Genomic DNA, 72,089 nt, shown 5'->3' with positions numbered 1-72,089 from the left:
CAAAGTATTGAGAAAATAGCCTTTATGTTGTCCAAATAAAGTTCTTCTGCATATTGCGCACCAAAAATCACGTTTTGTTACATTTGCAGTAGGCAATTTTCCGAAATTTCTTAATGGGACATGATCTTTACTTAATATCCTAATGTTTTTGGCATAAAAGAAAAATCAATCATTTTGACCCATAGAATGTATTGTTGGCTGGTTTTGTGATCATAGTAGTAGTAGTAGTAAATAACTACTTAATTATTATTTTTTTTTTTAATAATAAAACACTTTAAATTGGATAACTGTCTTGTTTGATATTGATAGCTTTTATGGCATTTGGGGATATATGACACAACAAATGTTGCATTTTTTAACCAGTTTTAAAGTTTTATTATATTTTTGTATCTTGAAATCCACCCTTCTAGTAAGTATAATCAGATTTTTTTTTAAATCAACGGTTTCCCAATCTCACTAAAAACTATTGAATAACACTGATTATTTGAACCAGATTTAGATTTCTGTCGAACAACCAATCTTCAAGATTTGATCTAATCCGATAGTCGAAATCTGATCAGATTCCATTTGAACAACTGGCTCTAGAAGATCAATGAACAGCTGAGAGACAAAGGCATGCTCGTACCTGCTTCTCCACATGTTCTGCAGGCCAGCCTTGAACATGCTTGATGAGATTTTCATCAAAGTGCAATGCTAGAGAAGGTGTGAAAGTGCTTTGGGTACGAGACGTGCTGCCTGAGGCGGGGACGCTGATGCCCGCACTAACATTAGAGCCCGACAAGCCCTCTTGACTGCTATAAAAAATTAAATGCATAAATAAATAGAATTTTACAATTAGAACCACTGAAATAGATGCATTTTGTATACTACTACTACTAATAATACTATGTTTAAAAATCAAAGTATAAAATCAAAGTCAAAGGAAACCAAAATTGCCATCAACATTCTCCAAAATGTATGTGTTTGGTTGCATTTCAGCACTGAACAGGTAGATGGTGCTGTATGACAACATTTGACAGCCTGCTTCAACATTACCAACAGCCAAAAGATGAGTTCCTACTGAGAGATTCGTACATTTGCCTGTGAAGACGGGGATCACTGAATTCCAGAGGTTTGTCAGAGCTGACAGACTGCTGGGAAGTTGATCCTTGTCTTTGAATTGATGCGCTGGCCTGAAATTGAAGAACAAAAACTTAAATATGACCAGAAATGTGTTGGGACATAAAACATACACAGTGGTTCCAAAAAGTATTTTGACACTTGCGCAACACTTAAATGTGTGAATATTATTGCAACTAAATATCAAACCGATATGACATTTATACTGTACATAGGCGTTTCTTGAACTTTAGAGCCCTTTTTCTAAATTTTATCTTAAATCTACACAAATCCATTTTAAAAACCCAGAAACTATTCAATTTAATTTACACTACGTGTAGAGTCTACTTCTTGAAAGTCAGAACCAGTCGGCATATTTTGGGTAGTTGTGTTTACAAATTAGCTTCAGACTATAATTCCATCAAATCAGAGGATATCAAACAAGTTTGATTTTAGATTATTTTCTTTGGTTATGCGTCTCCTACCTACATTGTGCAAGTAACTTTGTGAGTTTGTTGTGTTTGTTGTAACCTCTTACAAAGGTTGATGCCTAGTGTTTGTTCAGATTTTAGAAGTCATACAGTGATTCTAGCCTTGATGTGAACAACACACCTTTTTTTTTTTTTTTTTTTACCAAATTACTTTGGGACCAGCTGGTTGAAAGTAACTACAAAAAAAAAGGACTTAAGAAAACAGGTCAACAAGCTGTAGCATCCTCTGTTTACATATGTCACATGGATTGATCTTTTGTTATCTAATGCAATGACATGTCCAAACACTCTGAGGCCACCATAACAGAAGTTTAGGCAATGACAAACTACTAGCTGCTACTGACCTTTGGTTGTGAAGAAAAAGATGCAGAGCTGAGCAGGGGTTTAGAGACAGCATTGGTCTGAGGTGTACTGACTCTGGGAGACACGTATGACCTCGGCGAAGAGGCATCTGATGCTAATGACATGGGAGACTGACCGGACTGTTGAGCTGTTCAATAGAAACAGAGTTATAGAAATTATATATGGAATCTGTTAAATACATTTAATTACAACAAGAAACCCATATGTACTAAATCCTACTTTAATTACTACTAAATTAACACCATTTGAAAAAAAATAACAAATTCTAAATCTTGTAGCTTAATCTATTGAGAATTGTTCAAGATGTTTTGTGTCCATTGTCTTGGGCGTGTATAAACATACTTAAAAGTGCTGTCATATATGGTGGCATCGTTCCTTTACAAAATGAGGATTAGTTGCTCTGCAGCACAACATCAGTTAGGAGAGGTGTGAATTGACTGGGACTTCAGCCGTACCTTGTGTGGAAAGCTGAGCAGCTTGTGAAAGCAGAGTAGTGACGTTGAAAGCGGACGGTCCGGCAGTGAGAAGCTTATGAAGCATAGACTGTAAGGAAGCTTGTGTGACGGCGGCTGTGAGGACTTGGAGGAAGACAAAGACAGAAAAGGACACACACTGTGTCAAAGCAGTCGTACACACTGAAAGCAATCTGAAAAAGGCTCTGTCGGTGAACATCAAGCCTGGTCGGCTTACGATATTTTCACCATGCGGAGAGATGACGTCACATATTTTAAAAAAAGCAGTTGTCAAAGTGGAAAAACAGTCTGAGCATGTTTTAGCTACCTGGATGGAGGTCTAATTGTGTTTCTTACTACAGGTAGATGCATTTGTATAGATTTTTATTAGATGTGTTTTATTAGAACACAAAAACTCACCTCACAGATTGATGTCATTTTGGAATGCATTCTAACAATATATAGGTATTTTTATATATTATGAGAATAGGCTGATGGTTTTTCTGTTCGGTTGATGTGTCTAAAGTGGTGCATTTATGCATCCCTATTTGTAAGAATATCTTAAAAAAAAAAAAAATACCTGTTAAAGAATAAAGTTCTTATATTCATTTTCAAATGATTTATTAATATTTTGGTAAGCATGGAAAACAATATTTAATCAGTTGTTATGCATGTGTTTTTAATATCGTTAAATTAAACAGCATGGTATGTGAACCTGCTTTATATCGGCCACCCTGGTCTCTAAGATAACTGCAGTTTAAAGGGTAACAAAACAATACTGCATAAACACTAATCTATGAAACATCTCTGATCAAGCATCTCTGATCAAGAGCAGATTCTACTCTTCCTCCCTAGAACAACAACTGTCCTGAATATGGTAGAGTAATACGGATTTAAAACTGCAGTCTTTATTTGAGCAAATACGGATTCTCAAAATCTCAAGATTGATCATTTACCTTACACACATTAATGCACCTAATTGAAAAGAACGAACTGAATGGAACTGGTAGCTAGTTGCGATTTAGAAACGGATTTGGAAAAAATCTGTAACCCGGCCTTACCTCTATATTATTTATGCTTGAATCACATGTGATAAATAGGAAATTAAAACAGAAAAATTACAGTGTGTAAGCAGCATGAAAAGTTACAAGACTGGAGAAAAACTAACAAGATCTGATCTCTTAACTTTAAAGAAATGCACAAAGAAAAGTTTGTTTTAAGAAGAGCAAGATGACAAGAATGATTAGGGTGATTTTGTAGGAGAGTTCATCTGCATAGAAAACAATAATACCAAATAAAAAGCACATGTTGTATTCCCAATTTGTATTACAAACGTACATGTAAGTTACTAATAATCTATATATTCTAATTGTTTGACCACTATAAAAAAAAAAAAAAAAAAAAAAAAAAAAAGCTTTAATCCACTTTAAAGTCCAGATAATAATTGATGCAATTTACTACATGTGATGCTATCTGGGAACACTCGGACATTTTCAGGAAATGCAAAAAATAGGTTGTATGCAAATGTATTTGTCAAAATTAGGTAGGGATTTATTGCAGCAAGCGGAAAGGACTGTCTTTCATGTTAAGAACAAGCTGTGGAGGTGCTTTCTCTTAACACCACAAAAACAGTTAACCTATGAAAATAAATCACGTAACATATAATAAAGGTGTATCGATGCACATTTCCCACCAGTCCTGTGTAAACTACGCCACGCAAAGTTTGCAAGAAAAAAAAAAAATCTCACTTTAAACCCATTTTTCTAAAAAATTCCACTCCAGAAAATCATAGCTATCAGCCAACTTCAGATAACCATAACTTTTGTTACTTTCAAGCTATAGACAAAATTAAAGGAAAGTGTTTGAACTCACCTTTCATATGGTATCAAAACATAATAAAGGTAAATTCACCCTGTGTTGGGTTTTCCTAGATCCCATCACATATTTATTAAATTTGGACACTCTTAATTCTGAATTCTTAAAGTGCAACAGATCGATGCATTTAACTTGTATATGTACTGACTATATGGTGTACCCCCTATAGTCTCACAAAATCCTTTGGGAATCACTGCGCAGCCATTACCTTCATTAATTTTGCCCATGTCTACATTGCCGTGGTTCATCTGCAGGGTGGCCTGGAGCGCAGGCAGCAGCTGTCGGAGGAGTGCTGGGTCCTGAAGCAGAGTGGAGGTTGAAGCTTGTAGGGCTGGGGACACAGGCACTGTGGAGGACGAAGAGGAGCTGGACGTGCTGGAGGGGTTTATGGACAAAGGCTGAGAATAACCAGTGCTTGATAATGGCTTCTCCGCTAAAGTAGATTCTGGGAGAAACAAAGTGATTGTGAAAAAAACAAGACAAATGTGTTAAGAACCACTGAAACCATCAGCAAAGTGAACTTATACCAACTTAATACCACTTACAAATGCGTTTCTGCTACTTACTTGTACTACTGATGGCACTTGTGGCACTGGCCTGCATCGCCTCTTGTCTGTAGTCTCTGTCTTTGGGAAAGCTGTTAACCACAGTCTTTGCACCTTCTCTCTGCCTTTGTTCTCTGTTCAGACAATAGGTCTGGTGTCAGTGCATGGTTTGAAGAAGAGACGCAGCTACAGGGGATATAAAGCAACTCACCTCTCCAACCATTCTTTAGGTTTCTCCCACTGAGAGACCTCTGTTCTACAGTTATAGTAGTACTTCTTGCCAGACGAACTGATATGCTCCGACCAATCATCTGCTGGCTCGCGAGGCTGGAAGAGACAGGAAATATGTAGGCACATCAAGAAAGAAAGTAGAAAGAAAGACCAGGGAAATTTGTCATTTGAGAGAACATTTGGCATAGGGATAAGTCAGGATGATTTATGTGTTTTTATTTTTATTTTTTTTTTTTAGCAACAGTCCTTTAAATATCCCAGTATAGCAGGGCTATGCCATATGAAAAAAAAAAAAACGATAAATTTTGTGATTTCGATTTCACAGACATGCTTTACAGTCATATAATCATTCAGTATGAATTTGAAACAAATTTTCCAAAAGAAAAACATTTACAGCTTTATCAAAAAGGTGTAACATGTCTCTAGAAGATTTTAACCGTAAATCAGATTTTTTTGGTGAAAAAAATCTGGGATTTTTTTTTGGCCACATCGCCCAGCCCTAGAGTACAGTATCCATACAGTAAATTCACATTTAAACTCAATAAATATCCCTTTGTTTTCCTAACTCCACGAGTGCCATCTATTATTGCCTTGTTTATCTAAAAGTGCACTTTTCTTTGTTTTAAATCTAGCCAAAAATCCAAGTGTTGACTGTGAAACAGTAGTCATTAATTATATGCATTTATTGTGTTATTACTACATTTCCGTGTCAACCTATGTTTTTATTTTTCTGAAAAACATTTGCAGTCAATTTAATTCAGCGTGTGCAGCACATTAGAAATGGACTCCATGCTGAAACATCGCTGCATGACTGCTGCAGACGCATCACTTCAGTACACTGCTGGACCCCAACCACACACTGCGAGCCTTTAACATGGGCAAGGAAAAAATATGCACCGCATACACACCACAGATGGAGTGTGTGAACCTGGCGTTAAGTCTGTATGCCCGGTCTATTCTGTTCTGGTGCTCCATTTAGGCGTGCTGCATTTTGATTGGTTCGGATAGTGTATGGCGGGAGGTCGGGGCCACAGAAAATAGTGCTATAAAGTGATTTAGAAATCGAACACTCTGACACACACAAATCATTTTTTTTATGACTATTTCGATGAATCACACAGCCCTACAGTATAGTCAGTTCAACCTTACAGTTGGATCTCACTGTTTACCAAGTTTTGAGGAATATTAGTAAATTGTTTGAATACCCCTTGTTTTATTTACAGCACTCTGCTATGAATAAACATATTGATGCAATTCTGAAAATAAACTAAAATATATACCACAGTAACATATTTGAAATCAGAGATGAGGGTATCTCACGAAAAATCATTTGGATGCACACGATGGATGAGTTTGGATGAGTTTTACCAAAAAAAGCAGGGCTGCAACAGTTAATCGATAAAAACTGTAATAATCACTCAGCGGATAACTCAATTGTTATGGTTATAACTGTATATGTAAATGTTCAAAAGTATTTCCATCTTAGTTTTCATGTATGTAATTTTATTGCCAATGTGTTCGCAGCTTATAACCAAATAAAAAACAAAACATTCCCTGACTTCCTAGGTAATCGATGACTAAGTTAAGAACTCGGGATATACTTTCAGGAAGACATAAAACAATTGCCTATTACAATGTTCAGGATAATGCGAATGTGTAATGCGAAGAAACACACTGTCAGATATACTCTATCATCTCAAATATATATATATATATATATATATATATATATATATATTTTTTTTTTTTACCATAAACCAATCATGAGAGAAAGCGAGTCTGCAACACCCGGAAGAGTGGTTGCTAATCACAACGGTTGTTATCGGAGAATAACGCCACAAAATGTTGCAATTATCTAATTGCACAGGCTTCCTTAAATTCCATAACACATTCTAGTTCTTCAGACAACCCACTGACTAATCAACTTACCATCTCTGAAGCTCTGTTTGGATGAGGGTGAGAACTGGATGCATGATGGGAGTTTTCTTGTGGAGAAGGACTGACACCTGAAACATAAATAACAAACCACTAATCACGTGAAAGCCTGAAGACTTTTACAGAACATAATTCACTGAAACAAGACAGTACTCTAGGCTTCCATTTAACACTATGGACAGCTAGTTTATAGGGTTGAGCTGACAGTCCTGTGGCTGAACGGTGGAAACATGGCCTCATGACAGGACGAGATTCTGTTTCCACTGATCTCCAAATTGTGTGACCCTACATACTACTTTTTAGGCTTGTGTTTTTTTACATTTTTGTCCAGTTGAGAAAAAAAGGGGTTAATTCTTACTATAATATTTTCATGCCAAATAAAAGTTTCAGTCTACACCAAGACTGAAAATACACCAGAGATCTGAAAATAACAATTAAAAAAAGGTCTTAACGTGCAACACAACCTATCAGAGAAAAGACCAATGCTAAGAGGTCTCTGATGAGTTGAAATGAAAAGATAAATAATACGATGCACCTGCTGCAGCCTCATGGCTGTGGCAATAACAGGAAATAAGACAGCATGAAGGAAGCACAAGAGAGTATCCTGTGTTTTAATGCTGCTTTATTTACTAAAATCTAGCAATTAAATCTGTTTTATAAAAACATTTAAAAACTATTATCATGTCAGTCAATTTTATTATAGACGGATTTTAGCCTTCTTGTATAATCCTTTAGCCTTTTATATATAATCCTACAACTTCCAAATGGTGTTTTGGTTTATAACACGTCAAATTTCAAAAGTAATAACATTAATAACACAGAATTCTAAAATGCAAGACCGCAAACTAGAGATTCATCAAACCATGTATTATGTCAGTTATCGGCAGATTTAATTATATTATGTATTACATTTTAACATGGTTATGCAAAGGTAAAAAATCTCAAAATGGTAAAAAATCCCATTTCACATATACTGGTTTAGATAATACTACAACTAAAATAACCAAATAGACTCTTAGTATTTAAAATTAAAAGTTAACTGAGACAAAACACCTTAGTATATAACTAACATTATAATAATATTAATAGCAATAACAACAAGACAAAAAATACTGGATTATAGGAATCAGGTAGAAAGTTGCTATTTTAATATTGATGTAACCCTAGCAGTAAATGAAATAAACCTATATTAAAAAAACACAGACCTGTAAACCAAACCATACCAACTAAACACATAATATGCATAAAGCATCAATACAAACAGTTCTATTAAACTCAGAATCGCTTGTTACAGTTCCAGATTGTGACGAATCTAATTTTAGTGTCATCAGAAATGCAGGTTTCATTGCAATGCAATTAATAAAAGTTATGCTTTAATAGCAGTGCTGAGATGACTTTTCACATTGTGTATCATCACCTACAGTTATCTGAGTTACTGATAACGCCTAAACAAAAGCATAAACTAAATTTAGTTCAAAAATAAAAGTTTGACACACATAAGCACCAAGTTGTGAAATGTTTCTGCCAGTGGGTGCCGTTTACGGTCTCATAATGTTACTCACTGATATCTACCTCCAAACCCGTGGTCGAGGCACTCTTAATTATAATGTCCAGCATAACCGCAACTAAATATATATTTATATACTACCATGTATAATTATTTACCACTGTGAATAATGTTTCCCCTTATAAGGATTTTGGGGTTCTGAGGTATTAAGGACCATATCATACAACCATAAAACTTTAACCATGTGCATGTGGAACCTCTCCTCACTCAAGTTCTTACCGCTGTCCCTCTCACGGGTCCGGTGAACGTGGAGTGCTTTCGTTTGGCTGTGCCCTGTTCCGTCACTGTGCTTGTTGTCTGGACTGTCTGATCGCCGCAGCATTTTAGCCGGTGGTGTGGAGTCTGCCGGATCTCGCATCTTGTCATGACGATGGTCATTTGACGAGTGACTCTTTGACTGATATTTGACAGACTGCAAAATACAATGTAAGAGAGAAGGACTGCAAAGATCCACAAAGCATGAAGTTTTATTCTGGCAGAGAAAAGCAGGCTAAAATAAATGTAATGTTATGTAATCACTAAATGTAATTTTCTACGTTACTGTACTACAAATGCCATGAAAGAACACCTGGTGCTTAAAAAAATAAATAAATAAAATAAATCAATCAATAAATTAGTATGTTAATTACAACTAGATAGGGAGCTAGTTGATCTGCACTCTTATAGGTGTTTTAATCATTAAGTCACTTTGCTATAAAATGTAATACTAGATCTTATAAGGCCTAACAGTAAATGAAAACGATGTGCTATTACAGTTTTTATTTGTTGTGAATCCATTAATTGGGATAGCTAACTACAAAACAAGACGAGAGCTCTCTAGTCACACCATTATCTCTATATGAGCTACTATTTTAGTTTAATTGTAGAACAATTTGCTAAAAACAAATTACTGACCTCTATTATCTACAAATTGTGACACGTAATGTATATCACAGATTAAGTTAGCAAACAGGAACTAGGCCTGTGAGCACTAGTGTTATCGTTAATCCAATTTTGACACTATTTCGGCTTTTCTCCCAAATATGTTTCTACTTTCAATGATAAAATACTTCTCTGTGTACCTGGTAGGCTTGAGGATCTCTTCGCTCATTACACCTGTGAAAGATAAAAAAGTTAATATAGTCAGAAACGCGCTATCTGCTAGCCAGCTACAATGCTAACGTAGAGAAATGAAAACAACTCGCTATTAGAGGGGGGAAAACTACTTTGAAACAATTTCTTCGAACAAAATATGCACTTCGTTTAGGCTTTAAGCGATTAACGTTAACTGAAAGGTGAAAACTGGAGGTAAATGTGTGATTACCCATCATTGAGTCTGGATGGATTCGTTGCATGCATTACCATTAATGCTGCAATGATGTGGAAGTGAAGTGTTACTACTACTGAAGCAGTTCTGCTGCACTACAGCTCTCTTTGGTGGAACTGCCTGCAAACACACACTACAATATCGGTAAAAGTAACTCTGCTGCAGTGCTGCTTCGCTATTCGGGAAAGAGCTGACGGTCCATCTCTTCGTTTTGCTCGTGACTGCGCCCCGCGAGTGCACGAGCAGAGTCTAGTGCTCGCGATCAGCGCCCGACGTGCACGAGCAGACGACTGCAACCCTGCGCTCGTGCACCTTTTCCTTTGCTACTCACGAAGCGACAGTATTGTGACATTATTTTCATTCATTACACACAGACTGATATATTTCAAATGATTATTTCTTTTAATTTTGATGATTTTAACTGACAACTAAGGAAAATACCAAATTCAGTATCTCAGAAAATTAGAATTACTTAAGACCTATACAAAGAAAGGATTTTTAGAAATCTTGGCCAACTTAAAAGTATGAACATGAAAAGTATGAGCATGTACAGCACTCAATACTTAGTTGGGGCTCCTTTTGGCTGAATTACTGCAGCAATGCGGCGTGGCATGGAGTCGATCAGTCTGTGGCACTACTCAGGTGTTATGAGAGCCCAGGTTGCTCTGATAGTGGCCTTCAGCTCTTCTGCATTGTTGAGTCTGGCATATCGCATCTTCCTCTTCACAATACCCCATAGATTTTCTATGGGGTTAAGGTCAGGCGAGTTTGCTGGCCAATTAAGAACAGGGATACCATGGTCATTAAACCAGGTACTCGAAGCTTTGGCACTGTGTGCAGGTGCCAAGTCCTGTTGAAAAATGAAATCTGCATCTCTATAAAGTTGGTCAGCAGCGGGAAGCATGAAGTGCTCTAAAACTTCAGAAAACACAGTGGACGAACACCAGCAGATGACATGGCACCCCAAACCATCACCTACTGTGGAAACTTTACACTGGACCTCAAGCAACGTGGATTGTGTGCCTCTCCTCTCTTCCTTAAGACTCCGGGACCCTGACTTCCAAAGGAAATGCAAAATTTACTTTCATCAGAGAACATAACTTTGTAACACTCAGCAGCAGTCCAGTCCTTTTTGAAGCGAGACGCTTCTGACACTGTCTGTTGTTCAAGAGTGGCTTGACACAAGGAATGCGAAAGCTGAAACCCATATACGTCTGTGCGTAGTGGTTCTTGAAGCACTGACTCCAGCTGCAGTCCACTCTTTGTGAATCTCCCCCACATTTTTGAATGTGTTTTGTTTCACATTCATCTCCAGGGTGCGGTTATCCCTATTGCTTGTACACTTTTTTCTACCACATATTTTCCTTCCCTTCGCCTCTCTATTAATGTTTTTGACCACAGAGCTCTGTGAACAGTCAGCCTCTTTTGCAATGACCTTTTGTGTCTTGCCCTCCATGTGCAAGGTGTCAATGGTCGTCTTCTGGACAACTGTCAAGTCAGCAGTCTTCCCCATGATTGCTTACAGAAGACTGAGAGGCCCTTGCAGGTGTTTTGAGTTAATTAGCTAGAGTGTGGCACCAATATTGTCTTCAATATTGAACCTTTTCACAATATTCAAATTTTCTGAGATACTGAATTTGGGATTTTCCTTAGTTTTCAGTTATAATCATCAAAATTAAAAGAAATAAACATTTGAAATATATCAGTCTCTGTGTAATGAATGAATATAATATACAAGATTCACTTTTTGAATGGAATTAGTGAAATAAATCAACCTTTTGACGATATTCTAATTATATGACCAGCACCTGTAAATGTGCTAAACTTGTTTAACTGAAGCTACAAGATCTTAAATTAATGTATAAAAGTAAAAATCCTATTAAACAAGGTAACGTTCAGCGGATCTCTGTGTATTTCAGTTTCTCCATAGGCTAAAAGGTTAAAAAGTGTCAAAATAGAGTATATATGCATAATGTGTATACAGTGTATATGTAATGTAGTTTAGGACTTCATAATGAAAGTAAATTTGACTACGCTGTTCTGACACAACAGAGCTAAAAATGATAATTTTATATCAGTATCCTCTGAACCACTAGATGGCACCAGACCCACCTCACCTCTTTTCTAAATATCTGTGGCTGACTGGTCCTTGACGCGATCGAGGGCATCGGCCCAATTCTGGTTGTGCGTTTCAGTTTGGTGGCTCAACATTTCTGCTAAATTAACGTGTTACTTTAATATTTCTAAACTCCCTCCTAAATTGCCCAAATTCCACCAGCAAGCTCTGTTAGACTGGAAAATTTGCTAAGCTACTCACACAATTTCTCTCCTCACACTTCTTTCATTTGGATTACCAATATAATTGCAAATAAATCTTTATTTTTAAGGAATTTGCTTAACTAGGATATTAATCACCTTATGAATATGTTTTTATAGTTTCCCTGTTTCCACAATTTTCCTGTCCAATTTATGGAACTGAATTCTGTTATTAAAGACTCTAACCTTGTTCAGCTTTTTAAAAGCATAGGTTAAAAGTTATGTTTACTCTATGACAAAATCTAAACAAACATCAAACAGTGTTGAGCTGACTGATAAAAAATGAAATAACAAACATATCTGTAATAGCCTATTTTTCAAAACCAAAATCAAGTAACAGCTGAAGGAGTTTATTCATTATTATTAATATTATTATTTATTTGTTGGTAAAAGTAAGATAAGGTTGTTAACTTTTTATTATTATTATTATTATTATTATTATTTCATTTTTTTATTTTTTATTATTATTACTATTATTTATGTAAACTTGTCCAAAACCTTTGGATGGAATTAGGAGAATTTATTTTTAATTTAGTCAAGGTTAATGAATTCTTACATTAAATTATATTATTGTTTATTAAAAAAGGATGAATAAAGGCATTGACATATTTATGATAGTATTTTTGGATCCCCTGTTACCACTTAGGCAATTTTTTTATTCTATGCTTTTTTCAATAACTGAAGAATATTGAAATGTTCTGAACAATATAATAACTAAGGTATATGGAGTGAAAAGCACACCTATTTTTGGTGCTAAATGAACCAATAATTGACGTGATAAAAAGTAGTGTGGCACTATTCCATTTGTTGACAGTAAATGTTTAGAATCAAATAGTCAATATCATTTATTACACTGGGTATTCACTTTGGAGATAATCACAATATTTCTAATTCATTTTATAATATTACATTTATCATATGGTATATATATATATATATATATATATATATATATATATATATATATATATATATATATATATATATATATATATATATATATATATATACTTTTTTTAAAACACTAAATACATTCTATATATGTTATCAGTTAATGACTGAAAAAAAAATAGTTTATTTTTGTAAGTTTATTTGGTAAATTTCTTGTAAACTAGTCCAGCACAGTAAATACATCTCTGGTGTGCTTTGATTTCTTCTATAACTGGACTGCAAGGTGCTGCAATGCCATATAATCAACTATTTACTTAAAATATTCAATAAGGTCAGTAAATAAATGTAGTTGATTTTTAATGTGTCTGTTTCGCAGTTGCAGAAGGCTGAGGTTTATTTGTGCCATATTGGAGCTAAAGAGGTCAAATGCTGTGCTGCTTTATTGAGTCTGCTTGTCTGTTCCATTTAGGTCATTACCGATGATGATCTATCTGCCTGATAGTTTGTGAGTGAGCCTCTGTTACATTTCATGCAGAGTTTAGAAGTGAACTACCAGACAAGACCATTACTGCAGGCCAGGTAAGCTGTAGAATAACAAAGTTTGATTTCTGATAGTGATAGCCCCCTTTTTAATGTTAACAGGGTCTTGTGAGAGATGTTTGAATAATGAAGTTATCCTACTATAAATGCAGATCACATGCTATGTAAGTTTTATCATATAAATTGGGTCACACTGACATTCTTAATCCAGTATCAAGTGAACCAATTTATACTGATACAACAAAAAGAACTGTGTGCTACTGCAGTTTGACCATGTTGACAGTTAGTGATATTCATTTGGCATAAATTAATGATATATTATATATGAATGATTTCCCACAACAAACTGTTCATACATGTATGAGCAGAAGTGAATAATAATAACATTATACAGTACAATACAACTTTTTTGAGACAGGAAATGCAAAACCATATATATATTTACATTAAATTGTAGTGTACATGACAATGAAATAATACCAGTATCAATATTTTGCAGTGAATATTAATTGTTTTATTTTTATTTATTTTTCTTGATACGCAGGACCTTTATCTGTCGTTTTCCTGTATATCATCATGATAGACCCTTCATCTGGACCAGGAGGTGAGCAGGATGTTTTAGGGTCATGAGTGCAGTTTGGTGCTTGTGTATACTTTGGCTGCAGGCTTGAGTCTGTGGGATGTGGTTACTCTATGGCATTATTTCAGAGGTTTTATGAAAGATTAGTGGTGTCAGGTTGTATTTTGTGTCTCATTGAAAGCTCTCAGTTTTCGGTCTTGTGCACCTCTCCTAAAAGTTAGGTTAATAATAAGGTATGTAAAACGCAGTTGTATCTTGATCTGCATTTAAGCATTTCTTTTCACTATAGAGGGTGAGAGTTGCAAACCTAAATGTGTTGCCAGTAGAGGGCAATATGTGAATGAGACAAATCATTAATGTCCTACATTTACATGTCATGTCAATAAAAGAAAATGTTCAGTATAAAAATAGAAATGAATAATTCAGGGAATATTAGAGACTATTAGATTGTTTATCATATTCCTCTCATCTTTAGGTGTGTGTAAGTTGCTGGACTCTCTGAGTCTTGGGCTGGAGTCTCATATGGACACCTCAGAGGACAGCACTTTTCTTCAGGACATGCTCAGGGGCAATACTCTGCATCTGCTTATTAAGGTCAGATTTTTTATTTTAGCAGCATCCAATATATGAGTGTTGCTAGCCCACTTTAGTGACTGTAGTTTTGCCAGGGCTATGATTTGAATTGAGTGAAATTATTTAGATCAAGTGGTTGGCTTAACCATAAGCACCTGCACATTTACACATTTACTCACTCACTCACTCAATCATTGACTCCATTAATTGATTCATTGACTCATTTGTTAATTCATTGATTCATTCAATGATTCATTCAATGATTCATTGATTCATTCATTGATTGATTGATTGATTGATTGATTGATTGATTGATTCATACACTCACTGTTTTGATCAGTCACTCACTCACCCACACATTCATTCATTTATTCACTCAATCACAAATTCTTGCATTGACGTAAGGCTGGAATACACTACATGATTTTGAACAGATTTTTGCCCTGGTTTGCACCTTGGATGAGTCAAAGCTAGTTGCATAAATTCAAGTTAGAGTTGACAGATTTCATGGAAAACTGTGTAGTGCATGATGGACACAATATCGTGATTGTTTAGCTTTAGACTGGAATTCCATCGAGTCATCACACTTAAAAATAAATTGGTTCTAAATGGTACCAGATCAGGGTTCTTTGGCTTGTTACAATAGTAGAACCCTTTTTGGTGTTAAACAGAACCCTTTTTATAAGGTTTGATAAAGAATCATGCTTTGAAAGTGCTATATAGGACCTTAAAAGTGTCATAAATAAGTATTTTAATTAATTATAAATAAATTATAATTTCATAATATTTTGAACCTAATATCTGGTCGTATGATAAATTGTAGCATCGATTAGGGTTTTACTAAAGAAAATAAAGAAATTATGTAATCACATTCCTGTAATATCCAGTCAAGTTCAATTCTATAATGCCTTTAAGTCCATCATGTGTTAACTTTGAGTGGCAGTTTATTTCTGCAGATGATGAGGTTGTGAGACGTAACAGCATCTAGTTTAAAATACACAAATGGTTTAGAGATACCAAGTGTTTCTTCCAGTAGTTTAAAAATATTTATTGATGTTTATGAAAGCCCAAAGCAGAGTGAGTCCTTCACAATATTAAATGGAAAAAGTGACAAAGTCATGGGATAGCTTTAATGTTTTTTGGTTCTTCTTTTCATTATTCCTTCATTCATTGAGTACTGTAAATTACTCACTTCAATCACTCACTTCAATCACACATTTGTCCAGTCCTACGCCTCTGGTATTCCTCACTTACATGCGGTTGTGTATTCCCTAGTTGCTTCTGAGAGAATTTTTAAACCTCTTAATGCAAATTCAAAATAATAACATGCCTTAATATGTCTGAAAATACACCCAGAAGCAACTAGGGAATATCATATTATTATTATTATTTATTTATTTTTAACGGTGGGTGATTTGTGTATTGTACAACAACAACAATTTTTTTTTTTTTTTTTTTTTTTTTTGGACAATGAAGATTACAAGGGATGTCCACTTCTTTCCTTAGATATCATAGGTGCCAGAAAAGTCACAAAGTTTCATTCTGAGGGTACATCTAAATGACCAGAGATCAACAGAGGGTTAATCGTTCATTCACACACTTTGGAATGAAATCTTTTGAAAACTAAGTTCTCCAAACACTGCAGCAAATTCACACCCAGCATCATCATTTGCTGGCAGATGGGTCTGATGAATCCAGCACATGCTGTCTGTGACACAGAGAGAGGGGGAGGCGAGGAGAAAGGGAGGAGAGGTTGAAGGGGAAGGGGAGACTGTGATAAAAACCCAAACACAGCTCAGCTGGACTGTTGAGTGCCCTGTTCCATTAGTCATGTGGATCTGTGAGGTGTTCAGTGCTCCTGCTGGATGTTTCTGTTTGAATGCTAAGAAAGGATCATATTTTCCAATCAGTCTGACTTTTCACTTTCCTAGAAACAACATAACTGCTCAAAAAATGTTTGAAAGCTATTTCTATCATTGGTACAAAAATACTTAAAATGCATGCCAGAAACAATATTATATGACATAATAATGAATACCTGCAGTACATTAAATACCAGTAGCATTTATGGCTTTTACTGTTCTTCATGACATATTGTAAAAGACAACACACATGCAAACACATGTGCAGATAAAACAAAACACATGCAGATCTCAGCTAATGATGTAAACTATAAAGGAAGCCCTATTACATACACACTGCTATAATATTAAAATTTACAATAAACAAGTATTCCAAACTAGTCCAAGTTCGATTCAATATTTTTTATCACCACTCAAATAAAAATTAATGCAAACATGTAAATTGTACATAAGGTAGTTTTAAAATGACCTTATAAATATAATTTTTAAATTGTTATGTTTCTACTCTGATTCGTTGTTGATTTTAAGGCTAGGTCTATTCTTTTAGGCTACTCAGTGGCTGTTATAACTTTTCCTGACAGATTTATTTAAAGAAACATTAAATATATAAGACATCAGTAACAGGTATGGGCTGTGAATCTTTGGGTAAACAGCGAGAATCAGTTAGATTCAATTCACAGTTAGTTATTCATTTTTGAAGTGCAATAACAGAATTATTAAAATGCTTCCTCTAAATGTTTGTGTACAATGCACATTTCTTAATATTAATGTGTTTATATTGTGCTTAATATTTTGATAGTGTACATGAAAGTATACTTGCAGTAGTTCCACTTTTAGCACAATCATTATACTTCATTAAATATTTAGTTGTCCTTCAGCACTACGTCCTCACAATTAAACTACTAAATTAGGTTTTTTAAGTTTACCAGTTTTGGTATACCAATTGCAGATGTGCTAAAACCAAATGTTTGAATGCTTTTGTATTTTAGTAAATATAGGAAAGTGTGTTTCATGTACTGTAATTTATCTTTTTACCTTCATCATAGTTCATTTGATAAAAAAGGCGATAGAAATTTAAAATATGAATATTTAATGTAGTTTTAAATTCAAACATTTTCACAGAAACCTACATGCAATAATTCAAAAATAGTTTAGATGAGTTATAGCATGTGAAACTGCTGCTTGAAACTTCCCTCACACACACCTGTTAAGGGGCCATTAAAAGGAAAAGTGTTTGTTACACTGACAAGCATATCTCCAGAGGCAAGCTATGAATTTACTTTATTTGCAAGACATTTCAGCATGAGTATGAAATGTCTTAAACTGATATACCAAATCTCACTACACAACAACTAATGTCAGAGTCCATCTCAGCAGCGAACAAAAACATGAAACTAAAGGCTACTAAGTATGTAAAAAAGAGTAAGTTTTTGTTTTGGCCATATGACTGTAAAGTAAATCAAAGCTCTTAATTGTGTTGGGGGAAAAAATGTAAACAATAAACAAGAAATGTACCATAAGAATTTGAAATAAATATGCAGTGTAAGTCAGAATATACATCATCATAAAATTGTTCACAAAATGGCAATTCCCTTATTGTGGAAATAAATATTTAATAGATTTATTTGTTGGCTTCCTATACGTAAGGTGTGATATTTGACACATTGATCTGCATTAAGAAATAGCAAGAGATATTGATAGCAAGTGTGTTAAGTGTGTTACATGCAGTTTTGTGTTAACAGAGAATGTAGCCCCAAACCTACAAGCCAAAATGTATTTGGTTTTTAGCGTATGACATCATCTTTTTAAAAATTAAAATAGTTTTACCTAATACATCTGTTATGAAACATGTTCGTCTTTATGAGCTCTCTTAGCTGTGTGAGGACCATAAATATGATTACATCTTTCTTGGCTGATATTCTAATAGCTTTAGCATTACCTGCTCCATACAGTCCAGCCAATGGATGAACAGACAGATAAACGATAAACACACACACAAAAAATCATGTTACTATAGATTTGACTGACATATTTACACGTCGGTTACTTCTGCTTATCATATTGAGTGATATATTACTTACATAATACAGAGAAACATTTTGCTTCTACAGATGCATTTCAGGGGTGAGGGTCAAAAGGGTGAACAGTAACCCTCTGGGCATCGGACGGCAGTCTGATGCCACTTCTCTTCTCCTCACAGGTCTATGACAGACTGCAGAAGTACAGAGCCCAGCGGCCTGCTCCACTGTTGGAAAGCACACAGGGCCTGGCTCAGGACGTAAGTTCTCCTCTGGGGCAACTAGTGGTTTTTGTCTCCAGACCAGAGTGATCAGACACTCAAGCAGAGCTGGGACGGGATTCAGTTGCAGGACCTTTAGTCTGTTTAGTGTTGTCAGTTTGAAGTGTACTGGAAGGGATTACTTGTGAACACCCCAGTGTCACATAAATACATGTGCAGCTTCACAGACACTCGTTTATTTATTGCTTTTTATTATTTTTTTAATTTGGCCATACCTATTTATATTCAAGGCCAAAATGGCATTTTTGTGTGTCAATGCCCAGCATGACCCAATTTTTCCTAAGCTCTTTAAAACTGCAGTGTATAATTTCTGCACCACCAGCATGACAAACTGGAAATTAGTTAAAAAATAATTATTGTTTCAAACAAGCTTCCCGAAAAACCCTGTCATCTGCATTGGTCAAAGAAATAAATAGTCCTGTCCTAAATTCTCACCACTGGTTGAGCCAATATTGCTACGTCAGACTGGTCAGTGTCTTGCTTCAGGAAGTAAGGAAATATTTGATAAAAGGCTCAGGTTTTAATACAGATAATTTGTTAAATACAATGGATATTATTATGTGTCATTATATGTGTACTATTGTGTACATGAACAATAATAATTTCTGTTTACTTCGCTCAAAAATTGAGTTTGGACAGCTAAAGAGAGAAACTACTATCCAGACAACAATATCTACTGTGTTGTCTACAGTGGTTTCCAAAGTTAACTCCAGCAATCTCCAGCATTATCTTCAGCGATCTCCTTAAGTAATCCCCTGTGTATGTATTTGTATGTTCTGCTCCCCTGTGTAGTGTGCTGCTCTGAATCTCTGCTTACATACTTAGCTGTCATTATTCTTAAACTGTGTAATAAATACCTGCGATTGGGTTCCTAATATTTTGTCTACCGTGTTTGGTGTTCTGTAACAGAAGGCCAGACCACAACCCACCATGAACCCTGCAGGCACCCCACTCTTGTTCCTTTTTAATGAAGAGCTCTCCATTGGGCAGAAACTATATGGAATCAAGTTGGCCCTGCCACTCAGTCCCTTAAGAATTTAATTTCCCATTACTGTGAGGTTTTTGGAGATTCTGTTGGTGATACTTAAGTCAGTGAACAACTCTATCAGTTACGTCAAGGAAAACCTCAATCATAGATGCTTTGAAATTCTGGACCCTCACAGCTGCCAATGACTGGAATGAGCCAACATCCCATCAAGAACTGGAACTCGCATTGAGGCTGCAACATGCTGCTCACAACAACTCCAGCGGGCTTGTATAATTCATTCAGCTGTCCATCTGCATGGCTCACTGGATGAAGAATTGCCTCAATGATACATCACATCTGCTCCTTGTATCTTCATTCCCAGTCAGATTCGTCTCCAGAACCAGGCCACAAACAAGTGACAAATGATGTGACATAGGGCCAAGTATGGTGACCCATACTCAGAATTTGCTGAGTTTGCCATTCTCTGCATTTAACCCATCCAAAGTGCCCATAACAGTAACACAGCATTAAATACACACCATGAACACACACCCGGAGCAGTGGGCAGCCATTTTTGCTGCGGCAGGGAGCAGTTGGTGGTTCAGTGCCTTGCTCAAGGCTCGTGGTATTGAAGGTGGAAAGAGTGCTGTACATTCACTCCCCCCACCTACAATCGTTGCTGGCCCGAGACTCGAACTTGCAACCTTTTGGATAATAAGTCCCACTCTCTAACCATTAGGCCATGACTTTCCCCAAACTGGCAAAGATCTGCACTTGCTCTCTCTCCTCGGCAAAGCGTCAATCCTGGTGTACTCTTGATCTTTGTCCATATTATGGAGTACAGACATGTGGTATCTACACACCCCATCAAGACCCACAAACAAAGAGTTTCGTCACTTACCATAATCTCTATGCCAAGCCTTTAGCCACCTTTGTAACTCTTACTGTCTCTAATGCCTCTCTATCTGTGTCTAGATTTAGGGTCAGCCTGCAACTTAATATCTGTTGCACCCACCTCCAGAATATCCATGTGAAACTTCATGTTCTTCTAAATAAAAAGTAAACCTCTGGGTCATAGCACTATCTGTCACTGTGTGGGCCAAATAAGGCTACAGCTGGGCTGCTTGCAAGTGGAAGACATCACTCTCCTGGTTCAGGAAAAGACAACATCATCTTGGAGTGCCCATGGCTCGTTAAGCACCCATGGTATCCTGTTCTTCAGGGCCCTCAGTGTTTGCTTTATTGCTTTCCATCAGTTCCTCCATGCAAGTCGCTTGTATTTGAAGTCAATTCCATTACCATCAAGACCCAATTAAACAAATGTCTCTTGAAGCTCCGTCCTGTACTTCTCACTTCAAGGAAGCCTTCTGTCCCAAGTGAGCCTCCCACTTACCACCTCACTGACAGTGGAGCCACGCTGTTAATCTGCTGCCTGGTGAACCAGTGCCTAGAGAAAAGATTTATCCACTGTCATTCCCAAACAGAAGTCCATGGAAAAGTACTTGGAAGCACTATCCCAGGGCTACATTCATCCATCAAAATCCCCTGCTGCTACTGGTTTCTTATTTATGATGAAAAAGGACAAAAAAGTATCTGCATCGATCACCAGTCTGTTAACAAACTTACTGTGAAATACAGGTACCCTCATCCTGGCTACTTTGGAATTGTTGTGTGAAGCTATCATCTTCATGAAGCTTGACCTTTGCAGCACATACAACTTCATTCGGATAATACGTTTGAATGGAAAACAACTTTTGTGGCCCTTACATTACTGTGTCATCTCATATGGCCTGGTCAGTGCCCCTTCTGTATTCCAAGAGTTCACGAATGAGGTGATCCAGGAGTACCTCCATCGCTTTGTCCAGGTTTACATCCATTGTATATTACCCGAACGAGACTGACCATTGTCACCATGTCTCACTTGTGCTGGCCAAGCTGAGTGAGTACCATTTTGACCTCAAAGCTGAGAAGTGTATATTCCATTAGCTTTCATCAGTTCCTTGGATATCACATTAACCCTAAAGGGGTCAAAATAGATAAGGGGAAGACAGAAGCAGTAAACTCCTCGCTCAATCCTACAACCTCAACTTGTACAATTCATACAAATTGTTGAATAAAGTTGTTATTTTTGTTTTCTTTGCATACAAAAAAAATATTCTCATAGCTCTGTAAAGTAACAGTTGAACCACTGATGTCACATGGGTTATTTTAACAATCTCCTCGTTACTGTCTATGGGAGGGTCAGAGAGCTCTCGGAATGCATCAAAAATATCTTACTTTGTGTTCTGAAAATGAACGAAAGTCTTACAGGTTTGGAACGACATGAGGGTGAGAAAGTAATGACAGAATTTCCATTTTTGGGTGAACTATCTCTTTAACGCTTCAGTGTACCCCACGGTGCCCCAGTATACAAAGCAAGGTTCATAATCATTACAAGGTTCCTATGTATTAAGAAAGTCACTGTTGGTGTAATGGTCAGGTGTCCCAATATCCGAATTTGGTGCTCAAGAAGAAACATTTTTTCTTATTATAAATTATTATAATAGAGCTTTTGACAAAGTTTGGGGTAGAGATTTTTTTTTTATTTTTTTTTATAAATCTCAATTTACAATAAATACTTTTAAGCAGGAAAAAAAACTGTTTTCAACATTGCTAATATTAGTGCTAATAAATCTTTTTTTGTTGTACAAGATAGATATATTACAAGGATTTCTGAAGGATCATGTAACACTGAAAACTTATGCAATTACTGAAGATGACACAAGAATAAATTACATTTTAAAATATATTTAATTCTAGTTTTGGTAAGCTGAACTACTGACTAAAAAGATGTTAATTTGTGTTTTTTGTTTCCACTTATTGAAGTATTTTAATCACAGAAACAGTTGGATTGCAATTCAACCTCTATCTTTCCTCATTAAAGTTATCTCCCAACAGTATTCACATTTATATTATAAAACTAAAGTTTTTCCTTTTCCTTGCACACCTTGCAAAAACAATCAGCTCTGTCTTTATCAACTCAATTCTGCAGAGACTCTTAAAAGAAAGATTATCTCCAGCTTTTGACTGTGCATGCTGTATTTCATTAAGGCAAAGAGTAGTTTTAAAGTGTATCACTTTCCATCTTCTCTCGGACTGAAAATGAGGAGGACATTTTGGAGCATTTAGCCGTTAAAAGCATTTTCCTTACATCGCAGCTCAGTGTAAAATTTCAGTTTTGGAGATTTAATGTTTGTTTAATGTCAGGTCCGGTGTCACTCAGAACCACATTCAGTCAGGTTGGTTGTTGCTTGGCTGAACCACAACAGAAACAGCTATTTCTCCAGGTCTCCTGGTACTGTGGCTTTTTGACCTGCTATGCAAACATTTGCATAATATTGTCAAGTGGGTTGGGATAGACTGAACCAGACCTCCGAGCATTGCCAAAGCAAACTGGCACCAGATCAGTTCATGATACCTGGAGCACAAACTAAGCCAAATGGGTTGGTCAGAGACTTTTGCCTGTTATACCATATCATATAGACATTATGAAATGTTTAATGCTTCTTATTTTTCATTCCAGTTGGCAGAAGAGCTGCGCTGTGTAGTCGCCAGCCCAGAGACAACAGAGTTGTTATACCTGCTCTATAAACCTCATGTACAGGTGAGAAGAGAATATACATTTAGGTCAAGATTCAGTGACAATTACAAAAAAGGCAAAGGCTTGACTGACATAAATGTTTGACTGAAAACAGAAGAAAATAAAAGAAAATCTGCTTTTATGGTGGGCTGGTGTCAAAGTACACAAATAGTATTTGGTAAAAAATTTCATGATATATCATTAATAAAATATTGAAAAACTGAATATGAAAAAAAAAAAAAAAAAAAACATCTTAAGGCCTGTAAAAATCCAGACCCACACATTAAGTTTATAGAGTTCAGGAGTTTCACCAATGAGAGCTTTGACAGATTTATTTGTGATTGGTCTAATGATATGTTGCTTCTTGGATCATTTGTTTGGCTCTCACATTTTATAAAGCAACACTAGGTTGCCTCAGTAAGGTGATATCCAATGTGGAAAGATTCTTTATCAAGCCAAGTGTAAAGACCAGTCACCAGTGTTGACTGTTGATTTTCCTTTTGATTTTCTGAAAATATTTTAACCTTTTATATGTATGCTACTGTTCAAAAGATTGTGGTCTGTAAAAGTTATTTATGTTTTTGAAAGTCACTTTTAAAGACTGCATTTTTTTATTATAAGGCTGCATGGACAATCCTGCCCTACATTTCGTCTCATTCAAAAAGATTCTTCACTCGGATATACATATTCATTATACATATTGTTGTGAAAAAAAAAACAGTGATTTGTAACATCGTGTCACACATTATCCCTTACAAACATGGCTAACTTAATTCCTAATTCCACTATGTTTTCATTATCCTCTTCAGGCTCTTCTCTCAGTGCATGACATGGTGTCTCAGAAAGAGTATGACCCTCGGTTGCCTCCTCTACCCCCACTGCCCGATTACATCGAGAAAGAGGAAGATTCATTCAAGATTGTTTGTTTGGTTAAAAACCAGGAGCCACTGGTGGGTCCCTCTGAATAAAATGAGTAAAAAAATAGGAAAATAGTCCATGTTTGTTAAAACAGGTTTGTAGTAGTAGGAACTCAGCATTTAAGTCATTATGGACCGTCATCATATCTACAATCCATTAGAGATATCTGCTCCACCTTTAAATGTAAATTGCACTGGTCTGCCATACAACATTAAACTGTCAGATACATTTACAAACTCATTCCTGAAGACTATTGCTTGGAAAGTTCATTCATAGATTAACTTTTTCCATCAATTAAACTCTGAGTTATACTTCATGTTTATGTAAAAGTCAGGGCACTGAAATTGATTAGAAATCAATTGAAATCAAATAATCAGACTGAACTGTTTTTGATTATAATCAGCATAACACTAATAAGGCACGCATATTTAGGGGTAAGATTTGGATTATAATACTAAAGAGTATCAAAGTGCAACCTGGATCAGTTTACCTCCAGAATCATATTTTCCATCTCTGAGCAAAACCATCTGCACTTACATTTGTGGTACTTAGATGGGATGCTTTGAATACAAATAGGAAACACTGTAAAGCCCTCTCCTAATAAAATGCATGACTTCAGATCGAACCCTCTCAAACAAGGTATATCTTTTTATTGTGGTTTCTCCTTCTCGTTTTGACGCACAATGTGGCTGTCTTCCCATTCATAATGCATAACTTGTAAAATGCAGATTTTCCCTATTATTAGTATTTTCGTCTATAACATCTGGTGAATAATGCTGAAGCAGGCAGCCATTTGAATGGAGCTTTATGAATTGCAGAGAATGAATGGAAAGAGATGACTGTGACGAAAAGTCCTTCAATGTCATCATGCTCCCTAAAGGTTTTTTTTTTTTTCATTGTTGTATATCATGATTGCGATTAGAATTGAATACACTACTAGAGAACAGTCAAATAAACAACATTTTCTAGCAGTCTGGTGGGAACAAGAAGATGCAGAGTGTCACTAAATATACTACACTGTTTTATTTTAGTTTTGTTTGAATTTTTTTTAAAGTTAGCAAGGACACATACGGCTGATTAAAAGTGACAGTAAAACATTTATATTGCCACCTAAAAAAGAAATTAACTTTTAAAAAAAAAAAATAATAATAATAAAACAATAAAAGAAAACTAGATGTCTCATGGTTTGCACACAAATATTAAGCAGTACAACTGTTTTCAGCATAAAAAACAATAAGAAATGTTTCAATCACTAAATCAGCATTTTTTTTTTATAAATATCTGGATCATGTGACACTAAGGACTGGAGTAATGACTGCCAAAACTTCAGCTTTGCATCACAGCAATTAATAAAGCTGCATGCAGTGTTGAAAGGGCCCTCGCACCCACCTCACCACCATCAGATGGCAAAAAAAAAAAAAAAACTGAATTTAAAGTGGTAAATATAAGAGGAATATTTCAGTCATTTATTTGTGCCAAACTCTGCATCTTTAAGTTAGTATAAAGCAAGTTGTTTACTGTTTCCAGCAAAAGATGCTATGATTATGACAGAATATTGGCCTTTACATGTGTTCAACCCAGGACTCTTATTAAACATGTGAAGTTTGGAGCAGATACGACATAGTATGGCTTACAACAACATGACCGTCTTTATGACATCTGAAACCAGTGCTTTGCCATCATCCCAGTATCATGCTGTGATACTGTACAAACAAAAGTGTCTGCAGACTTGGTCTGTGCTCGATGTATTTGTGGTTTACAGGGAGTTGTGCAGTAGAAGTCAGACCTGGCAGATGGGGGTTACCTTACAAATTATGATCAGTGATGTTGCCATGCGGCTACATTAACCTTAAATCTGACTGTTCTCTCTTTGAGCAGGCTATTACAAAGAGGCACAAACCAGAACCCATTTGCTTTCCCACACCATGAGTAGAGAGTTATAAACACTGGGCCATGGCTTTTCCTATTTTTATTTAAGAATCTTGAGAAGGTACTAAAAAGTTCTCCACAACCTAAAGAGATATTATTGTCTTACTTATAGGGGGCCTTAGCCCTGCTATTAAGGAATACAGGCCATTTTGGCTTCTCCTGTGGTTGAGGAACTATGCAGGGCCCCCTAACTCTTGTCCCTTATAGCATCATTTACCTCATTGTCTGCTTCTGCACAGGCTTGTTAAAGCCTGGCCTCCTGAAAACAGTTATCTAAAAGGCCTTTCAAAGACTAAAATATCACCCAAGTTTGGACTAGAGTTAAATTTAGGACCTCTGCAAGTTGTTAATATGTTTTGGAGGGTTTAACCTAAACAATATTATTGTAGCTGTGGTATTGTGCCCACAGTCATTGTACTGATTGTCATGGGAGATGATGTGTATGAAATGAACATTTTGGTACATGATTAAAACAGAAATGATTTTTCTGTTCAAGTGATGTGAGATGGTGCTAATAGTTATGGAACTGTAGCAAAACACAGACATGTGTCTAATTCATCAAGGTCAAATGTGTGTTTAGATCCAATGGACCTGGAAGATTAATTTCATTGGCTGCTGAATTTTCCTTCACACGCTAAAAGAAAACGGATCAAATGTTTGACATATCATGTCAACAATATGTGTGATTTAAAACAAAAGTTTTTTGTCCTAATTTAAGCTTTCATGGCAGGTTTCCCTCATTAAGTTTGACTTTTTCATGGTTTAAGGCAACATTTAAAGCTCAGCTCTCACTGCATAACATGCTTAAGATTCTTTTTATGATATTCACACCTGTATTACCCTTTCTTAAGACATTTCTGCACCAATTTCTAACCTGACACTCACATATTGATTTACAAGAACATTGCTTTTTGGAACTTTAATAAAAAAAAAAAAAAATTGGAATGTTTCTATGTTCCAGGGAGCCACCATCAAGAGAGATGAGTCTACTGGAGCTATAGTGGTGGCTCGGGTCATGAGAGGAGGAGCTGCTGATCGAAGTGGTGAGAAACATTTTTAATTTATTATTATTAAAAACTAACTAGAACCAAAATCAGTATATAGACATAGGAGAACACTTAAAGTTGACACGAAATGTAAAAATTTACCATCTTATTGATCTTATTGTGAATTATTCATCCATACTGTACATATGTTTCATTTTTACTCATAGCTCATAGTTTTTAATCAAAATGTCATAACTGCCATGGCTTTCCAGTCATTGAGTCCACTTAGCTTACATTCAGATATGCAGCCATCTGATATTTTTCCCCTTTTCTATTTTCTTGGATGTACATCACAATATGAAACAAAAGATTGGTCGCTAATTAAAAGTCTTGCTTGGCACAGTGCTATACCAATGCTTATAGTTCCAGGTTAAGTGGAGGAGTCGTGGCCTAATGGTTGGAGAGTTGGACTCACAATTTATGGGTTGTGGGTTCGATTCTCGGGCCGGCAGGAATTGTAGTTGGGGGGAGTGCATGTACAGTGCTCTCTCCACCTTCAATACCATGACTTAGGTGCCCTTGAGCAAGGCACTGAACCCCCAACTGCTCCCCGGGCGCCGCAGCATAAATGGCTTCCCATAATGTGTGTGTGTTTAATGCTGTGTGTGTGCACTTTGGATGGGTTAAAAAAGCAGAGCACGAATTCTGAGTATGGGTCACCATACTTGGCCGTATGTCACGTCACTTAAACTCAATGTTTAACATAATTAATTCTGCTAAAACATTCTTCTCATTGGTTCATTGGTTAATACTACAGGTCTAATTCATGAAGGGGACAAGCTCAAGGAAGTCAATGGTGTTCCAATGGAGGACAAGAACCCAAAGGAGATCCTTCCCATACTAGTATGCATCACAGATTACTAGCATGTGTTGCATTTTGGAAGCTGGTTTCCAGCATAGGATGATATTGTGTTGGTGTCCCCACAAGACGTTTTAACTAGCTTAACTAGCAAACCTCTCTTGGTTAACATGACTATACTGTCTAGACCAGAAGCCAATAATATCCAAAATAGAAACTGGTGTCTAATCTGTATGTGTAAATGTTTTTTTTTTTTTTTTTTTTTTTTAGAATGTACGTTTTCTGCAGGATGACAAATCTGCATTTTGTCTTTATTCATAAGTGTTATTGAATCTGAAAGTTGTAAGCTTGTTTTGGGCCTGTATGTTATTATCACATCCTCCAGGCCAAGTCAGAAGGAGCAGTGACCTTCAAAGTCATCCCTGGCACCAAAGAAGAGCCAGAGACCATAGATAACAAGGTCTCACTATTAAAATAATAATGTGTAAAGAGCTGTTTTCTAAATTGATTTACACTTCAGATAATTAAAACCGAACTTGTTGACATCAAAATGTATTTGTGGGTTTTTGCAGATCTTTGTAAGGGCACTTTTCAACTATAATCCCCAAGCAGATCCTGCTATTCCATGCAAAGACGCCGGGTTGGAATTCTGGAGAGGAGATGTGTTACAGATTGTAAGCCAAGAAGATGACACCTGGTGGCAGGCCAGACGGCACGGTGACGCCAACCTCAGGGCTGGATTGATTCCCTCAAGACAGCTTCAGGAAAGGTAAGAAAACTTTCGTAATCATACTATTGCAAAGTTTGAACTCCAAGTCTAGACTGAGAAACTAAATCCTTCTTTTGTCAGAGTCATACACAGACTTTGTCAGTCAGACTCAGATCCTGTCATCATTTTCCCAATGTTGAATTAGACACAGTCAAGGGTAACACAATCTGACACTCCCTTAGTCAAACTTTCGCTCATAAAAAGGAAAACAATCAATGTCATCAAAATGTGTCTTTTGTCTGGACAGTTTTTGCCTATAAATGACATCAGAAGATGAGAATATATCAGCATGCATAGATTTTGTTTTTTGAGTGTCTTTGAGTTAATGACATGAAAGTGACATTGCTGAAAGGTTTACTAAATAACTTGATGTAGCCTCAACATAAGATGAAACATTCTGACCGTCTGAGGCCAGTTCCCACAAACTGTTAAGTATGTTCTTAAACTGGCATGCTGACTTTATGGAACTTTCGGGAATACATTTTTTTCTTTTTCTTCTTCTTCTTTTGTCTAGACAGTTTGGTAGTCGATCAAACAAGTACATCTGAGGGTGAAATAATATGCCAGGTATATTCTGATAAAAAAAGTTTTGTTTGTGAATTGGTGTTTTTATTTCTTATTAAAGACTTATAGAATATAACAGATACATTATATTATATTGTTTTGCGATATAATATACACTACTGTTAAAAAGTTTGGAGTATCAGTAAAGATGTTGCTATATTGTTACAAAGAAATGTATTAAAGACAGTTCTTTTGATCTTTTTATTCATTAAAGAATGTTGAAAAATATCTTCGTTTCCACAAACATTAGGCAGAACAACTGTTTATAACTGTGATAATAAGCAATGAGTACAAATTTAGCATATTAGAATGATTTTAGAAGGATCATGTGACACTGAAGACTAGAGTAATGACTGCGAGAAAATTCAGCTTTGCCATCGCACAAATAAATCACATTTTAAAATATGGTTATTACTGTGTAACGATATTCACATCTCCATATTCATCGGGAAGAAGGAGGCGGGAACCGGCGCACAATCAAAAACATTTTAATATTCAAAAATAAACAAAACAGCGCGTCAGCCCCTCACGGCGACTGACGCGCACAAATAAAAGCAAACACATAAAATAACGTCTTACTTTTGAACCATAGTGAATTTCAGCCAGAATAGGCTTCAGTGTCAACCAGACCTACTAATGTTTTTGTCTAATGTTTTGACTATGACAGACTGAACGTCTTTTGACTTTGTATTTTGAAGAGACAGCTTTACAATTTTTATGAGGAATTTCCCTGAGCGTAACTGAGATGTTGATATTTTCAGCATGATTCCTATGTTTCCCTACAGGAGAGTGACTTTACAAAGGCCTGCAGTTCTGTTCCACCCACTGAGAGATTCGATGATATTTGGTGGTAAGCTCAGTAATCCAAGCAGTATTGAAACATCATGCAGATAAGACAGCATTTGAAATATTCAAATGCTAAATATATTCACTCTCTCTTGCCCTGTCTCAAATAGTGTACTTTATGTGCACTAGCAAACCTTTAATTGCTGCCATGCATACATACTTGAGCCAGGCAGCAGGGTGTTCATTTTGTCATTTTAGTTGCTTTGGAGGGATGCAGCCCTCATTGTGCACTGTTTCAGAGCCTTATGTCTTGCTCAGATCTGCATAGACATCAACGCTGCATTCAGTTGACCAAATAATATATACGCTATACGAAGGCATAAAACAAAACAACTAAGCCTATAAGACATAAAATTTTTAGGTTTAGGGGCGGGTTAAGTAGAGGTCATTCGTACAAATTCATACGAATTGTGCAACTCATAAAATACATAAGATTTTGCACAAATCATATGAATTTGTGCGAATTAGGTCATACAGATTAATACGAATTAGCCACCTTGTACAATATGTACGAATTGCGGTGAGATCAGGCTGGGTAAATTGAAACAAATACAGAAAAGCATGTGCTGATAATTTAAAGCTCCTGTTGTATTGAATAAACAAAGGATAGACTCCCACGCTGTGTTAAAGAGTGATGTTGAAATAATTGTGGAAATGGAGTGATGACACACTTAACATCACTACAAAAACTGTCAGTGACAGTCAGAGATGAGAGTGTGTCTAAAGGTGCCAGGCATCTTCCTGGAGCTGCTCTCTGGAGACGTGAGCTGAATCAATGACCTGATAAAGTCTGAGGAAGTGCTGTAGATTTCAGTGGCTCTGCCGGACATATTAAAAAATGTTTTACTACGTGTGAACACATTCATACTAAGCCACTGGAAAGGTTGCATTTGCACTGTTCAGAACAATCTGAGTCAATCCTTCATTTTGGCTAAAGACTTCAGCATAGACTAAGCAAAGACAGCAATGTGTGACCTCAGGATGAAAGCAGTTCTCCAGAAACATATTTAAAACAATTGTACAATTAAATACCACAAAAACATAAAGGCGTTCTTTCCGTTTCGTGGTAATATTATATTTTTTTTATTAATATTTTACAATAATGTTCAATAAAGTTATTTTAAGTTATTAAAGTTATTTTAAAGAGGATTCTTTGTAGAATTTTTTATTTATTTTTTATTTAATGTATTTGATATCCATTTCTTATTCAGATTAATACAAGCAAACACAAAGTTTTTGATATTATTTGATATAGATTTGATATTACAGTTCGGCTTTTACGTATGACACTACATAATAATTAATGCAAACTACATGTGAGCTAGTTCATCTGAACTGATGAATAACAAAAACAATATGCATGCAAAGTAACATATAGTTGCCATTGTCCTAAGTTTTTATTTTGCTGCAGTATAAATTGTTGAGGGAATTAAATTGGGTTGGAAAATATAGAAGCCAATAGATGGATCTGGAATAGTTTGATTTCATCTTGAAAAGCCATTGTAGGTCTGTTCAAAGCAACAGCCTTCCCTATAAAACCTCCATCTGTGGGTTGGATGTGAGGAGAGTGACAGCTGCTCTGTGATTTGGAGTCCTTACACGGCGATGATCGACGAGGTCACTTTACGGCCTCCCCTATAACACACTCAAACACAGAGCTTGGGTTGAAGCAGAAGGTTACCAAAATGCCACATGTTAAACTCAAGACAGCACCAGCATTTGTACTGGCTCTGTAAAAGCACGGAACACATAATTCCCCAATGAACCGCAGGTGAGGACATGGTTAAGACAAGTTGGGCTTGGTCACAGAAATTTACAATTACTATTCCAAAAATCCACCCTGGCCACAGTATGATGGACAATTGGACTGAACGTCCATGTCTTGACCCTTGGCTGCCATTGCATTGTGGCTTCTAAAGACAAGACCACACACATATTGTAAGCTTTGGATTTACGCTGCTCACCTCATCCCGTTTGAGATGTAAAAGCATGTTTGTTCTCTTCCAAAATGATTACATTTTCCTTTCTTTTCTTGATTTACCGTAAAAAAACCCCAGTCATCTCAATGTTTACATCCTAAAGACACCAAATGAAGATTAGAGATGAGCAAATGTTTATCTAAAAACTGTATCCTAAAGCAAAAGGCAGGTTTATCTAAAATAGATTATAAAATCCATCAGTCAAACAGTCAGTCTACTTAACCTCATTGGACTCATACAGCATGCCCCTGCTTCTGAAAGTTGCATCTAGTCAGCCAATCAGCTGAGAGCTTGTCAGATAGAGAATGTACTGTACATTCAGTTCCTGTGAGTAATATGTATAAGCGGTGAGTGAACTAACTGTGAGGGTGCAGTCTAACTCTGTGACCATGACGCTCCAAATTTAGGCAGTAAAAGCGACATCACAAGTTCACTGATTATACAGTAAGATTGATTGATGAAGTGCTAGGCCTTTGCTGTATCTAAATGCAGCTTCTTTCTTTAACAAATAGCTATGATGCATGTGTAACTTCAGAATGAGAATGTAAGTATTAGCAATCTGTACGAAATGTCAAAAACATTTTTTTATGTTGTTGTGAGTGCAACATCTGATTTATTCTCTCTCTCTCTCTCTCTCTCTCTCTCTCTCTCTCTCTCACTCTCTTGCCCTTTCATTCACACTGAAAAGACAACATGGAAGGTAATTTTTCATTCTTTTCAGCATGGTCACATAACAGTAACCCAGCTCTAATTTGCCAGTATTTTTGTCTTTGTTTACATCAAGTTTAAAAAACAGTACCATTGCAAATTACCCCCTTCTTTCACCACTTCTTGATTAAGGGTTTCCCAGACTCCATCTCCCATTTATCATTATTTGATTAGAGTGCACTTTTCATTTTCTCTTTTCTCTCTAACCTGCTTTCACTCAATAACCAGAGGATGTGGACTATGGAGCAATAAGTGGCATACATATAGGTGAGGATTTATTTGTCTGCATTTTATTTGTAACCTCCTAGCCTGGTATTTAGAATTAAAACACTGTAAGGACATAGCCATCGAGTCTTAAAGTTAAACATAAACACAAATATTACTTTTTTACTCACTTGGGGTCCACTGCAATGCAGTAATTCCCAGAAAATGCATAAAATGTTAATATTGAATCAAAATTGTTTTTGATAAAAAAAAATAAAACATTTATAGATGCTTTAATGCAAATATGCATTTCTTTTTGACCCCACTGCTAACTCAAATGCTACCAGTCTCACTCATTTTTTACAGTATATGTGACTTTTCCTGTTAGCCACAGTGCTGATGAACAAGACCATTGTTAAAGATATCTAACTCACCCTGTTGCATTTGTACTTGTGCATTATGTTCCCACACCATTATGAGGATGATGTTTATTCAAGCTGAGGAATCATTAGCTTTTGATTTAGTCTGATATGGTTTGAGCATTCATGCTAATGGGAGAGGCTTTGATGGCCCCAGACTGGGTGCTTTGTGCTGGTCCATTAGTGATACAGGCCATCTGAGAGCTAAACATGCACTGCGCCCATTTAGCAGCTAGGCTACCAGATGATTCTAACAGAGACGCGCCTCATTTTCAGTTCCTTGGCAAACTTGACCCCACTTCAAAAGCCAGCATGTCCACTGCTAATCTCCAGGACACACAATGGCCAAACTAGCATCAGGGCAGCTGCGGTCCCATAAGAAAACATGCTTAAGACATTACAATGGGACCAAGCCATACTGGGCTTATTTTGCCAGCTCCAAAATTTCAGATTTAGCACAGCAGCAGCACAGCAAGTATGTAATGGAAAATTGGATGCCTCTGCCACAGATGGAGAGCTCTGGTAGCACTGGATGCTTTTTGAGCAATTGTCAACATTCTTCTGTAAATCTATTCAGCAAAGCCCTTTCTAAAATATAGAGGTGCTGTTCAGAGTAACCACGTGGAGATACAAGGCCCAGGGTATTGTGGGATATGAAAAGGGTCACGAGGGAGAGGTGTGGTGGGATATTAAACTGGGGAAACCTGGAAAAGGTATCAGCAAATCCCAGTAAGATCCAGACATGGAAAAACAGAGACACATTAAAAACAGGCTCTATTTACAAACCAGATTATTCAATCAGTATGCAGTCCCACAAGCTACAAAGAGCCAATAGTTGATGCATGCTTGAAACTCCAGAAAGCTTGCTTACTTCTCCAGATCTTTTGAATGTTTTCGGTGTCAGGTAGCCGCAGCTCATGTGCATTTAGCAGACTTCGGTAATATGGCAACCGAAAGTCTACGTCAAACAGATAATGGTTTTAGCATGCAGTCTGGTGTAACCAACCGCATAGGCTATATGTCATACATTTTATGTACCGTTTGTGGCAGATAATGTGGACTGTGCACTTGATGAGGTTGCGTGCCGTGTGGTTTCTGAAGAGGCATAACAAAGCAATCCCTGTCATATTAGTGGATTGTCAGTCCAGATTCCATCGCATGGGATATATGGTGTCTGCATTGGCTCACTGCTCGTACATTACATCGCTATCGATGATTTAATGGCTCATCAGGGTTGGCTACATGTATCACTCCAGGAACGCGAGTGCAACAGTCTGGGGGTAAAGAGAATGTTTTGGAGTACCTCTCACTCTTTCTAAAAAGGAAAGTGCATCCATTAAAGATCTGTCTCTTCTGTATTGTGATGCACATCTGAGTGTAACAGATTATAAAAAAAGGGGCGGGGATTCGTAGTCGATTATGGAAGGGCAGGGTTTAAGCAGGCTAAATGATTAGAGATGTCCAGCATAAGTCAAAAGACAGAATCTGACATTTTTGTGGAAAATCAAGTTATGGCATTTATTAAAAAAATAAATTATGAGAAAGAAAGAAAGAAAGAAAGAAAGAAAGAAAGAAAGAAAGAAAGAAAGAAAGAAAGAAAGAAAGAAAAAACGTATTTTACAATATGAGTCATCAATATATGAGTTATCAATATTTTTGTCCGGTTTAAGTAGACATTTTCAGTGTATACTGTACATACTGTATGCTAAAAAGTTTTTTTTATTATTATTGTTATCTTATTCGCACAGGATTTGTAACCTCCAATCATTTGTAATATTCATGGAGGATGTCTGTCATCTTACCCCTGTGCGAATCGGCATCTCTGTGATTTGGCCTGGATTGGGCGGGTCATATATAATTTTTCGAGGTTTTTGTTTCCGGTGCACCTTTTTATCCTATTTTATCTTTGGCAAAGAATGGAGCTGCGTTGGACTGTTTGATAGTATTTTGGGTGCTGTCATCATATCGTTACACCATACAATTTGCAGAAAGAGAAAGCTGAAAAAGGTTTTGAGGTTAATGTACATCACGTTACAAATAAATCAAGCATAAAATGTTTAGCATAAAATGTTTATAATGTTTAGTTAAAATGGTGGTTAACGTTTTGTTTTATTTAGGCTACCGGTAGTTTACATTATTTACGAATGTAATAATAAAATGTGACTCAAACACAACTTAGTTTCCTAGTTCTTTCATGAAACTCTAGATGGCACATGCTGACAGGTATACATTAACGTAACTGATGATATTCATTTAATGACTTTACACAAGCTGACTGGTTCATGCTGCATATGCTACTTATGCGCTTGCTGCTTTACATATAAATGGCTGGTTATCATCCACTTGAGCATTTTGCAGCGCACTTTCAGAGTTCCCCTGAAACCCTTCCCCAGCTCTACATGTATAGATCTGCAATGGGTTATTATATATGCTATTTGTGCAGCAGAATGTCTTAAATGCATCATCCTATCACACTATGCATTGGCAGTGGCAAGTTTCTGTACTTGTTTGCATCAGCAACAGCAATAACCAACAGCAGCAGCAGTGTAGAAGATATATTCTGCCAGTGCCAAGACCAAATACAGTAATACTGTTATATCCATTACCATGATAAAATCTTCAGAGGGTCGTCATGATAGCAATATAATAGTCTGTCTGTATGTGCATCTTTCTGTCTCAGACACCAGTTTGCAGTAAAATACAATATGACTTCAAAGCTAATACACATGGATTAAAAGGCCCAAAACATTTTGACTTGATGGTACACTTAACTATCTGAGCTGATTTTATTAGTGCTGTGGGTATCTTGTTTTTGTATCCATTGCTCTCTGTACAGTGATCTTCCATGTTACAGACTCTGGAAAACAACATGACCACCAGGATTACCATGATCCCAAGTCAATCCTAACAAAACTGCTTCCAAAAACTCAAACGTCTCTGTAACTTATAATAAGACAGCTGTCCTACCCACTGAGTGTAATTTCACAGATGTAAGAGCTAGGAGATGCCCATATCATTTGCAGTAAGTAAGAGCCTCGCCGTGCCCACAACATGGCTTCCGCGAGACCGCATGCATGTGGTGAAAGCCCTGCTTTGGTGTAGCCCGTGAATTAAGGACCATTAACCTTCTGGAGTGGTGACTCCTGCACGGTGTTATTTTCTGAAACTGGTCATGAGGCTATGTTTCTGTCAGTTTTCCGACACGAAAAATGCTGCAGGTTCCAAGTTTCTAATCTCTAGATAAAGTCCAGCTCTGTCAGCACCACCATCACCAGTCATCGGCTGCATTAAGGATCGGGACTGATCCAGGTTATTTACTGCCAGCCGCTCAGCTTTCCTTGAACAGGATGGAAACAAGCAGTAATGTTCATTAGTTGTAACCAAGGTCATCTGTGAACAGAGATGAGCAGGAAGGCTGATGGAATTATAGTGTCACAGACTAAAAGATTCTCTTTGGTATATCTATAGCAGTATTGTTATGTTCACAAAAACATCTTTCCTATAACCCCATATTAGCTTATTATCATAAATTGTTATTTTTTTCCTCTCCTGTATTTTCCCCCCTTAATGTAGTTTTCAGTAACAGAAAACTGAGGGAAAATGCTTTCGTTTGTATTCCATCAGTGTAATAAGGTTGATTTAGTCATTCAGATCTTAAGTATTTTTTGACTTCTTGATTTGTACAGGGTTATTTATTTTCTTAGTTACCACATGAAGCAAGTTTTGGGTTACATAATAAAAGTTTTACAGTGTAGAGTATAATTTTTTACTATTGTATGTTTAGTGTCTTTTTTATCATTTACTTAAGTCTACTTAGATATCCTGAACTGCATAAATAAAAAATAAAAAAAAATCTAAGAAAAACTATGTCTAGAGATCCCTATCTAGTGGGAGTTAAGTGGGCCAGATAAAATTCATCTTCAGGCCTTGGTGTGATTATCTCTGTCAAATCATCCTAGCTTCTTTTTGATTTATTTATCCAGAAGCTGTTAGGCCTTCAGGCCCCACTTTTGCTGTCTATGTGGGACACTAAACATCTGGAAGCATTTAAAGGATTCAGCCAGATTAATATTGGTGGGACCAATCAAACAAGTATTTGTACAGAGGATACAGCAGCAGACAGTGTGAGATATGCCTTGCATCTGTTCACCAAGACTGTTATGTTCCTGTGTTCGGGCCCTCCACTACATAATTCCCAGAGGTGTAGATGAACATCAACAGCTACTCAGTGCCCTGTAATGTGTTTATGATACTGTTATCATTGGTAGCTACCAAATTAATTGGACAATTATAGTATGACCTCCAGTTTTTGTTTATCGGCATGGCAACAGAAGTTTTTGACAGTGATTACCCAACATTTTTACAAATCTGTTTATAAATTGTGTCAAACTGTGTTGAACATTACTTGACATCCGAGTTTGATGTATTTATCTTTTCCACAAAAATCCTTCAAACTCAGAACTTTTGTTTATTGCACGATACTACATTTGATTTATATGTTGGAAATAACATTTCTGATGCCTGTATGTTTAGCTTGTGCTGCTGAGTTGGATAGTTTAGATACGGCCCTTTGGGATTCCATATGCTGTATGCCTGCTAAAAGTTATGTTTATATAGTGGTAGCTGGGATCTTTATTATACTATTGTATTGATAGAGAAGAAACATGATTCCTCTGATATTAAAGGGATATAAATTACCCCATGATTTACTCACCCTCAAGCCATCCTACTGTAGGAAGTCCAATAAAATGCATCCATCCATCATAAAAAGTGCTCCACATGGCTTTTTTTTTGGGGGGGGGGGATTCTGAAGTGAATCAATGCTTTAGTTTAAAAATAAAATCCATATTTATATTTATAAACTCTAGCTGACATCTTACGTCATCCGCTGGATGCCACTTTCTCATGACCGCATGTACAACAAACAGCTAGTGGTAGCTGGAGATTACGTTTTATAAAGTTTTAAATATGTATATTATATATATTTTTCTTATATAAATGCATTGATTCACTTCAAATGGCATTTATTAACCCACCAACACTCTGCCCCCTAGAGCAATGTTGAATACTTTTTTATGATGAATGGATGGACTTTATTTGGACTTCATATGTCTCCTCAGAATTTTGAGGTTCATGTAGTCATATTAAATATGCAGTATAGCATTATTCCTTCCCTCATTGATCTTTTGGCCATGCAATTGATCAAGAACAGACTACTTATGAGCCTGTTCTGAACAAGAGAGGCACACTGAGAGTAGAGGACCTGGATGGTAGTTTTGATTTTATCCACCCCTCCACATCTATATCACATGCAGGCATTTCTTGTTGGGATGAAGAATATCCCAAGCCTTAACTAATGTTGGTTTAAAAATAATCAAGCAATTAATATTGTCTTTTTGATGTTGATGTTGAAGTTGATGGCCATTGCTTTTGAGTTGCCAAAAAGTACCACCATCTTCAAAACGTTCTATGCAGTCTATGCAGGGTCTACACCCTGCTCCTTACGCAGAAGGGAAAAGAGTAGAAGAGCATTTTCATAATGCCCACAGGGCAGGTAATGTGGCTCAATTTGGTCAGTCTCCAAATCTTTCAGGTCATTACAGGCTTCCAGAATCTCATCATTTATGTATTTTATGTATAATGCTTCACAGGGTATACTAATGGCATGCTTATCTTTTCAAAATACTTTGTGCACAAAGCTATTAGAAGAAGGTAACTTTGTCCAAGTTTGAAAAAAAATGTGTTCTACATTTCCACAATGTCTTTTTTTTTTTTAGTTTTCTTATATCTTGATTGCATGGAAATAAACCTAAGCAAGACCCAAATTCTCATCAGTAAAGAGGATTCAGCTCTTCCAAGAGTTTTCAAACCTTTATTTATTTTTTACAAATTCAATGCTCCATTTACTCTGTTGGTCATAATAACCTATCAGCAGTTCACAAAGAAAGCATTCTCTTTTGAAAACAAAACAAGATATGCTAGTAAGATATGTTTCAAAGCATGTTAGCTAGTTTAAGCTGGTCCTAGTTGGTCTTTATGTGGGCTATGTTTCTCATAAGCATCTTAAACCCAGGTTGATCGTAGCTCCAATGGTGTCAATGGTTCTACAATCAGCTTAGGCTTACGATGCTTTTGAAAAATGCAGCCCTAGTCATGAGCTTAAACCAGCTCATGACCAACTAAGGACCATCTTAAACCAGCTCAAACCTGCTGACATATGCTGTTCTTTTTTTTTTCTTTTTTTTACAACTTTGAGTACAAAGATGAGGAATACTTTACCTCTACTTTATTGCTTCTGTGAACCAAAAGTTCTTGCAAGTTATACTCTACAAGTAGGATTTGTGGAAATTATTGTGTCCGTCCTGTCCTGCACTTAATCATGGTCTGCAATAATCAGTTCTGCTTGATATCCCAAAGCAGTATTTTCCAACCTTACACGTTTTGGATGTCTCCCTATCAAACACACTCACCTGATATAATTTTTCATCTTGTTTGTAGAAACTCCAAAACTTGTTTCAGATAAGCAAGACATCCAAATGTGTACAGTTGGGGGGCTTCCAGGAACAGGACTGGGAACCACTGTCCAAGCTCTGTAATGTTCTGCTTAAACTTCCATAACATTCACATGGATAGTCTTGCACGATGGTGCATACTGCTATTCAGTTACTTGATGGTGGTTTCTTTGTGGTTAAAGTTTTCTTCTGATGACCACATTACTGATTCTCTTTGGTCACTGTTAAGCTCACCGATGCTTGCATTGCAGATTTACCAAAGTGCAGGTCTTGCCAGGACTATAGTTTTGACTACCTCTTGGGTCTTCAAGTCTACTAATTTCTCAGTTTTGTTGACCCTTCTTTGGTCCTCATGTCTGATTTCAGGTTCCAAGAACCAATTCCAAAGCAAAACTAGACATTGACAGCTATCTAAAACATACACTAATGATCCAGACAAACACACTTGTCTAATAAGAAACAGATGTAAGTATAACTGCCCAGATATTTTTGGCATCTTTACTTGGTAGGAACTCTGAGCAAATTATGGTGTAATTTCTAAACACATTACTCAATGAATGGGGAAAAAAGAACCAAATCAAGCTTGACTTATTATGACATACCTATGTAAATTTAAATCAATAAAAAATTATTTAAAAAAAAAGAGTTCAAGTATTCTTCTAAAACTAACTACATGTGATGTTAAGTTAATTGATTTAGTTTTCTCCTTTCCCGCAGCTGGTTTGAGGAAAAGTTTCCGGTTGAGCCGGAAGAACAGCACAAGTCAACATGTGAGACAGAAGATGGGCAAAGGAAATGCCGGTATCCATTTACCAATATATCAGGAGGTCCTGCCCTACAAGAGAAAGCCTGGTGAGCCTTACCGCCTTGTGCTCCTAACTGGTGAGAATGATTCTTGCTTAAAAAAATAACTAATCTAATAACTTAAATCTGTCATTATTAGGACTGTCAAACGATCAATTGTGATTAATCACATCCAACGTAAAAGTTTTCATTTACATTTTATTTATTTTTTTTGTGTACTGTTCATTTATTCCACATAAATGCACACACTTATATTCTATATTTCAAAATAATTGTGTACACAGTAGACCACAGTAAGCTATGGAAGATTATTTCCACAAAAAAAGTCAGAATTTCAGGATATAAACTCACAATTCAGAATTTTTTCTCAGAATTGCAAGTTTATATCTCACAAGTCTGCCTTTTTTCTTGCAATTCTGACTTCTGACTTGAGATATAAACTCACAATTGTGAGTTATAAAGTCTGATTCTGAGAGGAGGGAAAATACCTTCTTTTTTTACAACTGCAAGCTTATATCTCTATAATAATTCTAATAATAATTCTATAGCACGCAATTGCAAGTTATAAAGACAAAATTGCAAGATATAGAGTCACAATTCTGAGATTATATCTGGCACTTGACCTGATTTGTCAGAATTGCGATTTTATTTCTGGCAATTCTTACTTTGTATTTACCGATTGTGATCTTATATCGTGCAATTCTGAATCGCAAAATAAAAATTCTGAATGGTGAAGGAGAAAGTCAGAATGCATGTGTTATATTCCGGGTCTTTTACAGACCAAATTCTGCATTGTTCATCACTGGTAAGATTCCCTACCGGTGAGCTGTTAAAGGGGTCATATGATGTTGCTAAAAAGAACATTTGTGTATTTGGTGTAATGAAATGTGTTTATGCAGTTTAAGGTTAAAGAAAAAAACACATTATTTTCCACATACTGTACATTATTGTTGCTCCTCTATGCCCAGCCTTATGAAAGTTCATTGGTCTGAAAAGCGAGGTGTGCTCTGATTGGCCAGCTATCCAGTGTGTTGTGGTTCTATAAAGAATGTCTCTTTGGATTTGAGACTTTAGTCTTTGTAGGTTTACAGATCTTCTTTATGCACCAAGAGTTTGTAACACTCCAAAGAGAAAGGAACAATTTAAATGGCATCATATGAACCACTGGGCCCTGTCTTTAAATAAAGAACAAAAGTCACATGTTCACTGACAGTGAATACTTTTTGGGGGGTTCTTTTGTATATTTTTTGAAGCTTGGCAGTTCTAGTTGCTGTTCATTGTAACTGCATGGAAAAGAGCATGAGGAAATCTATATATATTATCTTTTTGTGTGTTTTTGTTTTTGGCAAAGGGAATAAAATGCATGCAAGTTTAGAATGATGTGGGTTATTATTTATTGGTATAGGTTTAGAAAAAGAAAGTGAAATTAATCCATGGATCTGCAGACCATGTATCTATTTTCATTGTACTGCCTGGATGTATACCTGGATCTGCAAAATGTTCACCTCAATGTCATTTCTAAAGTCAGACTCCACAAGAGCCAAGAGAATATGTGCTTATTATCTAAACATGAAAGTAGTGCTTGAATATGCCAGGCAGCCCTCCATACAGCTGGAGCCGCTTGCTATGTTTAATGTCATTTACATTCTCTGTTGCCACAGTCCATCAGTAGCAAGAGTTTAGAAAATGACCATAATCAAAAGTTGACATTCCATTAAGCATGAAATCCAGAGCTATCTGTTCAGAGCTTTAATGAAATGGAAGTTCAGCTTTTGTGTTGCTGAGGATATAGCTATAAATATTCAAAATTGAATGGCATCTTGGCGGATAGAATTTCTATTGTTATAAAAGTAGTTACTGTCTGCCTAAAACGTCATCATTGCGTTAGTGTTTGCGTAATTACAAATGCATGATATTCTACTTAGAAATCTGATGAGGCATGTGAGATCATTTAAACTTTTTCACTTTTTTTTATCCACTGCTGAATAAAAATATGTCCCTGCGGTAAATTTAGAGCATTAATTCTTAGGTATATCAGGGGTGAGAACAGCTGTTGGCAAGGTATAGGTGAATGCAAAACTTCTTTCCTAAACAAACAACAAAAAATGTACAGGAGCACAGTGAAGTCTCTCCCAGTACTGAAGGACTTCAAGTGAGCCTTGACAAGTCTGGCCAAAGAGCCAACAGGTTCAAGGACTAGGTGGATTTATTTCAAAACCGTTTAATCATCTCAACAAGGTCAGAAATGGGGTTGTCTACCATTGATATATGAGAAAAATGAACAAAAGTGTTGCACTAGACTGTGCTGTTTTTTCCACCTATTTTGTCCACAATGTCTGAATTTAGGTGCTGTAAAACAGACTTTTCATAGTTAGCTTACATTTAAATTACATTAACAATTCCAAAGAGCAATGATACTGTATGCCAGTGCTATAACAAGCCTCAGTTAGCTTAACGCAGTACACATATATATTTCCTGTTCTTTTTAATGAACACATTAACATGCCATTTGTTATTTTGCAAAGAGACAAACAAAATGTCCAGAGAAGTTTAAGCCCACCAAAGCAGTCTGCTCTTCTCTAATGAGCAGGTTGTTGTACAAATGACTAGTTTCACTTCTAATGTGTGTCATTCTCATGAGTTTTTGTTGGCCATGGGTGTAGAATGTTAACGTCTAATTTGACTAACTCTATGCTTGCCTAGGTATGCCATATAGAACTATAACTTAAAAGGCATCCCGGAATGAAAATATACTGTATCTTCTTTAATGTGTTTGTTCAACTGACCACAGACACAGCTTGCAAATATTTCGAAGACCATCAACCCACAGGTTTGTTTGCAAGATGAGCACTGGTGGATGATGACAGCGAGGGCAGGCAGAAAGCCCACGTGAGGTCAAACCAGATGATTTAATATTTTCATATTCAACCTCAATGCGATTTTGTTCTTTCCTCTCATTCTGTAAAACTCATTTGCTGTGAAAAGCAATTCTGTGCCAAACGTGAACTGAGATGGCCAAACACATTTCATGCATTATCAGAATGGCAGGAATTTCACTCCAGAATCACATTCCACATCAAGGAGGCCAGTTGCAGCCAGTGTAGTGATAACATACTTACTTTGATTTCGAGAGATGCACCCGCAGCGACCGTACCATCTGTTTGTGGCTGGCAGACACAGGCTTTTAGTCTCTCATGAATGGGCACCAGACAAATTCTTCATTTTCACTACAGTAGTATGGTTTTATCTTCTGGGGGTGCTTGGGCCAGAGCAGAGACTGGATCTGTGTTTTGGAAAGGGTGCGAGTGGCGGGAGCCACAGCCTGAAATCAATACAGCATTACCCCATCATCCTCATACTTAAATCCCAGTGATGGAAACAGCAGATGCCTGCCGGAATAATGGGCCACTTCATGGCCTAGACAGTCCATGAAGACTTTAAATACAGTACATGTCCGCCTAAAACAAGAACTGAATCTGTTCATGTACCAGCTAACCAGCCAAGTCGGCAGTCTTTTATATTGGACGCAAGATAAAGAGAAAATATTTGGAGAGGGATCATGAGTGTACTGACTGAAGTGTGATGAAAATGTATATTGGTACTGGTGATTTAGATAAGCTTGTATTTGTATTGAATGAATTATTCAGTGAATGTTGACTGCTGCTTTATTGCTTTGTCAGTGTTGTGATAAACTGTGATAAAAAGTGAGTGATAAACTGCTGGTGTGTTTGTGTGTGTGTGTTTTGTACAGGGCCTAGCGGGGTTGGTGTGACCGAGTTAAAGAGAAGACTTCTACTCTCTGACCCAGAACACTTCAGTGTATCTGTGCCATGTGAGTTCATATAACATTTTGTGCAATAAATCAACCTAATAGTACACCTCTTTAGAGCTGCTTAAAGTTCAGTTCACATCTTGTTACCTCAAAACTGTTACCGCCAAACTAAATTACAAAAGGGACATCATGAGAGGGAGTAGACAGACCATTCGTAGCTAAATTAATAGGACTAATATGGTGGGAATAAAAACAAAATAATGGCTATAGACCTTATCTGCCAGAGAAACAAGTATGCAGGCTAAACCCATCTTTAGAATTTTGCCTTTGAACTTCCATTTTAGTAGCAGCTCTGTATATCTCTGTGACATCGCTTGTTGAAGAGAAATTAGCTGGTGAAGTAAAATATAGTTATTTAGAAGTAGAACTTTATCATGAGCATTGTAATGTTTGAAGCGGATGTCAAAACAATTGTCAATAGATCTGGAAGATTTTAAAATGAGCGGTTCATTCATAAATCTATAAGATTTTACCTGCATGCTGTGGAAATGAAAATGGGTAGATCTACCTAAGGTCTAAGAAAACCTGTCTGCTTTTTTTTTATCAGACAAGCATTACCTGTTTGGGGACATTAGCCACTGTTTAGTGTTCTCGTGAAATGTTGGTAATATATTTTGGTAAAGATTCCGCAGTTGTGTAAAACAAACACCCTTTTTACCTTGTCAAAAACAGCTCTGTTCACAGCCACCAGTTTTGGTACATGTCTAGTTCATGTTTAGACTCCGTATAAACATCTCACTGGATGACACATTTTAGAATCATACAGCCCTGGCTGCGAGTTTTCTTTTCAGCTTTTCTGAGCTGAAATGCCAGAAAACTAACTGTATATGTAATAAAAGGTAAAAAAGTGACAATTGAATCTCATTTCCCCTTTAAACATGCATGTGCATTTGCTGGAGAAGTTTGAAAATTGCAGTTTTTAGTTAAATTTGTTCTAAAGAAGCACATTTATGATGTCATTCTTGTCTTGATTTTATAGCTGATTTGGAGATATACATGTCAGATGTCTTTAGCTGTCTGCTCTGTTAGTATTACAAAGATGTCCACTTAATAAAGTACTAAGCTAGGATGGGCATTTTTGTTTCTTTTGAATACTTGATAGCTTATTAAAACTTTTTATTAGCAATAATAAATCCACATAATACATTTAAAACATCTCTTGCAAATAATCTAGTCATAGTAAATAATGTTGGCCATTTTAAGCTGAGTGAGCTGAAGCTGAGTAAAGAGTAAAATGTCACCACAACCAATCATAAAACAAGAAACAATATATTTATCATGTCATGTGACAGTATCACCACTGTCACTCTTGAGTACTCGTTTACACATGCCCATCCTAACGAGCTACTTAAAAAATGAACTACTTTGAAGCTATTTAAGATAAAATCTTGTTTATAATGTATTTAATGTATTTTATTTATCAGATAATATACAATCTACATGATACATGATTTATTGTATTAAAAATAAATAAATAAAACAAATGAATGTACACTAAAATCCAATTAACCACAAAAAATTTTTTGTAACAAACAAACTGTCCAGTACAGGTAATCCTATGAATCTGTAAACTGTTTATTTATATACATAAACATTTATTTGACTTCCTAACAGTACATTATGAAGCAATGAATCTCGCCCGAGAGCCCATTCACCTTTGAGTGGTACAAAACAAGCCAACGGTACACAAAGTACCTTGATCTGCAAGATTTGTATCGCGAGCTCCGCCCCTCAGAGCGGGTACATAAGGAGCAGTGCGATCAACTCGCATTCAAGTCTTCGCTGAGGAGCCAAGCCAGTGACCCGGCCGTTCAGCGGAACAGCGATGTGGCAAGGGGACGTAACGTCTCCGTTCCATCCTTCAGGGAACGACGGTTATACGTAACCAAGACGTTCCCTGTCAGTCGGTCATGTTTGATGTTACGAATGGGGTCCCTTACAAAACGCTGCATGGCTTTCTTCCAGCGACCCATGTGAGTGATAGCACCCTGTCATGAGGCCAGCACGAGTAAGAGCCTATAGCTTACACAGAATACACTGGGTAGCATATTCCAGCTGGACGTTTGCTAGCAGGCTGCCTGCCTGTGGCAGAACTTACAGAAGGCAGGTATCCACCAAGGTGGTGATACATACGAATGGTGAGGTGCCCAGCCCGCAGGGTGGAAGTTTCAGTGACAGAGCTGGCAAGGAGCTTGCCAAGGGAAAGACACATGCTGCGAAGAGACTTACTGTGGATATACACATGTGGGATTGCCCAGAAAAGGGGAATCACAACACACGGAGGCACCTAGTTCCACACAGGGCTGACCAAAGGGCATGTACGCAAGTGTTGGACATTAACAGTTCTGGAGGAACCCAGGGTTCTGACTGAGGAACTCACCTGAGGGGAATAGCGCACGCATCCAGTCCGCGGAGTGGAATGGTGCAGCGAGCACCGAAGGCGCGAGTACCCGGGAGTACACGGGCTCTACACATAGATTTTAAAATCTCCTGAATGTGTTAGGTGTCGCCCAGCCCGCAGCTCTACAGATGTCTGTTAGTGAGGCGCCATGCACCAGCGCCCAGGAGGAAGCTACACTCCTAGTTGAGTGAGCTCTCACCCCTAAGGGGCATGGCAAATCTTGAGCCTGATAAGCCAGGACAGTAGCATCCACTATCCAGTGGGATAACCTCTGCTTGGAGACAGCCTTTCCCTTCTGTTGGCCTCCGTAACAGACAAAGAGCTGGTCTGAGGTCCTAAGGCACTGAGTTCTGTCCATGTAGCTGCGGAGCGCACGTACTGGACAGAGCAGCGCCAGGGCTGGGTCTGCCTCATCCAGGGGCATCGCTTGCAAGTTCACCACCTGATCCCTAAAAGGAGTGGTGGGAACTTTGGGCACGTACCCAGGCTGGGGTCTCAAGATAACGTGAGAGTTTGCTGGCCCGAATTCTAGGCACGCTTTGTCACCTGAAAATGCCTGCAGGTCCCCGACCCTCTTCATCGAAGCCAAAGTCGTCAGGAGTGCAGTTTTTAAAGATGAAAACTTTAGCTCTACTGTGAGCAAGGGTTCGAAGGGAGCTCTCTGCAGTGCCGATAGAATCACTGTGAGGTCCCAAGAGTGGACTTGCTGAGGGCGTGGCGGATTGAGCCTCCTTGCTCCTCTCAGGAACCTGATGATCAGATCATGCCTCCTAAGAGACTTACCTTCAGGGGTCAGGGTAATGGTGAGCTGAAATGGCGGCCACATAGACCTTTAGGGTGGAAGGAGACAGCCTTCGTTCCAACCCCTCCTGAAGAAAGGAAAGCACTGACCCAATCGGACATTTCCAGGGGTCATCACACCTCTTTTCTCGAGAGGCAAACAGGTCTACCTGAGCATCTCCGAAGCATTCCTGAATCAGCTGAACCGCCTGGGGGTGGAGTCGCCATTCCCCAGGGCGAGACCTCAGATGCTTGTGACTCCACAAGAGGAGATGGCGAGCGAGTTGCGACATCCGGTGGGAGAGTAGACCGCCCTGACGGTTGATGTACGCTACGGTCACAGTGTTGTCCGTACGGACCAGAATGTGCTTGTCCTTCAGCAGGGCCCTGAAGCAGTGCAGATCAAGCCGCACTTCTAGCAACTCGAGGCAATTAACATGCAACTGAAGTCGGGGTCCTGTCCAGGAGCCCGACGCAGCATGCCCGTTGCACATGGCACCCCAGCCCGTAGCAGAGGCATCTGTTGACACAACAACATGTCTGGACACTGGTTCTAGGGGCACACCGGCCCGTAGGCAAGGCAAGTTTATTTATATAGCACATTTCGTACACAATGGTAATGCAAAGTGCTTTACATAAAAGAAAGTAAAATAATCATGAAGAAAAATAATAACAAAATTAAAACAAGCAATTTTAAAACTTTTAAAATGATTAAAACATTTACTTTAAAATGAATTTAAAAACAGTTAGAAAATGATTTTAAATTAAAATGAAAAAAAAAACAGTGAAAATATAGAGCAATCAGTTCGGACATTGCACAGTGCTCATTCAATAAATGCACAGCTAAACAGAGGGGTTTTGAGTCTAGATTTAAATGTGACTAGTGTTTTAGCACATCTTATCTCTCCTGGAAGCTGATTCCAACTGTGGGCGGCATAGTAACTAAAGGAGGACTCCCCTTGTTTTGTGTGAACCCTTGGTATTTCTAACTGACTCGATCCTAGTGATCTGAGCGCTCTGTTAGGTTTATATTCAGTGAGCATATCTGCAATATAATTTGTTCCTAGGTCATTTAGTGACTTATATACGAGTAAAAGTACTTTAAAATCAATCCTAAATGTAACTGGAAGCCAGTGTAAGGACCTGAGGACTGGTGTGATATGCTCAGATTTTCTGGTTCTAGTCAGAATCCTAGCAGCAGCGTTCTGGACGAGCTGCAGCTGTCTAATGGTCTTTTTGGGAAGGCCAGTGAGGAGCCCATTACAATAGTCCACCCTGCTGGTGATAAATGCATGAACAAGTTTCTCCAAGTCTTGACTGGAAACAAAACATCTAATTCTTGCAATGTTTTTTAGATGATAGTATGTTGATTTAGTTACTGCTTTGACATGACTACTGAAACTGAGGTCTGTCTCCACAATCACACCAAGATTCCTGACTTGATTTTTAGTTGTTTGACCCCTAGAGTCAAGGTATGCATTCACCTTGAAAACTTAATCTTTATTTCCAAATGCAATGACTTCAGTTTTTTTCCTTATTTAACTGAAGATAGTTCTGGCACATCACACTATTAATTTCATCAATGCATTGGCAGAGGGAGTCAATGGGGCTGTAGTCATTTGGAGATAAGGCTAGGTAAATCTGAGTATCATCATCATAGCTGTGATAGGCAATTTGGTTCTTTCTCATTATTTGACTTAGTTGAAGCATATACAGGCTAAACAAGAGCGGTGCAAGAATTAACGCTTGTGGGACTCCACATGTCATGGACGTCCACTTAGACTTATGCTCTCCTAGACTCACATAATAGCCTCTCCCTTCTAAGTATGACCTGAACCATTTGAGTACCATCCCAGAAAGCCCGACCCAGTTTTCCAGTCTCTCTATTAGTATGTTATGATCGACAGTGTCAAATGCAGCACTGAGATCTAGCAATACCAGCACCGATATTTTGCCAGAGTAAGAATTTAAGCGAATATCATTTATTATCTTAATGAGTGCTGTCTCTGTGCTGTGATGCGGTCAAAAACCAGATTGAAAATTGTCCAGGTATCCATTTGAGTTTAAGTATTTGTTCAGCTGATTAAAAACTACATTTTCTATAATTTTGCCTATAAAAGGAAGATTAGATATTGGTCTAAAATTGCTCAAAATGGTGTTATCAAGATTGCTCTTTTTCAGGAGGGGCTTAAGAACTGCAGTTTTTAGGGAGTTTGGAAATGTCCCAGAAAGAAGTGAGGATTTCACTACTTCTAAGAGATCTGCTTCTAAGCAGTTAAGCACACTTTTGAAAAAAGATGTGGGAAGTGTGTCAAGATAGCAGGTTGATGATTTTAGGTGCTGCACTGTCTTCCAGAATTTTGCTATCAATTGTTTCAAAAATAGACATAGTATCTTTTTGATATTGTGGTCTATTCTGTCTGACCTCTGCATTACTTGAGGATGTGCTAATGGCCTTCCTGATATTGATGATCTTCTCAGAAAAAAGGAAGCAAACTCATTGCATTTGCTGTCTGATAGCATTTCACTGGTAATCTGACTTGGGGGTTTGTCAGTCTCTCAACAGTGGCAAAAAGAGTACGAGTGTTATTTAAGTTACTGTTTATAAGGTTTGAGAAGAAATGTTGTCTAGCTGTGGCTAATTTCACATTAAAACGCAGAAACGAGGGGTCCAACCAAGTTTCGGCAGCAGGCCGGAGTGATGGTCACTCGGAGCGTGCCCTGTTGCCATGCCCATCTCGGGACTCGGTCGTGAAGCCAGTGCTGAAGCAGTCTCATATGGAGTAACCCGAGCGGTATGACCGCTGCTGCGGATGCCATATGCCCCAGGAGCCTCTGAAACAGTTTCAGTGGAACCGCTCTCTTGCCTGATTGTCTCAGGCAATTCAGCAGTGATTGCGTGCGCTCATTCGTAAGTCTATTTCCATACCGAGAAAAGAGATCATCTGCAGAGGGGAGAGCTTGCTCTTTTCCCAGTTGACCTGAAGACCCAGTCAGGAAGGTGTCTGTGCACCAGATCCCTGTTCTCGCACATAACCGCTCTCGAGAGTGAGCTAGAATCAGCCAATCATCGAGGTAGTTGAGGATACGGACACCTTGTTCCCTGAGAGGAGCCAGGGCTTTACGAAAGTCACGGGTAGACAGTGCCAACCCGAATGGGAGAACCTTGTACTGATATGCCTGCCCCTCGAAAGCAAACCGAAGAAACGGTCTGTGTCGAGGAAGAATGGAGACATGAAATAACGCGTCCTTCAGGTCGATCGCAGCACACCAATCCATCGGACGAATGCATTCAAAAATGCGCTTGGGCGTTAGCATCTTGAACGGGAGTCTGTGCAGAGCTCAGTTCAAGGCACGCAAGTCCAGGAATGGCTGTAACCCACCTGTCTTCTTGGGTACTATGAAGTAAGGGCTGTAAAAGCCAGACTTCATGTCAGCTGGAGGGACTGGATCTATCGCGCCCTTTGCCAGCAGGGTCGTGACCTCCGCGCGCATGACAGGGGCATCTTTGCCCACCATGGTCACGCGGACACCACGAAACCTGGGGGGACGCTGGGTAAACTGAATCGTGAAGCCGAGCCTGATCGTCCAGATGAGCCAGCGGGAAGGCCTGGGGAACTCTAGCCAGGCTCCCAGAAACCAAACCAAACTACAGGCGTACCCACGTTGGGGTATCGTGGTGGAGCAGACAGCCCCGGCATGGGAGGCATAGCGCCCTTAGCGGGGTTGAGTGGTCCTGCAACGTAAGGAGTGGTCCTGCAACCATCTCCTGATGAGCTGACGTGTCCAACTCCGGGTCGCCCATCTCAGGAATGCCGCTTGGCCTGGCGTTCGGCAGGCTTAGGGGAAGAGACGGGTTGCGTCGCCCTTCTGCGGCCATCTCCTTGCTGCGGCTGGGCTGAAGGCTGCTGCTGTGGCCGAGCAGGAGTGGAGGAGGCCGCAGGGGGGCGCTCTCGGTGACGAGCAGGCTGAGGCGGCTGCACCGGCGGCTGGGTGGAGGCAGCAGCTCTACCGCGTCACCGAAGAGGCCATCCTGGGAGACCGGGGAGTTGAGGAGCTGAGCCCGATCAGACTCCCTCATGTCTGCCAGGTTCAGCCATAGTTGCCACTCTTGGACCACCAAAGTGAACATCAACTGACCCAATGACCCTTCGTCGCCCAGAGAGCGAGGTCGGTGGCAGTGCGCGCCTCCTGCAAAACCCCTTGGTCAGCACTGCCCTCGTGCAGCTGCCGGAGCAGCTTGGCCTGATAGACCTGAAGTGAGGCCATGGCATGCAGGGCAGAAGAGGCCTGGCCCGCAGCTCTGTAAGCCTTGGCCACAACCGTAGATGAGAAATGACAGGCCTTGGAGGGCAGCTTTCGTAAGTTGAACGTGACCGACTGAAAGGGAACAAAAGTTTTAGGTAGTTAACTCTCTAGCTCTGTTCCAAGCAAGTAAACTGACTATCAAGAATAAAGAACAACCATATTTCTTAAAAGTAAAACTATTGCCTTGACTCCACACTCTTGTAAATGTTCATGAATAATCTGTAGGCACACCATCAAATCTTTCCACATTGAGGTCTAAAGCTGTGTTGGACTGCCAGAGTGGAGAAGAGAACAGAACCAGCTTTTCACTGCCACTCTGAGTGTCCAAGAGTGATGTGGACAGGGGGCGATAGAGCGATGAAAGAACAGGATAATCACAGCCACTACAGCTAGACAGACGATGCCCTGATGAAGTGAGCGATGTGACTTTTTCTCTTTATTCTGGAAAAAGGCCATGTTTTCTGCTTTAGGTTTGCATTAGTCTTGCCTGTTTCTCCCCTTTGGAAGCTCTAACTAACAGCTTTCCATATTTCTGACTGTGTTCCAAGCTTCCGAACTGTAGCAAAAAGGGTTAGGATCTAACTCTGTCTGACATGTACATTTATTTGATTTATGACATTTGAGGAATGAGAGTTAAAATCGATCAGTAAACTGGTGACCGTGATTTAGCATCAACATGTGGCCTTATGAATGCCACAACTAATGAGAACCACGACTAATAAACAGCTGTGATCACACCGTCTCCAGTTCAGTGGAATAAAGTGTTTGCAACAGACTCCTGCTGCCTTTAAATGTCCATATAAAGCTTATCAAAGCCAACACACACTGAAATGGGCTTGTATCTGCTGTTTAATGACTGGTAACAGTGTTTCGTTGATGGGTTTAGATCAGTTTTTTGCAATAGCCATATCAGGTATGCATGCTCCAAGAACAGAAGGTTTTCATGTGATTTGAATGGTTAGATGAAGAGGACACCCCACCATCCCCACCACCCCACTGACAGTAAAAGTTTATAGTTTATTTTGGAATATGCAGAGAACGTGTGGACAATTAGCTTTAGGGTGTGTGTGAGCTCCTCAGGCCTTGTTAAGCTCACCTCTGAGCATATTTTCTGTGTGACTCAGTCTAGTTAAATAAGGGTCGTACTACCTAACTCTTGCTCAGTTTTGGACATTACCAGAGACAGCTCTGCTTCCACTTGTGAAAAAAGAAGTGTTCTTAATTTTATCAAATGTGCACTTATTAGTATACATTTGATAAGAATACATAGGACCCTGGTGCTACAGCAAACCCAAGGATCCCCTTCACAGGAGCCTAGCCATTTATTGAATTAATATTTTACTTTAAGTAAAATATTGATGGTTTATTAGAACAATTAAATTTTCTTTTGTAGTTGCTCTAATTAAAAGCTATTAAAAGACACGGTAATCTGTAAATTCGGAATTAACTGTAGTACCATTTTTTATTTGGGTCTAAGAAAAATTTAATTAAATATTTTTTCTGAGATCACATGAAAAAAAAAGAAAAGAAAAGAAAAGAACATTGTATTATACATAAGTACTATTGTACTATACTATAAAATATAAGTTACTGTAAACAGATAAGTCAATACTGATATCTGACAAGTAGCTTTTAAGGTCAAAGAAACCTATTAAAAGATTTTGTAAAAACAAACCACAATAATTCCACAATTACTATTATTTTTTAGCATATCAAGGGCTCTGGGATCTGTAAGTCAACCTCAATAGGAAATAAGAATTTGATTTTTTCTTTTTCTTTTTTACTTTGAATTCAACAGATACCACTCGGGAGCGGAGAAAGCATGAGAGAGAAGGGGTGGAGTACCACTTTGTCTCCAAACACACTTTTGAAAAAGATATCCTCAACCACAAGTAAGCTAAACACCCCTAAATGGTACCCAGCCCATGTTGTAGCTTATTCTAGAGGCTAGAGTTTTGGGTTTAGAGTTTGTTTTACATTGCTAAAACTTGTTTGTTTAGTGAGCAATACGGAAGTGTACAGTCATGGTTTATCCAAAACATAGTTTGTTAATACAGATAAAAAAAAGAGCATATTTTAAAATCAAACATAATATGTAATAATCTATCACTTACTGATAACCTTGTTTTTTTTTTTTTTTCTAAAAATCATTCAAAATCATGACTAGTGGATAGTGTATTTATAAGAAGCCAACTGCTTTATTCCTTCTTTTAAAGATGCTCATGGAATTTAAATCACACATTTAATCCTTGTTAATGCTGGAAACGCAGATCACATCCATTGACAGGAAATACTCTCTTTTTCCAATTTTCCCTCAAAAGCGAAAGGAAATCTCAAAAGCATGTGTCCGTGAACAGTGTCACATTATATTAAGCTAGGGGGATATTTTAAGAGCCCACTGTGGTTTGAAATGACTTTTTGTCTTGTTAGTTGGACATAGGGAAAGAAGTCAGAGCAAGTGAGACAGGAATGACAGAGAGCAGACAGCCCAACTTTCCAGAGAAACGCACTAGAGAGAGGAAAAGCGGACTGCTTTTTGCATCACTCCACCAAATTACCATCATCTTTGATTACCATATACAAAATCCTCGAAGCCAGAGGCTAAAGAAGTTACTACTAGAACTGAGCAGTATGAACCTATCTCTACTTCACTAAAACAGCATCAACTAGGCAAATGATAAAAAATTATAAAACGATTTGGGTTTGAAATCACTAAACAGTACTTTTACTTCTGCATATTGTATTTTAGCACAAAACCCTGTAGCCCAAAATCCAGGTTAACTCTATAATAGATGCATATTTAAATCAATTCTGATTAAACATGCCTTATTTTATGTAAATTAGTTTCATTATACATTTTTCACAAAACTACTGCATGTGCTTGTTGCAATTAACATTACACTATTACCGCTCATTAAAAAAAGGTGGTTAATTAAAAATTATTATAATGACAGATTGCAGTAGTTACTATGTTATGTCAACCAAGCACTCTGATCTGCAAGATGGGGAATTTGTATTGTCACTATTGTTAACCAGCTAGCAGCATGTACAAAAAAAATAAAATAAAATAAAATTCAAAACACATACTAAATATTAATTCTTCTCTCCATTTAGAATAAGTAGTGCACTTGACTTTCCATAAATAATGCCCAAATTGATCTGCTATCTTATTTTGTATGCAAATGTGACACTTATGGAACGCACTGCATTTTCATGCTGGATTATTCTTTAGAGACCATTCCTCAAATGTTTGATCAAACGTGACTTTCATTTGTGTAACATACATAAAACATACTAGGTCAAACAATCTGTAAGCATTATCCGCTGAAATGACTTTGTTCCCGTGAGAAGATCCAAAGGACCACTGTGCGTCAACCATATGACAGAATACCGCACATATGCAATATATGTGTATACATTCATATGCATATATTCAAATAGCACATATACTGTACATGGAGCAGCAACTTGATGAATATTTTATCATGCCAATGATGTTTAACAGCTAACTTTAATACAACACCTAAAGATTTATCCCTGAATGCTCCAAATTTTAATTTATTTACGAATTATTTATATCTTATTTTTATCAGAATTTTTAATAAAATTCTTACTTGTAATAGGGTTTAAGTTATTAGTGGTTTAAATGATTATATTTCCCCATATTTCTCAAATGTTTCATCTAGATTCCTGGAATACGGTAAATATAAAGGGAACTACTATGGTATGAGTCTGGATTCAGTGCGCAGGGTTGTAGCGGAGAGCAAGGTGTGCCTACTGGATGTGAAGCCACACGTGAGTAAAATATAATTTATGAATTCTTTCATTCACGAGCACCAAGAAGCACTGGATCAGCTATCAATGCACAAGGCTGTTCAACAACAACTCCCACTTTCAGGACATATTGTTTAGTTGATTTTATTTCATATTATTAAAGAACCACACATGCAGTATATGATACAAATACCACAATTTTTTCCTCTCTCCAGAAGCATGAGCGAAAGAGGAAAGAGAGAAACAGGTATAAACAGAGTGAGCGAGGGCCAGGGAGACCTATATTACATGTCTTATTTGTTGACTTTGGAGCAGGACTCAAGGGCAGGAATTATGTCATTCTGGACGGGGAGATTCTGTCAGCCCTACTCCAGTTGGTAGATTTCCTGTGGTCTGATTATTTTTTCATCAGCTTGTAACATTTATAGACACATTCTCACTATATTAACGAACATACTATGGCCACACATTTGAATTTATTCATGGCTGATGCTGCAGGTCTTGTGTAGAATTTTGGAAATGGTCTTGTGTTCATGTCATAGAAAATGGTTTGAAATTAAACAGTTACACTATGGACACATATTCATACTAGACTGAACATACGTGACCCTGGACAACAAAACTAGCCATATGGGTCAATTCTTTGAGACTACATAATCTGAAAGCTGAATAATAGGCTTTCCATTGATGTAAAGTTTGTTAGGATCAGACAATATCTGGCTGAGATACAACTATTTAAATATGTGGAATCTGAGGGTACGAAAAAAAAATTAAATATTGAAAATATCACCTTTAAAGTTGCCCAAATGAAGTCCTTAGCATTGCATATTACTAGTCAAAAATGAAGTTTTGATATATTTACAGGAGGAAATTTACAAAATATCTTCATGGAACATTATCTTTATTTGATATCCTAATTATTTTTGGCATAAAAGAAAATTCAATCATTTTGACCCTTACAGTGTATTGTTGGCTAATGCTCACTGTATGGCATTCTTTCACAATTTTTTCTCCATTCTCTAACAGGCCATAACAGCCTGTTAGAGAATACACCTCTGAGTTGAAACCCTATGTTGTATTTGTGAAGCCTCCGTCAATAGAGAGCTTGAGATTGAGTCGAAGAAAAGCAAAAGTTTTGTCAAGTCAGAATGAGCAAACACCTACAAAAATATTTACGGTAAGAGATATAATGATTGTGGTTTCCTGCCAACTCTATCTGTTTGTGCGTTTTGTTTGTTATCATTTTTTACTGTCTGATTGGCTGGTGTTGATACTCATTACATCTCCTCTAAGAAATTATTATACTGATACTTGCATATACCATAATTTTTTTTTTTTTTACAAATTTGAATCAGATGAGACACTTCAGGATTTTGAGGCTTTTTTCTGCTCTGTGTTGCCTTCTCCTTTAGCTATAAAAGCATGTTGTGTCAAATATAATATTGATTTATTGATTGATTGTCTAAAGATTGAATAAACTGTTCCGTTTCAAATTCGATTTTTCTTAAATCATGCTTTACAGGGTGAAAATATACATTTGAAACAATGTACTTACTGTGTAAAATATGTTGTTACATTGTACTTATATTTTAAGTGCATGTAATTTGTGTGAATGTGTAATGTAATCACAGTGAACCTACCCCTAAGCTTAAACCTACGCCTTCTCCTAACCTTACCCTGATAGCAGTGTATTTTATTTATTTATTTTAAATTTTGCATAACACAAAAAAGTACACAATAAGTGCACTGTATCAAAAGTGTATTTTGTAGGTGCATAGTGATTAAAAATACTTTATATAATGTGGGACCAAAACATATTGGAGAACCCCACATTCTTAATTTATGACCTTCCTGATGTTACACATTTTCAGTACATAGGTGGAAAATGTCTGACCTGACCTGTCATCTTGACCCAACTCTCAGCTTCTTTGGCATTTGGTGCACGTTTTAATGCACCAAGGGTCCCTTTTTAAAATCGCTCCAGGGTGGGCTGCAGGTGTAACCTATGAGCACACACAGGTTCATCTTCTTACACTTCCAAATGTCTGAGGGTTGTTCAGGCTTGGGGTAGAAGGTTTTCTGGTAACCCCACTGAGACACATCTGTGTCATGCTGTGAGCTTGAGCACCTAAGTCTGCCCTGGGGTCTTATAAAAGACTTAGGTCATCTCTCTCACACCTGGATGTTGTTTTACAAACTACCAAGTTCTTGGGTGCAAATGTGTTGCTCATCTTTCCATATTATACCAGGACAAGTCCTATATGACTGCACTGAGCACTGACCTTAACAAGACACACTTGGACTTCTCTTGTTTTCATGATTTATTGGACTGACTCATCTTTACAGTCTTCTTAACTTTCTTACTCCAATCCAAGCCAGTTCTGTCTGATGCATAATGTGAAATAACTTTTGAGGTAAGGCAAGACATTTATAGGCAAGATGTATTATTTCTGACCATCTGCAGCTTTAGGTAAAATGTCTGTTCACTTTTAAAAATAGTGGGCAATATCATTGCAGAGAAAGAACATTTCACTGTTGACCTGAATTAATTTAATATGAACTCTTAAAGGGGTCATTGGATGCCCATTTTCCATAAGTTGATATGATTATTTAGGAAAAATGAAAAATCTATAAAAATAAAAAAAACATTTTTGTAATATTTCTCAGTGGTTGTGTAAAAAACAAAAATTTTACCCTGTGAAAATCAGCTCTGTTTTCAGCATGCTGTTTAAGTCCATGTTGCTTTTAATGCTGATGAGCTCTGCTGCTCCTGCCCCTCTCTTCTGTGGGGTCACGAGCAGACTCTAAACGGCAATCACAAAACTTGCTAATGAGCACATATTGGGAAAGGCGATTTGCAATGATTCATAAAAAACCCATATACTCACTTCTTCTGAATATGAAACTGGATCTCAAATAATTTGCGTGAACAAAAAGGCAGATTGGGGATCAGCACATTCCCTTCAAAAACGAAAGTAACATCAATCCTTTGCATCTTCAGTGGTTCCAATGTTGGGGGTAAATGGCGACAGCTATGTTCATTATTATATCCAACAACAAAACACCTCAATCTCTTAATCAGAGACATTCTTGTCCTTCCCTGCATCAGAGTTGAAACAATGGCAGACAGCTCACAGCTCACTCAGGGCGGGTCTAAGGTAAGAGGGCCTTTTCAATCAACAATTGTAGAAAGGGCCTGTGCAGAACTGTGTAATTCTGACAGGAATCAGCCTGATTTGAGAAAGGGGATTTTAAAATAGGGATTAAAAAATATATATATTTTTTATCATTATACTGTAGGGTGGATGTGTACACACACACAACACACATTTCCACCACAAAAGACTGCTTTATAAGTAATCTTCCTGATTTATCTCAATTCCTTATCACATCCAAAAACTCAGAACAACTTGATGTTACAGAGACTATGTGTAACAATGTTCTTTGTCGGCTGTTACTACTGACTGCTTTTTTTTTTTAATTCAAAACAAAAAATTTGCAAAAACCATAAACATAAATTAGTCCAGCAGTGTAGCAGTCAGCAGCCCTTCTCTCTCTCTCCCTCGCTCCTGTTTCTCCTGGTGTTTTATACTCTCTCCACGCCAATCACTGCAACAAGAGACAGGTGTTCGTTATTTGCGCTTAACCTACTCACTCACCGCGCGTCTCCTGATGCTCTCCCCCGCTGCAGGGTTCGCTAAACCACACCCCCCTTGCCACATACCCCAACCGCCCAACTCAGGCCGGGCAGCCATCCGGCACCCAGCCCCCTGTCCGACGCGTCCGTCTGCAACAAAAAAGGGAGAGAGAAATCAGGAGAGTGAAGCAACGGCCCGAAAAGGAGTGTTACAAATTGGTGTAACCCAAACGGCGTCGTGAAAGCTGTTTTTTTTTTTATCTGGATAATGGAGACAAGAGGATCTACCAATAACCCTTTGTTAAGTCCAATGTCGAAAAAACGAGCCGTACCGAGTCGGTCAAGCAATTTCGTCAACCCGTGTCATTGGATATGCGTCGAATTTCGACACAGCACTCACCTTGCGAAAATCCACACAGAACCGCACTGAGCCATCCATCTTAGGAACCAAAACTATCAGGCTCGCCCAGTTACTGTTGGATTCTTCTATTACCCCCATTTCAAGCATCGCACCTAATTTTTCCTGAACTACTTTTTTCTTGCTTTCAGGCAAATTCTCCATAGAGAGCCGCCCCAAAGTGTGGAGTTTTGTCCTCAGGTCCACCACTGAATTTCATTTTTTTTAGACTGAGAAGTTCTGTCCTCCAAAGTCTCTCTTATGAAATCCAGTACCCCACTGGGCTGGCGACCATAGACCAACTCGAAGGGGGAAAACCCCGTGGAGGCTTGCGGGACCTCTCGCACAGTGAACAACAGGGGTTCCAACCATCTGTCCCAATTTTTGGCGTCTTCCTGAACGAATTTACGAATCATTGTCTTAAGCATGCGATTAAAACCTTCAACCAGCTTGTCCGTTTGTGGGTGAAAGACGCTGGTCTGAATCGATTTAATGCCCAATAATTCATAAAGTTCGCGTAATGTCCATGCCCTGATCAGTGAGGATTTCCTTAGGAATCCCCACTCGGGAGATTAAAGAAAACAGTGCATCAGCAACAGTGCATCAGCAACACTGCTAGCGGAAATATTGCGGAGAAGCACTGCTTCTGGATATCGTGTTGCATAGTCAACAATGACTAATGCAAAACGATGTCCTCATGCTGATCACTCTAATGGCCCGATGAGATCCATGCCAATTCTCTCGAAGGGGACCTGCATTAATGGGAGGGGATGCAAAGGCGCTTTTGGGGTGGTCGGTGGGTTTACCAACTGACATTCACGACAAGCCACGTACCACCTGCGCACATTCTCGTGAATGCCCGGCCAAAGAAAATGGGTCATGAGGCGATTTAGTGTCATTCCTTGTCCTAAATAACCAGCCATTGGATTAGAAAGAGTCGCCTGAAAAAGCATTTCCCGTGGGCTCCTAGGAACTAACAACTGTATCTTCTTTTGTCTGAGCGTCTTGGGTCACTCGATACAACCTATCTTTAATTATTGCAAAATATGGACAGGTAAGCGGCTGTCCAGGATGGAGAGGCTGACCGTCGATGGTCCTGACCTGTTCAAACGCGCGTTTCAGCGTCTCATCCTGAGACTGCTCCAGGGGAAAATCATTGCACTCCAAGAGAATAATTATCTCAATTTCGCTCTGTTCCCCTGAGGCAGTACTCAGTGGTCCTGGTTCAGTCTCTCCCGCCTGCACACTCGCACTCCCCTCCGGTACCCGTAACATCGTCCCCACCTCCATAGTGGGACACCTGTACACAAAATGGTCAGGATCCCCACAATGCCAGCAGGCTGGCCCAGACCTCCCCGTCGCTCCAGTGGCAGGGAGTGGGTTAAGCAGTTGGCGTGGAGACAGCGGGGAAACAGGGCCGGGGTCCAACCTGGCCGATGCCAGTCCCCCCTGGGTGGGACTCGGGGAGCCGAATAGAGGCCATTTGGGACTCGAGGAGGGCCGGCCGGACGGGACCTGGGTAAAGGGACAGGCCGATAGAGAGAAGGAGAAAAAAAAGAAGGAGAGAGAGAAGCTGATGGGAGAGGTTTGCCGACGCCAGGGCATGCCACCATATGGTCATCCGCGAGATTGATAGCCGACTCCAGCGACGTGGGGCGGTGGCACTGGACCCACTCGGCAATTCTTCCTGGTAGCCATGTAACAAGGATTTTTAGGCTGCATTAATTAGAAAAAACGGAACCAGGAACACTTCCAATAACACACAATGTACTTGCTATATCGTTAGAGGAATGGCATCTATGCTAATATTAGTCTGTTTCTCTCTTATTCCAAGGTCACCATAGCCACCAGATCCAGTCTTTATACAGATCAGATGGTCACTGCAGTCACCCGGATCCAGTACGTATCCAGCCCAGATGGTGGATCGGCACCTAGAAAGGACCTGTACAGCCCTGAATGTCAGCGGAGACCAGTACATCTAGATGAGCACCAGAGACAGATCCACAGTCAAGACCTTGTCTCCTAAACAGCTACCAGGACAATACCTCAGGAAACAGATAATTCTTCTGCACAATCTGACTTTGCTGCAGCCTGCAATTGAACCGCTGATTTCGTCTGGTCAGAGGAGAACTGGCCCCCCGATTGAGCCTGGTTTCTCCCAAGGTTTTTTTCTCCATTCTCCATTTACTCTAAAGAGTCCGGACTCGAGTCCAATTTTGAATGAACTCGGACTTGTCACGCACTAGAGTGAATTTGTACTCAGACTTGACACGGACTTGAACATTTTGGACTCTGAAAATATTCCGAGTACAGTCGAGTCCGCGTCATGTGTAGCAATAAAACCAGCATAAAATTGAGATGAGAAATTAGATTCGATTCAATAAACCGGTTGAAAAAAAAAACGGTTCACCGGTTCTTTTACGCTCGTCATTGGTGATGACGTAATGGCAGTAAGTCTATCAAACATTCAAATATTTAAAGTCAGTAATCATCTCTTCAGTCAGTTAAAAACATCATAATCATGAAAAGTTTAAAATTACGTTTTGCAAAAACGCACCCAAATACAGTAACAGCAATAATGTGCATACAAGGATTTAAGTCTTGAAGATATAAAGTAAATAAATTAGGTGTCATCAGTGCAGAAACCATGATCCACTTACTATATGTAATCCATTGCGATGTATTTGTTATTAAATGAACTTACGTTTCACCAGATTGCCCTTCATTCAAGCCCTCGGTTTACCCGCTCTCATAACATTAGCACAGAATCAGTTCAGAATCAATCACCAAAAGAATCAGTTCAGTCGGCTTCACGCTGAATCACGCATGTGCAGTATCATCAGCTCCCATAGTCAGCTGCTCGGTTCTTGAATCAGACGCGTCCAAAAGAAACGGTTCTCGGTTCAGTGTACTGATGATCTGGCAACCGGTTCTTGACTCGAGAACGAGAATCGCTCTAACCGGCACGTGCTGCAGTTCAGTTTCATCAGCTGCTCTACTCGTGTTCATGTTCTGTTTACTACAAACTCAATTTGTGAATGTGTCATCATTAACTATAAATACAGTACAGATATTTCATATATCATGCCTTATTCCTATTAAACATAGAGTCTTTAGAGTCTTAATTATTGTCCAACTTCCCTGAAAACCCCTTTGGCCTATACATAATCTACAATATACAGATTAGAAACATGCAAAAAAAAATGTTATATATATAGATATATAGTTATTTTATCACACTTTCCGATGTACTGGAGGACAATATAGTGTGATACAATAATAAAACAGGTTAATTTGTATTTTCATGCACTTGTAATAGAATAAAACCTTTGAAACCTTTTTTGATAGGAAACTAGTTCTGTTGACATAAAATAAAAATGTTCAATGGCAATGATTAGATGTAACAGTGGTATTTTTTAATACATTTTTATATTTCCATTGGTTTAATGGGTTGAAAGGTTAAAATATTAATAGAATGTAAAAATTTACAATACCAATTTATAATCTTTTTTTAATTTAATTACTTTCTGGACTCGGGCGGACTCGACTCGGACTCGGCCTTTAAGAACTCGGACTTGAGTCCAACTCGGGCCCTTTTGGACTCGGACTCGGACTTGGACTTGATGTTTAAGGACTTGGTCTTGACTCGTAGTCGACAAAGGTGGACTCGGACCCAACTCTATTCTTTTTAATGCTGTTTAGTTGCTTTTTCACAATCTGTATTGTTAAAAGCGCTATATAAATAAAGTAGACTTGATGACATTTATGTTCAAACAACGTTAAGTGTATTTTGCATCTAATGACCCTTTTAAATACACTGAACTGTATACATGGTTATAGATATTTTTTTCTGAAAGGTTCAAGATGAGTATATATTTAAAGAATGTAAATTAAAGCTTAAACTTTTGCCATTTATCTTATTAAGCTAACCAAAACAAAGAAAACACTCCAAAGCATGGTATCCCTAAATTACATAAATGAATCATCTGTAGTCAGTGGACCCCATTTCTTCTGGCATGCAGACTGTGAATATCAGTCATGGTGAAAAAAAAGCTTAAAGCATATTTTTCTATTATTATTATTTTCCTTGTTGAACCCTTCACAGTGTACATACAGTATAGTAGGCTAATCAAATAGGGAACAACCTCTTATTCAGTTCAGAGTGTATTCATTGTATTCTGGGTTATACACTTTTCATTTTTATTTTTACTTTTAATTTACAGTACAAGAACAGCAGCTGTGGTTGCCAGACCTTTACTCTAACAATACGATAGTAGCATTTTTGTACATTTACCATTTTTATATGCTAAAATATTTTTAACGGTAATGTAATGTGTTTATATATACCACCTTCAAAACACAGGTAAAATAAGATTAAGTACTTAAAACCCTAATGTAAATAACTTGCTATAACGAAGAAACCATTATTTCAATGAAAAAACATCAAATGTGAGGTGTCATAGAGAATTCTGGGAATGTCAATTTTAAGAATTTTTACTGGAAATTAAAAGCTTACTTGTAAACTGTCCTAGTAGATCAATTAAAGTTTTTTCACCATATATTAAAGTTTTTTAGTGTAGCATTTTACTTTAATTGTTGTGCATGGGAAACACTCAAAAACTCTGTTCTACAACTCAGACGAGGGGTTATACAAACAGTAAAACATTCTAGTGCTGTTATACTAATGATCACTAAGATTCCAACTTGTAAACACATTCACAACCTCGTAAAACTCATAATTTACAATTTGTAAAATTGGAATGTTTGAAAAGCTCCGATTTCTCAATTCTAATTATAGTAATTCCAATAAGATGTGAATGCACCGTAAATATCAGCACTTTTGGAATGTCACTCAGCCAGTCAAATTTGCGAATGGATCTATCTGCTGTATATTCTCATGCATTGCTCTTTTATTAATTTTTACAGGAGGAGGACTTTCAGGATATGATTACCAGTGCCCAAGCCATGGAGAATAAATATGGCCACTTGTTTGAGAAAGTGATCATCAATGATGACCTGGCCATGGCATTCATTGAGCTGAGAGACAAGCTCACAAAGATAGAAACAGACACTCACTGGATCCCAAATACATGGGCTCATGTCTGAAAAAGCAATTCATGTTCACTGAACCACTTAGACACATGATAACTTTTGACTATGTTTTGGAGATTTTCTGCATATAAAAAAGGCACACCATATTATTGTAATTATACGCTTATAAGTAGTGTGTGCTGGCCAGTCATGAATCAACTGCATTCATAACCGCCAAACTCATGACACTGCACTGAAGTTTAAATAGTTTTGTTTATGTTGAGAAACAAGTAATTGTAAAGAAATTTTTATCCGACCCTAATTCCTACATAATGATATACATTATGCTGTATTACTAGATTATTTCTATACACATATTGCTTTGTGCACTGTTGTGGCTCATGTTTTCACATTAATCACTTACAGATGTGAATTTCCATTGAAAAGATGTGTTCTCAGTCTGGTTTAAGCGAGGTGGAGCACTACAGTTTCTTTCTTTTCTTTTTTTTTTTTTTCATAAATTGTGACTACAAGATTGAACTCTGGATTAGATCTCTGAAACACATCCAGGTAGCTCTATGTTCTGAACAGTTCCAATCAAAGTTTAGATTTGTTCCTGACATCGAACTCCAGGCTTTATAGTGATTTAAATGCCTTAGCGTTCTTGAAGAACATTAACATTTGCAGGTATACAAAGGGAACCATGAGTCAACCTCTCAGAAGGATCAGTCCAAAGCACCTGCTTTTTAAAGGTTTAAAACTAACAAAGACCAATTCCCAGGGCAATTCCTCCCAAACATTGCATTTAGACAGGTTAGCTGACTTGGAAACTGAGAGGAAGACATTTGCTCAAGGTGAACTTAGTTTTTCCTGCGGAAGCCAGAAGAGGAAGTGGAGTTAATTTTCTCCAGCACTGTATATTCAAGGGGAATTAAAGAGTAACGGGAGAGTTTATGGGGTTACACTGGATGGTTGCCTGGTCAGCATGAGGGACAGAACTCCACACATACCTGTATGTACCTTTCTGTGAAGCCAGGATGAAAGGATGCTTTAGATGCAGTATGTCAGGTTTTTTTTTATCAAAATTGTGACAGATTGTGATAAAGATTTCACAATGTTGTGTTGTGTCTTTATTCTAAACTATTCACCATTTATGGATTGTTGCTGCTTTTAGCCTATCTCTGTTGCTTACCACCAATTGTAGTTCTGTTCATATGGCACACATACTGTAATCCAAACTTGCTCGCAAAATTTAATTTGGATTCCTGTAAATATCAGGCAAGTCACTTATAGAATGCAGAGTAACTTTATTTTATAACTCTGCATGGACTGTATGTACACATTGTGTACATTTAAAAAAAAATAAAAAATAAAAAACAAGGAAAGTAACATTCTCCAACTTTCACCATTTTTTCCACCCGCAAACATCTTGGGCATAAACTTAACAAGTCTCACAGACATTTGACAAACTGAAATGGAATAATGACACATGGTTACATGTGGTTTGCCATTGGAAGGATGATCAGCTTTCCTTCCTGTCTCCCTATAGCACATGTGTTAGGTTTCTTACATTGCGCTCATTGCTGTTTATTGCTCTGGCCGCATCTGCAGTCCTCATGCCTCCCTGCAGCAGAGCTATGGCATGTTCACACAGTAAAGCTGTGAAGCTTTGGCTACTTGGATATGGATTTGACAAAATGGTCTTTAAAGGGTTACTCCAGACATCTGGTCTGGATACGTACTGGATCCGGGTGACTGCAGTGACCCTCTGATCTGGACACAGACTGGATCTGGTGGCTACGGTGAACTCAGAATAAGAGAGAAACAGACTAATATTAGCGTAGATGACATTCTTCTAATGATGTAGCAAGTACATCGGGTGTTATGGGAAGTGTTCCCGGTTCCGGCTTACCTAATTAATGCAGCCTAAAAATCCTTTAACCGATTTGGATATTAGAAGCATATTAGTGAGTTATGTGTAAACCAAACTGCATTAAACTGCCAAATAAGAAAATGATCTGCTGCCCACCGTTGATTTTGATATTCTAGGTATTATCAAATTGCCAGAGTTTTGAGAACGCAGCGGACGTAGAGGATTATAATGTAAAAGGAGCTCATTCAAATACTGAGGTGCTAAACCATGCAGGGCTTTATAAGTAATAAGCAATATTTTAAAATCTATACGATGTTTGATAGGGAGCCAGTGCAGTGTTGACAGGACCGGGCTAATATGGTCATACTTCCTGGTTCTAGTAAGAACTCTTGCTGCTGCATTTTGGACTAGCTGTAGTTTGTTTGCCAACCGTGCAGAACAACCACTCAATAAAGCATTACAATAATCTAACCTTGCATAGATTAACATTTCTGCATTTGACATCGAGAGCATAGGCCGTAATTTAGATATATTTTTGAGATGGAAAAATGCAGTTTTACAAATGCTAGAAACGTGGCTTTCTAAGGAAAGATTGCAATCAAATAGCACACCTAGGTTCCTAACTGATGACGAAGAATTGAGAGAGCAGCCATCAAGTCTTATGGGGCGGTCACACTGCACTTTTCTCTCCATTGACTTCCATTTATACGCATGTGAATGCGTCAGACCGGAAACGCAAACTTGTGCGAAAAATTTGCATTTCGATGCGTTCCAAAGTTCAAGTTTGGTGAACTCTGACCTGCGAATTCGCATCATGTGAAGATGTGGGACCAGTAGAAGATGGATACGTCACTGCGTGACCTCTCTGTACAGAAATTCAAAAATGAAGGAAGCGCTATACTATAACTTTAGCTGTAGAGCAGCGTCCTATTTTATATAATACATATTTAAAAGATTATAAAAATAAAATAAAAAAAGAAGCTGCATGGTTTGTAGTGTCAACAGGAAACAGGAACAGATGATACATTTCAATGAGGACGTTTTATATTTTTTATTGCTTAGGGTGTATATATTTATATAGAGAGAGATACAGAGAGTGCTTTCGACGCCGTCGCAAGAGACACAGTACAAGCACATATTAATCCATGTTGTGATAATTGAGGAGAGAGTTTTATCTTGCTCCCGCCCATATTCGCAGCGGCGTCCGAAATAATTTTGCACGTTTAAAGTCTGACCGCGCCTTTAGACAGTGTTCTATGTTATTAGATGCAGAGTTTTAAGGTCCTATAATTAACACCTGTTTTTTCAGAATTTAGCTGTAAGAAATTACTCGTCATCAAGTTTGTTATATCGACTATGCATTCCATTAGTTTTTCTAATTAGTATGTTTCGCCGGGCCATGAAGAAATATAGAGCTGAGTATCATCAGCATAAGTATCATCATCATTAGTGAAAGCTAACACCTGTTTCCTGATGATATCACCCAAGTTCAAATCAAAGTGTAGAAAACGTATCCTTGTGCGCATTTACAATTCTAACGATGTCTTTCATAATTTTCTGAGCTTTGACAGTGTAATTTACTTGGCAGTCAATGGGACAGTCACAAGCTTAATAGTTTCCCCAGCAATAGGTTGACATGCATGCAAGGTCAAAAATCACTTTCATTGACTTATAATATGCAATGATTTTTACCTTATTTGCTCAACGATTCCCAAACGATTCGGGGTTTTTTTTTCAAACCCCTCCTTTGTGTGATGCTAATCTGCAGTGATTGATCCGATCCATCTCATTTTCATTTCATCATGCCTGTAATGCCTGATAAAGCAGCGTTTATGGAGCGCAGTGCTGCTTTGTGTACAGCAGGGGTGTCAAACTCAGTTCCTGGATGGCCAGAGCCCTGCAGAGTTCAGATTTAATCTTAATTAACCACACATGATCCAACTAATCAAGTCCTTCAGGCTAATTTGAAAGCTACATGGTATGTGTTTTGGAGCAGGGTTGGAACAAAACTCTGCCGGGCTCCGGCCTTCCAGGAATTGAGTTTGACACCCCTGGTGTGCAGCATTACCTGGAGAATCGCTATTTTTCCCACTCGTAAAATGGTACCTAGTGGCACAGAATTAATTAGCATTTTCATTCAGGCCAAGTGAAAAGACCAACAAGTGGGTGGACAATATGCTAATGTTTCATGTTGACTTCAACGGTTTGGAATTCGTTTTAAAAATGACTAATTTCAATGATTCAGAGTCAATCTTTCTTTTGAAAGACACTAACTTTATAAATGGTGCACTTTCATATATGGAAAGCTTTGCAGAATGTTTTCATTCACTTAGAGCTGTGTTACACACTGCATGAAAAGGTAATTTAAAAAAATCCATAATAGGATTATATAATCTATAAATCTATCTATGTACTTTCTTTCTTTCTTTTATTTTTTTTAAATCCACCTGCTGACCTTTCAAATTCAAGGACCTCTTTTGTAATAATGAAATTACATCCAGCCTTTAAAGCTGAGAGTACTGTAATTTTCCACTCAAAATGTTCATGTATCTGTGGTGGATGTGAAATGAGTTTATTAGTCAGTCATGGCTCATCCAAATGTCAATCAATTTAGTGTTTTTTATGCAATGAGGCCGGTGTAGAAAGAGAAATCTGGATGAAGAGATGGATTCAGTATTTGTCTGGTTTTGTGTGGAGGAGCTGGATGGGTAGACAGCCCAGACTTTGTGGCTTTACGAGAGGTCAGATTTCTTCATGGGCTCACGTCATTGCTATTAAAGCACTATCTGAACAGTGAGGCCCGAGTGTGTTAAAAAGACTAGGATACTTCATGCGCGCACATGCACACAGTGAAAATGCCAACAAAAATATGGCAAGCCATAGAGCTGCGGACAAGGGTTTAAAATAACTGATTGAGTTAAATATGCTACCATAATTCATGGTGAACAAGAGATTTGTGCTTTCCTGATTATCACAAAATACAGCAGCAGAAGCAATGTAAGAACAATGTCAATGAAACTACAAAAAACAAAGCACACTTTATCCCCAATGTCAAAACTCTCCCAAAACTATAGCCAAGCATTGGCCATCATTAAAATAAGGCCTGTCTTTTAGCAACAAAATGACCATTTGTGGTCAGCAGTGAAATCAAGTCAACTACTCAGTGTTTACAAAATCTAATCATGCAGCGATGAAGTTTTTAATGGGGGCTGTTTCAAACATATTTTTTAAGCACACTTACTCAATGCAGAAGGCTAAAGAAGTGCACTCTAAACAGTCTCCAGAGGACCACTCCTTTCTCTGGACATGGCGCACAGAGGTTGTACACCTTATTGCCAAACCTCATATACTTAGAGCCATAGTTACCAGAACTCTGTTTCACAAGGAATTTTTCATGTAAATCTTGAGGAAAACAAAAGTACAAAAGCTGTCACTGGGGCGGTACCCTTTCAGTCTGTTTTGGCTTGGTTCAGTTCGATCTGGTGAGCTGGTTAATCCAGTTCACTAAAGGGAACCTGTTCAAAAGAATGGTTTGTTTGCAAACTAGACATCGCTCTGGACCATTTGCCTGAGGATATGGATTACAGATAATAATGTTGTAATTGATGTATATACTGTATATCTTCAGGAGCCACTGGTAGTCATTGTGTGTTGGCTGTATATGCTTTTTTTGATTCTCAAAGTGATGGTGCCATGAACTGTGAATCACCAAGGACCACAGTTTCGTCTTAAGTTGAGCAAATTAAAAGCAATTGCTAATTTGGGGGTAAACTATTCCTTTAGCTTTATAGACTTTGCATTTTCAAAATATATTTTGTGTTCCAGTACTGGTTTATGACATGAGGGTGAATAAATGAAGACAGAAATTGACATTTTTGAATTATCTGTGCCTGTTTAAAACAATATACACCATTATTGTTCTCAATTTTTATGACACCAAGACCTCCCCCCAAAAGGTAATTCTGAAAATGCATAGATCTGTTTTTTATTTGTGTGACTCTTCCAGGTAAAACACACACACACACACACACAAACTTTAATATATATATTTCCACACAACAGTCATAGTCATACAAATAGGCAAAGACTGCAACCATGTTATTTATTTATACCCAAGTGCATGCTGGGAACACCAGCATCTTGCAAAATCAACATTCTTGCAGCTAGTTAGGCCAAATTATTTGGCATATCTGTGGCTTTTTTCAAATGTATTTATTTATTCATTTTTCCAAAATCTAACTCTATGAATATACATCTATTGTTTAAAAAAGAAAAAAAAAATACTAAAACTATGATGCTTCATCTAAATCTAAATAATATGAATCAAAATTGAAACTATTTTAAGTTCAAGTTCTTTTTCTCTGTGACAAAACGTGCACAATTTGAATGTTTTTATAGTAGCAATAAATCAATAAAATTATTGAAAGCGGAATTGTTTAGTTCAACAGTCCACAGATCCAATTCCAAAGAAAGGCTCCAGAAACAGGCTGCTTTTGTACTAGCAAAATGTTTTATTTAGTCTTTCATAAAGTTGTCCCACTGTACCACATCTGTGTTGGCTCAATGCAAAAAGGCTTTGCGATTTTGCATACTAGAGCTAGCAGTCTCTTAGCAGCCCATTCTTTCTTCCCAAGTATGGAATAGTTAAAAACCACCACTCCTTCCTGACCTTAGAAATGTTTCAATATTTGTTTATCAAGGCTGATAAGAGCATCTGCACACCCGCTTACATCACTGTAGTGCACTACACAGGTGTACGTCTAGGTTTTCAGTAAGCTGCTCACCCCTTTTTCCAGTGGCATGATTATGTTGGCTTGGAAAGTGAAGAATTCCCCACAAACTTGTGCTGTTTAACCTAGCACGCATAGACTTCTGTCTCTTGCCGCCAAATGGCGAACTAAAGCGTGTAATCATTCTGACAGCTGGACAGTTTCAATTAAGGGTTATTTATGGAGACTTGATGAATACAAGACACACAGGAGAAGCAGAGGGATTCTAAACATATTGAAAGCCAATCACAACAGATCCAGACAGAATGGCCCATTCTTA

The 72,089-nt window shown here is 37.9% G+C and overlaps 2 protein-coding genes across 5 annotated transcripts in view; one reads left to right on the top strand and one right to left on the bottom strand.

Annotated features, from left to right (window-relative positions):
* Nucleotides 1-10,134, bottom strand: part of wacb (WW domain containing adaptor with coiled-coil b) — a 13,362-nt gene extending 3,228 nt beyond the window's left edge. Inside the window, exons 1-11 of one of the 4 annotated variants that reach the window (XM_052549391.1) lie at nucleotides 9,861-10,130; nucleotides 9,619-9,652; nucleotides 8,777-8,969; nucleotides 6,985-7,061; nucleotides 5,036-5,151; nucleotides 4,846-4,958; nucleotides 4,488-4,724; nucleotides 2,408-2,530; nucleotides 1,934-2,079; nucleotides 1,075-1,172; nucleotides 626-794 (exon numbers count right to left, since the gene is read on the bottom strand). In XM_052549391.1, the coding sequence (XP_052405351.1) occupies nucleotides 626-794; nucleotides 1,075-1,172; nucleotides 1,934-2,079; nucleotides 2,408-2,530; nucleotides 4,488-4,724; nucleotides 4,846-4,958; nucleotides 5,036-5,151; nucleotides 6,985-7,061; nucleotides 8,777-8,969; nucleotides 9,619-9,652; nucleotides 9,861-9,901 (1,347 nt within the window). In that variant the 5' untranslated portion in view covers nucleotides 9,902-10,130. Of the gene's footprint in view, nucleotides 1-625; nucleotides 795-1,074; nucleotides 1,173-1,933; nucleotides 2,080-2,407; nucleotides 2,531-4,487; nucleotides 4,725-4,845; nucleotides 4,959-5,035; nucleotides 5,152-6,984; nucleotides 7,062-8,776; nucleotides 8,970-9,618; nucleotides 9,653-9,860 lie in introns of all 4 variants that reach the window. The other 3 variants (XM_052549390.1, XM_052549393.1, XM_052549392.1) reach the window with 3 other exon arrangements.
* Nucleotides 10,135-13,545: 3,411 nt separating this feature from the next.
* mpp7b (MAGUK p55 scaffold protein 7b) lies at nucleotides 13,546-66,439 on the top strand. Its single transcript, XM_052549389.1, has 17 exons — nucleotides 13,546-13,649; nucleotides 14,155-14,214; nucleotides 14,666-14,784; nucleotides 18,826-18,903; nucleotides 23,454-23,534; nucleotides 24,320-24,460; nucleotides 27,319-27,400; nucleotides 28,161-28,246; nucleotides 28,588-28,662; nucleotides 28,775-28,971; nucleotides 30,321-30,385; nucleotides 40,921-41,085; nucleotides 44,759-44,839; nucleotides 54,127-54,220; nucleotides 56,015-56,123; nucleotides 57,139-57,279; nucleotides 65,063-66,439. The coding sequence occupies exons 2-17, from the start codon at nucleotides 14,187-14,189 to the stop codon at nucleotides 65,240-65,242; spliced, it is 1,722 nt and encodes a 573-aa protein (XP_052405349.1). The 5' UTR covers nucleotides 13,546-13,649; nucleotides 14,155-14,186; the 3' UTR covers nucleotides 65,243-66,439.
* The last annotated feature ends 5,650 nt before the right edge of the window (nucleotides 66,440-72,089 follow it).

Source organism: Carassius gibelio, chromosome B2 (genome assembly GCF_023724105.1).
Source record: "Carassius gibelio isolate Cgi1373 ecotype wild population from Czech Republic chromosome B2, carGib1.2-hapl.c, whole genome shotgun sequence".
NCBI lineage: Eukaryota > Metazoa > Chordata > Actinopteri > Cypriniformes > Cyprinidae > Carassius > Carassius gibelio.
This window is presented reverse-complemented; position numbering and strand designations above follow the sequence as displayed.

Excerpts from the sequence above, each read along its gene's own strand:
- mpp7b (XM_052549389.1), top strand. The coding sequence starts at position 14,187 with ATGATAGACCCTTCATCTGGACCAGGAG. Across the intron at positions 24,461-27,318 it reads TTAAAAACCAGGAGCCACTG|GGAGCCACCATCAAGAGAGA; the intron begins GTGGGTCCCTCT and ends TCTATGTTCCAG. Across the intron at positions 28,972-30,320 it reads TCAAGACAGCTTCAGGAAAG|GAGAGTGACTTTACAAAGGC; the intron begins GTAAGAAAACTT and ends GTTTCCCTACAG.